This window comes from Setaria italica, chromosome I (assembly GCF_000263155.2).
Source record: "Setaria italica strain Yugu1 chromosome I, Setaria_italica_v2.0, whole genome shotgun sequence".
In the NCBI taxonomy this organism is placed as follows: Eukaryota; Viridiplantae; Streptophyta; class Magnoliopsida; order Poales; family Poaceae; genus Setaria; species Setaria italica.
This window is the reverse complement of record NC_028450.1, coordinates 25,195,855-25,267,400: the sequence shown is the minus strand read 5'-3', so window position 1 is coordinate 25,267,400 and position 71,546 is coordinate 25,195,855. Positions and strand designations below refer to the sequence as shown.

The window sequence follows — 71,546 nt, the reverse complement described above, 5'->3', positions numbered from 1 at the left end:
GAAAAAATGCACTCGGCACACTTTTTGCACTCGGCGAATTTACTGTTTCCGGTAGTGTTCATATGGGCTTGGCAAGCCGCAACGAACGCGTTGCGCATCAGGCTGAGTGGCTGACGATCCGGAAACCTGCGCATCGGCTTCGAGCCTTCGACAACATCACCAACGGGGACCCGGACTTCCTCGGCTGTGGCAGCTTCATGTTCAGCTCGGGATGAGAATCCCTTCTGCAAGCGGCTCCGAGAGCTGCAGGCCTTAACATCAAGCATCGTGGCAGCAGCAAGCTGAAGCGACGCGATTCGAGGCAAACGGTGAGGAGAAGCGGCGCCACAGCTCGGTCAATAGTGAAGAGCATAAAGGAGCCTAGGGGCACTTTAGTGATTTTTTTCATAAAACTAACGGACCAGCTAGCTCTAACGGCGACTTAAGTCCGACTTAAGTCTTCAAGTAACGGAATGGCATACAGGGATGAAAACATAAAAGTTGATTGCATTGAACGGATAATTTTAATGGCATACAAGGGAGGACTATAAGTTTCAATGGCATACAAAAATTTACTCTATAAGTTTCTCCTTTTAAGTTTGAGTAAATTTCCTCAATACTATTAGAATATTTCTCTTCCCCTCGCTGCCACTGTTTCTAATTTCTTCTAATTTCCTTTCCCTTGATCGTCATTCCGTTAAATTTTCCGTCTCAGCTCGTCACCTGGGCTAGAGGCGTACATATGCTACCTGTTACCTGTGCTGGATGGCACCTGCAGCCGGCCGGGTTTAAGTAAAGATGGCGGTGACTGCGCTGCATGGTATGTAGTGTACTCGCAAGCGCTCATCTGCATGCTCTTCCTGTGGCCGGGCAAGCTCAAGCTGGCAGTTGGCTTTGCCAACATCACCGGCTACACCATGCTCTAGGGGCTAGCGCTCGTCATGGAGCCCATCTGCAGCCAGGCCTTCGGCGCGCGTCGTAGCAAGCCGCTCGCGCTCGCGCTGCACCACATCGTGCTACTGCTGCCGCTCGTCGCTTATTGCCCATCTCCCTCCTCTCTCAGTGTGCCTCCGCAAGGGTGTCGCTGGCCGCTGGGGTCGCGCTCGCCGCCAGGCTCACTGGCCACAACCTATTCCTCGCGCTGCTCTTCGTCGCCATCCTCGGAGATGCACAAGGGCTCGTGGGTGGCACTGGCACCGACCTCCTACTACCTCCGCGGCACTAGATGACGTTGCTCCAGCTCGGTACGGGCCGCCGCGCTCTCCATCTGTTCGCCGCCGTCGTCCCGGCGGCCGCCACCTTCATGAAGCTCCCCATCGCTGGGCTCTGCGAGCCAGGCAACTGCCCGCAGACGGCTGGCTGCGGCGTCCTCGGCGGCAGCGCCCGCTATTAGAGCAGAGCAGAAGAGCGGCTCCGACTGTGCGTCGACGGTCGCGCGGCAGGCACAGATATATGCGGTGGGAGCAGGGGGTGCGCCAGGTAGAGGCAAAGGGCGGGCACGTAGGCTGGGATTGAGACAGCACCGGCGGGCGGAGCGCGATGCACGGGGAGTATAGTTCGCCATTTGGCCCGCGGGCCGGCCCATGGCATAGCATTTTGGCCCGGTACAGGCACGGCCTGCGACGGTAACTTTCGTCGCGATGCATGGGGAGTATAGTTCGCCTTTGGCCCGCGGGCCGGCCCATGGCATGACATTTTGGCCCGGTACAGGCACGGCCCGGCACGGTAACTTTCGTGCCCATGCCGGCCCGGCCTGCACCACGGGTCGAGCTCGGCCGTTGTCTCAGCCCGCGGGTTGGCCCAGCACGGCCTGGCCCATTTGGCCTATGGACACCAATGGGCGGTACGACCTATTTAGGCCGGTTAGGCCTGTTTCAGCCCACCTCCTGGCCATATAAAAGTGGCACGGCTGGCTGCTTCCCTGGAACCCTACCCCCTCCCAGCCGCCTTCCCCGCTCCCCCGCTACCCCCGCGCGGCCGCACCCTTCCAGCTTCCGCCGCTTGCCCACCTCCTCCCATGCCCCTCCGCCGCCTCCTCTCGCCCCCTTCCGCTGCCTCCCCTACGCCCCTTCGCCGCCGCCTCCCGCGGTCCTCTGCCGGCTCGTCCCGCTTCCCCGCCGCCGGTCCCGGCCACTTCCCCCGCACCCCTCCGCCATCTCCTCCCGCGGCCCTCCGCCGCCGCCTCCTCCCGCCGATTTGGTGGTGGCCTCACCGATTTGGGGAAATGCAGGCGGCAATGGGAAAAAGGAGGAGCCGGAGCCGTGCCGCGGGCCGGCACGAGCACGGCCAGGCCGCTAAGGCCCACCGGGCCAACGGGCTAGCACGGCCCGCCTAAGAAGGCCGTGGGCCATGCCTGTGCCCCTCCTTCGGCACGCGGGTTGGCATGGCCCGGCACAATTACTGTGCAGGCCTAATCGGGTCGGGCCTAATCGTGCCGGGCCAAACCGTGCCTGTGCCAGGCTAGGCCAGGCCACCCGTTTGGCCATCTATAACGGGGAGACTACACGGCGGAGGACCAAGGCGAGCCGCACATTGATTGCTAATAAAACTCGATTCCGTCAATGGTCGTATAGATAAGGTTCCAGTGGAACCACGTTGTCAGTGTCACAAGTGGATGGGAAATCTAACTTAATGGCAATTGAGGAAAAGGAAATTAGAAATAGTGGTAGCGAGGGGAAGGAGAAAATTTTGATGGTATTGAGGGAATCGTTATAAATTCCAATGGTATTGAGGGAATTTACTCTTTAAGTTTTAAGTTTTAGTGATCAACTGAAGGTCATCCAACTGATGGAAGTTGAAATCGGACCAATTTGATCCTTTGGGTGGTTTTGAAGATGATTTTGATAAAGGTGTCAACAATTGCAAAAAGAAAGGGTTGTCAGGAAAACTAATCTTGGAAACACTTCGCACATAGTTGATCCGTAAACATCCATGTATGCTTATCGAAGATCTTTATAGCCGTCTTCTCCGATCCAAAGTACGGCATGCCTATTTGGCAAGAAATGCCGACTTATTCATCCAAACAATGTTTAAATTTACAAATGATTTTGTTTGGCACATCTTCGATCGACTGCACGCATAAACCACAAAATACTGAAACGGATCCAAGGATCAAGCATGGTTTGTGTTGGGAGTAATATGCTGTCACGCAAATGATAAACAGAAACACTGAAAAAAATATTTTTGCACAAGAATAAAGACGTGGGCCATTATTTACTATCGACCTGATGATTGATCATACGACTCTATAGACGTCCGTCCGTACGGACGCAGTACGCTCGGTTGCAACTCAACGGCTATATACGAAACGTATATTATGGCACACTCACTCTTCGTGAATAGAAAATGTACAGATACAAACACATTCTCGAGAAGTTAAGGATCCTCCGATCCTCCAGACTAAACCACACAACGAAGACCTCGCGAGATCAATGCAAGACCACTCTTTTTGTGCACGCCATGATCAAGTCACGGCGAGCGCTGGAAAACCGCGGCGGCGAAGCTCTGCGCCCTGAGCTGCTCGTAGAACATGTTGATGAACTCCTCTGCCCTGTCGTCCACGTCAAAAAGCTCGCCGCCGCACTGCACCCACACGTCCCCGGCCACCATCACCTCATCATCTTCCTCCTCCTCGTCCTCCAGCTCCAACCGATGATCCTCCTCCACCGCGGTCTCTGTCAGCTCCGATGGCGCCGCCGCCGTGTCGGTCGAACCGCACGGCGTTCGGAACGAGCCGAAGCAGGAGGACACGGCGCCGGCGGCCGCGGCCGCCGCGCCGCCGCCTCTCAGCCGGGACCGGAGCAGCAGCCTCTTGGCAGCGAGGAACGCGGGGCTGGGGCTGTCGGCGCACGAGAACTCGCGCTCCATCAGCGCGCGAGCCGGCCACGGGCACTGGCTGCTCTTGCGCCGCCCGCCGCCGTGGTGGCGGTGGACGAGCGCCAGCGTCCTGCGCGCCACCCTGTGCATGAGCCGGCGCCGCTTCATGAAGAGGTACTTGAGGTAGTCGCCGGCCAGGGCGAGGAGACCGCGCAGCCGCCTGCCCGCCGCCGTGGAGCCGGCGGAGCGCCGGCGAGGGTCCTCCATGCCGCCGCCTTGCCGAGGCGTGCCTGTTCTTGCTAGGGTTTCTGCGAGCCTACATGTATATGTGTGTGTGTGTGGTAACTTGAGGAATCAATGTCCTGGGGATGTACTTGGGTCAAGCCGGCGTCCTTTTATAGCTTCAGCTGCGGTGGTAGCAACCAGAAACAACAGGCAGGGAGTATTGAGAGGAAAGTCATAGGTGACACAAGGGAGAGTCGCATGATTTCGGGGCAAGGAACGTTTTGGTGAATCAGGGAAGCAAGCTGTGCGAGCTAGCTGTCCGGCCGCAAGCTATGGTGTGTGCAACTTGTTCGTGGTGGTGCATGATTTTTCCACGCGCGCTCACATCTGCTTTCATGCATCCAGTTCGTTCCATCATCTCACATATTATACTGAAATTTAAACTAGCTAGGTCAAGATTTTGTGCGGCGTAAATGCTCAAAACGTCGTCTCTCGGACTGTGTATGCCGACTAGACTTAACTGTACCCCGTCAAATCACAAACAAGTGGCTTTTTAACATCGATCAATAAAATACAATTCTGAAAAACAAATTAACCTATTAATTTTCACAGTTATGTATATGTAAAGTTTCACGGTTGCTGCGGTGGCCCTTGGGCTACGACGGCGAGCACGCGGGGCGGCTGCCTTACAACGGCGTGAAGGTTGGGGTGCGAAGTCGTTAGGGAAAGCTGTGCTTGTTCTCAACCTATGGCAATGGCGTCGTCTGCGGATGTCATTTACCTCCATGGAGGCATTGCCAAAGCGACTCCTACCCTCTTGGATTTCCAGTTGAAAACCTATTCTGACTTGCCGGATAAGCGATGGTGATGACCCAACGTCACATCCTCGTTGGAGGCGCTGCTTTGGGATCCATACCTTCCAGTTTGGCCATGGTGGAGGTGCCCCTGTCACTGTGCAAGAAGTTTGTGACGAGTTGAGTAAAGTCTGTAGATGGCCATAATTCAGCAGGATGTTAGGTTTCTAAGTAGACAGGAGATGTGAAGGATGGTTGCTGCGAGGATAAAGCAAGGTTGAAGGAAAGATGCAGAAGAAGTTTGAAGTTGTCATTCTAACTTTTTTCTGTCTTTATGTTCTCAGTTTGAAATTTAGAGTCTAAGTACTCTTCTAATAATTTAGAGTCTAAGTACTCTTGTAACTTTTGGTTGTGTATATCCACTCGTGGATATAGAGACCGGATTTCCATCCATTATTAAAAAAAACAAATATACTCTGATTATTTGTCAACTATCAAAACAATGTTTGGAATGAGTATTTTTCTTTATGTATCCAACTTAGTAGCTAGTTTATAGTATGCATGATGGAACAAATATAAACAAGGATAAAATGAGAGAGATAAATTAACGTAACCCCGTTCTACTCTTCTGGAAGAAAAACTAAGTAAAGCAGGGGAAAACAAAGATCGACACAACACGGTTGATTTCCTTTCAAGAGAAAAGATCGACCCCTCGAAAATCCGCTAAAACCTTGGCCATCACGATTACGAGTAACGCGCAACAAAGCATCAATTTTCATGGCCACGCAAAGCACACACACTTGTCAGTAGATACCGCACCATCATCTGCATGCTTGGCAAAAAGGATATAATTCACCTAGACTGGACATTCTAGATGGCCCACACAGCTAGCTACTACTAGCAGCAAGCCAGAGGGCATCAGGGCCCATCTGCATGACGACCATGACCGGCCGCGTAGTTACTTGAGGAGAAGAAGCTGGAGAACGGCCAGAAGACCGGGGCAGCAGGCTGTTCGTCCCGGCGGACCGGCGGCGCCGAGCACGCAAGCACGGCAACGGCAGCAGCTTTAACCTGATCGGTCGCGGCCAGCCGCTTTACCCTTATCGCTTGCTTCGTTTCACCGCAACCACCCGCGAAGGGGGATTATATAATTAAATTACTATGGCTAATCCGCGTATCTGCCACTTCGAGCAAGCTCGGCCTCGATCACGCCGCGTTCTCGATCCAACTGATGGCAGCTCGATATCATTTCCATGTAGTGCAGTGCGCGAGTAGCCCAGCTCTGCTAGCTGTTTAGAGTACTCCCTCTGTTCTAATTAACATGACGCTGGTTAGCTTAAATTTGAGCTAAGCAACGCCAAATAAAAAAGAACGGAGGGAGTATCATTTATTTTGGATAACCGCCCTCTAACATGTAGTAACATACTTGCATATGTGCGCATCTTCCGGAGTGACCAAGGAAGGCGTAAACTTTGCTTGCAGGTGGCTGTGGCTCTACTTTTTTTTTTTTGGATAAAAGTGGCTCTACATGTTGTGTGCTCTAAGCTAATAAGAGCATGCCCGACATGCCAGTATGCCACCTTAGTCATCTTCTTAGCGCGCGTCGGCAGAGTGTGTTACATGAGCGAGAGGAATGAGAGAAAATGTGGGTTGCCTCTAGCTTAGCCGCCGGATAACAGCATCTCTAAAAAAATAATCATATATATATATATATATAAATATATATATATATAAAGAGGCTAAAATGCACCAATTCCATTTTATATTAAGGGTGCACACACCCATTCGAGCTCCAATTCCACTACCGCATGCTAAGAAACAATAAAGCCAACCAATCATGTGAAGCTACATTATCATAGAAATCCACCCACTAGAAACTTTGCATGCGAGGGAATCTTTCCTGGATTTGAATCTAAAAATGCAATATCTCCTAAACCGTAGATCCGATTTCAGATCCGTTTGAAGCATGTTGACGGAAAAAATGTGCCGAACAAAATGAGATCCATGACGGATATATTCTAATAATTTTTTAAAAATATGTAATTGCAACTATGTTGTAGTGTGAATTGCTATCATAGCTACAACATAATTACACCTTAGTTTTTAACCTAGTTATCACTGGTCACAACCAGTTAAAATCTAGTTATTACCATATTGCTACTGGTTGCAACCGTGTTACTATTGGTTGCAGCATGTTACTACCCAGCTAGTATCAACCAGTTACTTCTCAATTGCAACCAAGTTATACTAGTTGCAACCAGTAACTACACAACCCAGTTGCTACTCTGGTTGCAATCAGATATGATAGCAACTCTGAATTGCAACTGAATCTGATTATAGAGACCAGATGCAAAAAGTACACAGAGTTATAACTAGTTGCAACTCAGTAGTATACGGAGTTGCAATCAGTAATACACAGAGATGCAACTTGTGTAAAAATAATAAAATATATCCATATTGGATCTAGCTTAGTTGAGCACATTGTTTTGAGTAAGATGCAGCAAAGGGTTTGTTAATCGGGCTTACAATTTAGGAGAAAATTTATTTCAAAGAATCGAACCCACAAAAGATTCCATCCATGCATGCATGTCTGGTGGAATTTGTATGCAACGTGGCTGTGCATGGTAGGTGGATGATACAAATTAACTAGGACGCACGCACAACATGTTTGGTTGAGTGTGGGGTAGATCCAGCGCACCATCGGCCTAGGTGCATTCGTGCATTATAGCAAAACACTATGTATGTATGTATGTATGTATGTATGTATGTATGTATGTATGTATGTATGTATGTATGTATGTATGTATGTATGTATGTATGTATGTATGTATGTATGTGTGTTCACGCGTGCTGTGTATACAAGAACCTAGTCACCTACTGCTTCTAGCTAATCCCTAATATATAAGGAGTAAAGTGTGTGCCAGCGCTTCTTCAAATTGTGCGAGGGTTGCACATCTTTTTTTTTCATGACCGAAGTCAGCAGGGAGGGGCCTATCTCTTTTTTCAATAAAAGAAGATATTTGATGATCTAGGCCTTCAAATTTGTAATATATTGTAAATTGAAACGAAACGAGCATCATCTTAATTGTAAGATAACTATTCCCTTCAGTCATGAAAAAGTGTCATTTTGGGCATCTACACAAACATTAATACTCCCTCCGTTCCTAAGTCTCCGTCGCCTGAGCGTTTTTCGTTTTTCTACTAGTCTCCGTCGTCTGAGCTTCTTTCCCGCTTTTCTCGGTAGCGCAGGCTTCTTTCCCAGTCTCCGTCGCCTCATTTCATCTGCGCACTCTTTACTACACTGCCCGCTCCATTAGCTTTTATACGTATTCGACGTTTGCTCCGTCTGCCTATGTACTACCTCTTCCGTGACCACGAGCACCCTCAGCCATCGAGCCTCAGCGCCATCGTGGCCTTTTCAGCCATGGATGGTCTGTTCGGCACCGGCGACGAGAAGCTTGTTCGTGGTGTGAACTGGGCGTCGGATTCATGCGACGATGAAGAAGAGGATCATCAGGAGATTGCCCCTGCCGAAGAAGATGATGCTGATAGCGTTCATGCTCTAATGCAACTTGCATCAACTGAGGTAGCCAAGTTTCAATCTGATAAGGAAAGAGAAGATTGCACTAGCTTGCTGCTCCCTGTCTACCTTCCTCTTTTGTATGGACAACATGAACAGGATGTACATGTGCCTCTGTTACTTTGTTTTGGATTGGACGTGGCCTTGTTCACGGGTATGCTTTGGTTTAGTTTTATCAATGATTTTGTTTTGATGTTGGATGTCATCTAGACAGTGTAAAAAAGTTTATCATGAGTTGTGGATGAAATCTAGAATTTTTAATTTTGCTTGCAATTTGAATTCAGGCTAATAGATCATTGCAACTCCATACTGAACCTGATCTGACAAAATAACACCTCTAAGTACCGACACATGCTAATTGTATCTAGACTAAAATAATTCTAAGTACTGACGAATTGCATGGCTTGATTATGAAGCTGCAAAGGGCACTTCAAAGTGGTGGGAAGACGTCCTTGCAGCTCCAGGGTCTTCTTCTTCATGTGAGGGATGTTGTAGTGCTGCCCGCCATTATGCTTCATGATCTCCATCATGCAATCCTGCTGGGTTAGGAAAATTCGGTTCGATCTATCCACCGGATAGTTCTGACATGCCTCATCAACCTTCTTGACAATATCGTTAATGTTGTTTGGTGTACCTTTCTCAAACAAAGCTTGGATTGCTGCAAAAAATCCAATATCCAAGACACTCAAATCAGGTGAGTTAGGAGGTTGGCATGTTAGTCTAATGTCCCAACCATCAGCTTGGGTGGCCTGCACAAACGCTGGATCATCTACGGTAATGTGAGTCCTCGCATTGTCTTGTTGTATGAAGATTGGCATCCCTCTTTCTTCGGCTGGCCACTTAGCCTTCAATGCTAGTAGAACTTTGTTCACCATAAAGTCTCGGCTCACATCCTTTGTTACCGATGTCATGGGCTTTGTTACAGGGTCACCTGCAAATGCATACAAACTTATGTTAGGCACCAAGACAAAGTTATGTAAAGCATATGAAAAATTGAAAAATATCTTACCTCTCTCCCTATTTGGACTCTTTCTTTTTGCTGGTTCTACGTTGACAAAAGGGAAAATCCCTATTTTGCCATCAAATGTGCAATTTCCATTTGCATCATATCTAGGCCTTGTAACCACAGCTAGAAACATTACCTTTTCTATGAAATTCTTACTTTTAACAGAACGTTGTGGTCTTTCCTCATCATTAGCCAGAAAATATTTTTGGTTCTTACGTGTTCTATAGAACTATTTTTCATCAATGTACACAACATTGTACAATGGTTTGAAAGATAAACCATTCATCATCGACAAACAATATTTTACCTGAGCTTTTTTTTCTCATCGGTCAAACTAAACTTAAGGTCATTAGTGTGCCGACGAAAGTAGCCTTCTTTGGAACGCTTATAAAGAGTGCTTTTCTTCACTCCTAAAGCATTAGCGAGGTCTTGAAACGTAGAGCGTTGTTTTAGAGGAATGTTTTTTATGGCCTCCAAATCAATTTCTACTTGTTTCCTACCACAGTTCTTGGAATACTTGTTCACAATTCCTTGTATTCCACCATCTTGACCATTTTTCCAAATGGATTGTACAACTCTTAAAGGGTCATCAAATTTTTCAGAAACTGATTTCGAAACTCCACGATGAAAAATAGGTGGATCAGTTTTTGACAACAAGTTGAGGTAAATGGTGATCTTTAGATCATCAGGATAGAACTTCCTTTTCTTGTCGTTAGAACCTTCAAACATAATGCTTAAAAAATTGAATCACAGATAACTGAAACCTGAAGCTAACCGGGCTACATTGAATCATAGATAACTGAAACCTGAAGCTAACCAGGCTACATTGAATCACAGATAACTGAAAATGGTTTGTACATTGTAGCTGTCTGACAACACACTAACCTGAAACATCACCTACATTTGTTGATGCACCTTGCAGACCATCGGTATCCCCTCCATTTGTTGATGCACCTGCAGTTCACTAAAACTCTCCCCTCCATTTGTTGATGCACCTGCAGTTCACTAAAACTCTACTGAACTGAACTGAACCAAAAAGTCATCTAAATGATATCTGAACTTATATTGAAAATAGACTGCACCATCACCTTGCACCGAAGGAACCTGAACACCATCTGTTGCTACGTATGAAGAAACATGAACTCCATAGGCTGCACCATCACCTTGCACTCCATCTGCTCCATCTTCGTCATCTATGGCATGAAACAAAAAAGAAAGAATGAAATCGTAACCAGAAGGAGGACATGGTAAAACAGAAAAATGAGTGAAAGAGCACCTTCTATTCAATCGTCCCACACCATGTCATAATCGAGTTCATGAGCAGAGTCATCAAACTCTACAACATCATCCCAATCTATGGGATAGATTTGGCCTGATTCAGGTGGCTGTAGGTTCAAATCGATCCCTAATCCACGCATTGCTTTGGTACTGCAGCATGAATGAGGCAGAGAAACAGAGAAGCAAGGGGGAGAGTTCGCCGGAATTACCAGGGCATAGCGATCCTCCATGGTGATTTATATGGGCCATGGCAAAATCGAACTAGAGGAGTGGCGGACAATGAAAATTTGATGCTTTGGCGGCTAAATTTTGTTCTAATGGAAGATCAAACGAAAAAGCATGGCCGTGCACGGGTACGTACGTGAGCACGCGAAATTACGTGAGCGCGGCTACCCGCGCGCAGAGGATGTGAGCGCATTAATTGGCGTTTTCAGCAGCATCAGCACGTGATTAATCGGGCAAACGAACGGACGCCGGGGCATTAAGAAGACTGCGGCGATTAAAAGCAAATTGGCACTCCTTTCCTGCTGCTTGGTCACTGTGCCGATGGTTAATATGCTGGAGACTTAGGAACGGAGGGAGTACACCAGTTTGATCACTCATTACTACGACACATCAAACATTTACAAAATGAGGGAATAATGTAAGAAATAGATTTTAAATGAATTGCATTGCCAATTACTAAAATCTTGAAACTCTGTGAACTTCATAAACATTAGAGATGTTACTTGTGTAAATCTTTGTGCTCTCCTTGGAACCCATTCACATTTCTCAATGAAAAAATGTATGCCTCTCTCCATTTTGTTTCTTATAACTCTGATAGGTACTGGTATCCCTTGGACTCCAGTAGTCCGGTGAATGGCATCTCCACATATTGCACAGCAAAAAGTATGCCTCTCTACCAACTAGAAACTGAAATACCGAAAGAAATGCAGAAATTGAATCTGAAGCACCTCATTTTGAGCCCCATGAGGCAGGTATGGAGCCCAAATCAATCTTTGGGCCGATGCAGATTTTTTTTTGAGGGGGTCGGACCGATACAGATGCTACGATGAATATGTGGATCTTTTTGTATTTTTATATATTTTTTACGATTTTGCAGAAATAAATAGTTGAATGAAAAATTTGCAGAAATAGACCTATGCCGCTATACGAAGTGGCGGTAAAGGAGCATCGCTGGTTGAAACGGCAGTAAGGGGACCTACCGCTGGGTGAAATGGCGGTAGGACCCCGCTTGCAGCTTACCACCCCCCCCCGGTCCGGCGGACCACCCACGAAGATGACACGGTGCGGGGTTCAAGGCTCTTTTGCCGCTTCAGTTGGCGGAACTGGCGGGCCACCGTTTCAAACGGTGGAAGTGAGCCCCTTCCGCCAAATGAGCCGACGGGGCCAGCTGCTATAAAAGCGCGTGCGCGCCTACTTGGGGTGCTCACCCCTTTCTTTTGCGCCCGTCGCCAGAGACAGACCAAGAGCCAGAGAGAAGAGGAAGGGAGGGAAGGGAGGGAGAGGAGAAGGGAAGGAAAGAAAGAAAGAAAGGGAGGGAGGGAGGGAGGAGGGGAGGGAGTGGAGATTGAAGGTCCGCTCGTCGTTTCATTAGAGGTATTTTTGTAATCCCTTAGTTTAGTTAGTTTAGTTAGTGTAGTGGATAGATCTAGTAGTTAGTTTAGTGGACATGAGACATAGAAAAATGTAGGTTAGTTAGTCTAGTGGATTTTAGACATAGGAAAATGTAGCTAAGTCGGATTAGTGGATTTAGCTTAGGTATTTAGTTGATAGTATAATTAGTTTGTTGATTTATGTAGATTAATTTTAGATTAATATTATTTGCAATGCTAGGGTTATATTGTTGGCGCTAGAAATCGACTGATCGAATCCCCAGCGTTGGACACACGACCCAGGAGAATCTACTTAGCTCCTGTTCGGGTGATCACCCTGGTGCGGTTCGCGCGGAGTGCCAGCCAATCTGACCTGTTGATTGGCAAGGAGAGAAACGTGTCAAATCCCAGAGGTTGCGATCGGCTAAAGTTCCGATCTCGAGAAAGCTTATCAGCGGATCGGCCGATTTGCTGAAATAAGGAAATCGGCTATAATGCGACCGATTACCAAGCAACGTCAATAAAGAAAACCACTAAAGTAACCTAAACAACGCTACAGTAGCAACACTAGGAACAGATCTAATCGGCTATGCGTAAAATAAATAGATTAAATGACGAAATGCAAGAAAAGTCGAAATTGCCGATTCCTAGCTGGGTAACTAGTGATAAAACCAGAACGACAGGTAAAACCTAGAATTCTAGTAAATATCGATAACTGGTGAATAAATCTAAACGAAATGACAGCAATGCACCCGAAGTTAAAGCTTAGAAATTACTCGATAAGCGGAACTTACAAGATCGACCGGAGATCAAGTTGATGCAGCCCTACCAACCCGTACGAACTCGTAAAAAAGGAAAGTATTGGCGAAGTCGCCGGCTTGAAAGTAAGTACGAGGATAGTAGTTTGTTATATTGAGTTGATGATGATTACAGATCTACAGGGGTGGCTATTTATAGCCTGTTACAAACAACTTCTCATCCGACTAGAATTCTATCCCTAAATTTAAACAGAAAACGAATATTTACAAGTACGATTCGTACTAGGTAGATTATCACGCTCTTCATGGGCTGATTCCCTCTTAATCTTCATAATCCTCTTTAGGCCCACATCGGCCCAATTATTCCAGCCTCCTAATCGGCCGATTTCTATTCACCTTATCGGCAAGGGACAACCGATTAGGACCCACATGTCGAGGGCTCTGACTACTCCGACCCTGGGACCTAAGGTCGGGCGAGGTGGAGATCCTTAAATCGGCTGATTGATCCTCCCTTGGAGGGTCGGGCGCATCCGATCCCAAATCTCAGAGGTCGGGCGAGCCGAAGCTCCAAAGGTCAATCGGCCGATCCTCGACTGTAGCACCAATCGGCCGATCCTCGACTGTAGCACTAATCGGCCGATTTCCAGTCGTCGCCTCTGTGTCTCGCCGCATCTTCTAATTTCTTCCTCTTCTAACGCCGATTTTACTCGTGTCAAAATCTGGCGTCAACACATGCCCCCCAGTTTCGGAGTAAAACATAGTCTTTACTTCGAAATTCTTTTCAACTTCCTTTCCGAAACAAGCGCAATGAAAATATCCTTCCGTTTCGCGGTCTCCAACCTGATGATTGCAATCTTTTCAAAACGGGCGCCCACGACAACCACTCCTCCCGAAAAAATCAAAACGCCGGCGCGGTAAAAATTCCACTTTTACCCCTTCTCAGACCTCCTTTAAATATCAGCACGTCCCGTACTTCTCTTACGAGCTCACGTCTTTCTTCCCCAGCGCACAGGCCTTCTTCTCCCTCCGGCGCTTTCCTTAGTCCTCCAGTTTCCCGGCGCCTTTTTCCATCCACATTCCTTCCTACTCCTCCAATGGCGGCACCTTCAGGCACTTCACCAACGCCCGAAGCTCCGGAAATGGCCCCACCGGCGGAGGTTCCAGCGGCAATGGCGGCGGCTCCATCGACGGGAGAAGAAACTCCATCAGTGGAAGCTGGGGCTTCAACCGAAATACCACTGACGGCTTCATCATATGTAGCTCCTCCGGCGATCCCGCCGATTACGATGAGCTTCATCCCGGAGGTCATTACCGAAACTTTCCTTAACAGTAATGCATTTACTTTAGATCTATTCTTACTTCTGTACCCCCTTTTTCCTTTTTTAGACGGTTAGGCATCGCATTACCATTCGCCTTACAGAAACTCCTGGCCTTATCTGCCTTGGTCCCATGGGAAACCCAGATCCAACCGACCTAATCAATTTGGAAACCCATAGGATCCCTTTTAAGCAATCAACTATGGACCTAGATCAGTGGTCGGGAACTTTCAGGTCATGGCCGAATGAAACCCCCGGCTGGAGGGAATGGTACCAGCGGATAGCCGCCTCTAAGAGGGTCCAATGGGATGAGCGTAAAATCAGCCACTGCATCGATCTATCCTTGTCCCAAATGGAAAGGAACGAGCCACTAGTGATGGCAGCCTCCTACTTCTGGTCCGATGCCCTCAATGCATTCCTCTTTGGGCACGGACCCATGACACCCACCTTGGCCGATGTGGTTTTGCTGGCCGGCCTTGACATTTCCTCCCCGGACACCCCTTTTCGCCTTTTGGCCACGACATCCCATCGGCTGAACACAAGGGGAATCGGTGGATGGAAGGGATTCATCATATGCAACAAAAGGGCCGGATCAGTCGAGAACAGAGAGCACACGGCTTTCCTGATGATGTGGCTCGAGAAGCACTTCTTCTGGGGGAGGGTAGCTGGTCCGTCCACCAACACTCAAGCTCTGGCCGAGGCATTATCGTCAGGGGCCTCTGTTCCCCTTGGAAAGCATCTACTGGGGGCAGCCTATCACATGCTTCACCAAATCGGCATTAAATTATCCCAAGGGGAGCCGATTGGAAACCCCGACGGGCTCTGGTGGTTTATCAACTTATGGCTTAACCTGTACATGAGCAAGATTTCTCAGCAGCGAGTGGAGCACATGACATTCCCCAATATTGAATCGGCAGAGAATCCCACTGTCCGACGCCGATGTACATCTTTCGGCGAAGCAGCATCGGCCTTTTCTGGTTGCTCGTATTCTGCTACCAAGGTGGCCGAATACTTCAGGTGTTTTTATAATGGCTTCAGTGAAGACGCAACAAGCTGGTTCCCTTATCAGAGGAATGACCCAATCTTCGAGCTCCCTTCCTGCTTTGACTCGACTACTGGCTGATTCGATGAGGACCTCACAAATGAATTAATTAAACCAGGAATCTTACCGGCCAACTTCTTCTCGGGGAAGGATGCTCCTACTTATGAATTCTACAACCCCTCCGTTGCAGCACGGCAATTCGGCATGGGTCAATTGCCGATTCAGGCGTACTTCACCGGCCGAGCAAAGTTTAGAGATGAACTCACTACGGGTCTTGACTATAATCGGCTGCGAGATCGGATCCCAGACTCCAGTACCATAGATCTGAATGAATGGATAGTAGCCCCTTTCGCTGTTCAGCCATTCAAGCTATGGTGGGCTGAATGGAAACAGTACCTATTCTGTATTTCTGCATCGACATACTGCAACTTCCTAGATCCAGCCAACATCGATCCGAATGCCGAGGTATTCTTCTTTTCCCTGGCCGATTTTTGTTTCCTCTTAATGTTTGTTAACATATATACTAACTCCTGCTGTTGGCTTCTGAAAACCGCGTTCCCCCAAAATGCAGTCGGAGTGGCCGGCCGATAGAGGACCGTTACCCATACACCACCTTCCCCCTTATCGGCTATCATGCCCCTTCCGTGGATGTTATTGCCGGTCGAGCGAAGCAGGCGTAGAAGAAGGTTGTCAAGAAGACCAGTCGCCGAGTACGTGCTCGCATAGAATCGGCCAATTCTCCTATGATTACATCGGCAGATACTTCGACCGTGCCGCCCCTTCCAACTGCTGGAGAAGTAGACATTCAAGTTGTCACGGAAGCCGGAGCAGCCGCTGCGTCATTACTGGTGGAGGCCATGCAGGTAAACTTGTTGTCCGATCTTCTCGATTGCCATCTCTATACTGACTCCTCTTATATTAGACTGCACAAATCACCTTCGTGAACCCCCAGCAATCGGTAGTAACCCAAGCAGTCGATAAAACACCAACGCTTCCATCTGCCGAGGTATACTACCCTTCAACCCATTCTCCTAGTATTCGGATGATGCGCTTATTCAATTTTTGACATAGGTCACCGACACGCTAAGCGTCCCGCCTAATCAACCATTGGTCATCTTTCGAGAAGCTGGCCCGAGTAGAGCGCCAATCATTGTGGAGTCTTCTTCTTCTGACGAATCAATGGTACCAGCCCCTGAATCGAGGGTAACGGTCTCTCAAACGCAGTTTGAAGAAATCCGTTTTAAGGAGGTAAGAGATTTCCCACCCTTAATTGGCCGATTTGCTATCACCATCGGCTGACTTGTTTTATTTTTGATTTACTAATTTCCAGGAGCAGGACACCCCCAACAATAGCCTTTTCTCGTTCGCGGTCACCCTCTCCGATGATGAGGAGGTCGCCTCCCATCAGGTTACTCTGAGCTCCGTTCCTGATGACGTCCGTGCCAAGCTTGCAGGCATACGATCCCTTCTTCAAGAGGACATCGGCCGATTGGTAGAGGATGCCTCGCCGATTCGGCAGCTTTTTGGTGACGTCAGCGGGCGAGTACCAGAAGAGGCGGAAGAGGCCTTGGCGCCGGCTGCGTATATCGAGTCAATGAGGATTCCGGTCTTTAGGGTCCTGCGTCATATGGCCGATCGCGCCAAGCTGACCAAGACTCGTGAAGAAGAAGATCTGTACAAACGTCAAGCCCAAGAGGTGCATCAACGGATCCACTTTCTGGAAGATTCTCACCCTGGAATTGTTGGCATGATAGATCGCCTCAAACACCGAAGAGCAGAACTTGCCAAGGAGATGGAGCAAGTGACCAAAGAAATAACCACCGAAGAGAAGAGGCTTCAGGAACTCCCTTCCGTCATCGCCGATCTGAAATGGGAGAGGCAGCATCTAGCTCACGAAGCCCTCAAACTCCACCGCCACATATCAGAAGTCCCAGGATCGGCAGAGGATGACCAACGGGTTCTGGACTCGGCCGATCAGATCCGGCGCCAAGCGATCGCAACTATCAACGCCCTTCTGGGTGACCTGTAAAAGCACTGGTAGTCTTGTACGAACATTAATACCTCCTTTGACCGTCCTTCGCGGCGCCCCCTTATTTACTACCCTTTTTACTTCTGATGGGACGTGTCTTACCAAACATCCACACTTTCTTCGCTTATAAATACCGGCTTCGGTTCCATTTTGAGAGCACTCGTTTAACTCGACCCTATCTTCCCAGACTTGTTCCCGTCGGTGCGCTTTGCAGTCATGTCTTCTTCATCCTCTTCCTTTTCCTCTGTTAATCAGGTAAGAGATTTGCCATCGTCCTCTTTCTCAGTTTAATTCTCCTGAAAAGAATCACATCTTCGGCGGCTATATATATTGTTGCTTTTCCCAGCCGCGGCGCCTTAGCCCTGAACTCGAACGGGTCATCGGGCTCGTGTACTCTGACGAACCATTGTCACCAGAAGACAAGGATCTAATCAGGGCTCATCGTGAAGAACTCAAGGAGCACGTTCCCGCCGACGTCCGACGGATCTGGGACTTCCTTGATGGCAATGACCACAGGCGACCTCAAGCAGACAGAAGTCACACGCTTCCTTGTCAAATTGCCCTTGAAGATGCAGCGGTAGGAACATCACGTCCGGCAATGGACCAAAGTCATCCTCTTCCCCGTCAAGTTGAAGAGGAAGCCGCAATGAAAGAGATAGAAGAACGGCACATACGCCTTCTGATAGAACTAGGTCGGGTTGAGAGAGAGCTTAAGAAGAGGCGTGGTTAATTATTTTTTGTTCTAAAAGCGACTTGTACCGCATCGGCCGTGTAACTCATCGTCCGTACCGAATAATATATCGGCCGATTTGGACGATTATGTTTTCTCTTTAGGCGATTCTTTTTGTATCGGCTGTGTGTTTGCTCATCATGGTTGATCCTTATGCTCTGACCCATATACTAGGGTAGTACCTTTTCAAGTACCTTCCGTTCAAAGCCCTAGTAAACTCTTCTCCTTCGATCGTTTCTAGAATATAAACGTTTCCTGGAGCATATCGGCCGATTTTATACGGCCCTTCCCACGTAGGGGACCACTTACCGAATTTAGGATCTTTTGACCCGATCGGCAGCACTAACTTCCATACCAGGTCTCCTGGAGAGAACTGCTTGACTTTGACCTTCTTATCATACCATCCGGCCACTTTCTTCTTGTTTTCTTCGATACTTATTAAAGCTCTCAATCGTTGGCTGGCCAAGTCATCAAGTTCCGTTTTCATGAGTGAGGAGTAGTCATCGGCCGCCAACTGATCCTGGAGTGAGGTGCGTCTCGACCCTATCCTCAATTCCCATGGTAGTACCACCTCGTGACCGTACACCAGCTAATAAGGAGACATCTTGGTGGCCCCGTGGCAAGCCATCCTGTATGCCCATAGGGCTTCGGTCAGACATAAATGCCATTTTTTCGGCTGCTCCTCTATCTTCCTCTTGATTAACTTAATTATCCCTTTGTTGGAAGATTCGGCCTGGCCATTAGCTTGGGCATAGTACGGGGAGGAGTTTAACAATTTGATCCCCATATGGGCCGTGAACTCCTCGAATTCTCCTGATGTAAACATCGTTCCTTGATCGGTCGTGATGGTCTGGGGAATGCCGAAACGGTAGACGATATGGTCTCTTACGAAGTCAACCATAACGGCCGATGTTACGGCCTTTAGCGGAATCGCCTCCACCCACTTGGTGAAATAATCTGTGGCTACCAGAATGAACTTGTGCCCTTTGCTTGACGGAGGATAGATTTGGCCGATGAAGTCTATTCCCCACCCTCTGAACGGCCATGGTTTGATAATGGGATTCATGGCCGATGCGGGCGCACGTTGTACATTCCTGTATTTCTGACAATCTTGGCATCCTTTATAATATTTGAAGCAATCTTCGATGATCGTCGGCCAGTAGTACCCATTATTCCTAATCATCCATTTCATCTTATGTGCCGACTGGTGGGCTCCACACACTCCTTCGTGGATTTCTCCCATCAGAGTCTTCGCCTCCTCCGTTCCTAGACACTTGAGTAGGACGCCATCAATTGTTTGGTAGAACAAGTCGTCTTCTAGTAACACGTATTTAGTAGCATGAAATCGTACCCACCGATCCACTTTCTTAGATGGATCTTTTAGGTAATCGGCGATCTCTTTTCGCCAGTCATCGGCCGCGAGCTCTAGAGCCATAGCGCCTTGAATCGGCCGATACCCAGATGCATGTTGGGCGAGCTTGTTGGCATCCTCGTTGTGATTCCTTGGGATGTGCTCAATAACCGCAGACTTGAATTCTTTCAGAAGCTGCAGGCAATCTTCGTAATAAATCCTTAACACATCGTCCTTGCATTCGGATCTCCCTGTTAATTGATCCACTATAAGCATGGAATCCCCGAAAATTTTGACAGAATTAGCCTTGACTTCCCTTAATAATTGTAACCCCTTCAGCACAGCTCGGTACTCTGCTTGATTGTTAGTGGCCGATGCTTCTATCAGCAGAGAGAAATCATAGCTTGACCCCTGAGGCGATATGAGGACGATGTCGATTCCTGATCCGGCCCCACATGACGATCCATCAAAGTATAAGGTCCAAGGTACTGGTTCCACGAAGGTAGCCTCTGGTCCATAGTGTTGGGCAACGAAATCGGCCATGACTTGTCCCTTAAGGGCCTTTGCCGATTCATATCGAAGATCAAATTCTGACAAAGCTAAGATCCATTTTCCGATTCGTCCTTTCAAAATCGGCAACGACAGCATGTATTTCACCACGTCGTCTTTGCATACGACCACACATTCTACCGACAGCAAATAGTGCCTGAGTTTGGTGCATGAGAAGTAAAGGTATAGGCACAACCGCTCTACTGGAGGATACCTTGTTTCGGCGTCCAGAAGTCTTCTACTGACATAATAAATTACCTGTTCTTTTCCCTCGAACTCCTGGACCAGAGCCGACCCGATAGCTCGTTCATCGGCTGATAAATATAGTTTAAACGGCTTACTAGTTTGAGGTGGGACCAATACTGGTGGTGAGACCAAGTACTGCTTGATATCTTCTAATGCCTTGCGTTGCTCTTCTCCCCATATGAACTCCTGGTCGGACTTCAACTTTAATAATGGTGTGAAGGCTTGGATACGCCCAGACAGATTAGATATGAATCTTCTGATGAAATTCACCTTGCCGATTAGAGATTGCAACTCAGTTTTATTTTGCGGGGCCACGACTTTATTGATGGCCGCTATGGTCTTCCGGTTGATTTCTATTCCCCGCTCATGCACCATGAATCCTAAGAATTGTCCGGCGGATACACCGAAGGCACACTTATTCGGGTTCATCTTCAGCCCATGTTTCTTCGTGCATTCCAGTACCTATCGCAAATCGGCCAGGTGCTCCTGGTGTCCTTTTGACTTTACTACGACGTCGTCGATGTAAATTTCTACCAATATGCCAATAAGTTTGTGAAATATGTAATTCATGGCCCTCTGATATGTAGCGCCGGCGTTCTTCAAACCGAAAGTCATTACCACCCATTCGAATAAACCAAGGTGACCCGGGCATCTGAAGGCCGTTTTTGATATGTCCTCTTCGGCCATTAGTATCTGATTGTACCCAGCGTTTCGATCCATGAAACTAATAACCTTGTGTCCTGCGGCGGCATCTATCAGCACATCAGCCGTCGGCATGGGGTATCCGTCCATTGGTGTAGCCTGATTGAGGTTCCTGAAATCGACGCATACGCGTAGCTTTCCGTTTTTCTTGTATACTGGAACAATGTTGGAGATCCACTCGGCATAACGGCATTGCCGAATAAATTTTGCTTCGATTAGCCGCGTTATTTCGGCTTTTATGTTTGGTAGGATTTTAGGATTACACCGCCATGCAGGCTGTTGATACGGCCGATACCCCGGCTTTATGGGTAACCGATGCTCGACAATAGATCGGTCTAATCTGGGCATCTCACGGTATTCCCAAGCAAAGCAATCCTTAAATTCCCTTAATAAATTTGTCAATTTACATTTATATTCCGGATCCAAATTTGCACTAATATATGTCGGCCTTGGTTTGGTGCCATCACCTAAGTCTATCATTTCTAATGAATCGGCCGACGTGAATCCGTGTCCCAGCTTCCCATCTTCTCGGGCGAACTGATCCATTTAGTCTGAGTCTTCGGAGCCGACTGCTCGGATCGGCTGCAGGCCAAAATCGGACACCTTCAAGAAATCAGTGTCCCATATTCTTCCGGATATGCACTTGACATTCTCGCAGCTCCACTGCTGCGTGTCGGCTGCCGCGACGCTGTATGCGGAATCGGCGGTGACCACCTCGATATTGTCGCCGACCCATTGCACGAGGCATTGGTTCATTGTAGACGGGATGCAGCAATTTGCATGTATCCAGTCTCGGCCGAGTAGCATGTTGTAGGACCCTTTGCCATTAATGATAAAGAAAGTAGTAGGAAGGGTCTTACTGCCGATGGTGAGGTCGACGCAGAGTGCACCGCGAGCGGGGGATACGTTGCCTTCGAAGTCTTTGAGGATCATATCCATCCTGGTCAGGTCGTCATCGCTCTTCCCTAGCTTCTGGAACATGGCGTATGGCATGATGTTAACTGCAGCTCCTCCGTCTACCAGTAATCTGGTGATGGGTCGGCCGTTGACATGCCCTTTAAGAAACAACGCCTTCAGGTGTTGTCATTTGTCATCTTCGGGCTTCTCGAATGTGGCTGTCATTGGTTCCAAAGCCAATTGTGCCATCTGCTCTTCTATTGCCGACATGTTCTGTCGGTCGGCGGGAGTCATGAACTCCATCGGCAGTATGAAAACCATGCCGATGTCAGCTGCCGATTTGTCGTCTCCCCTGTCGCCTCTTTTGGGGCGCCAGACCTGAGACCTGCCGTTTTTCTCATCCGTCGTATGCCGTTGTTCTTCTTCCTGCTGTTCCCACTGGCGGAGACGTTGGATTCTTCTTTTTTGAGACTTGGTCAGTCCATCAGGGCACCACCTAAGGTTCACTGGTTTGGTCTGTGGCCTGGCGCGTTCCCATTCTGGTTCGCGTCCTAAAGGACTCTCGTCTGATACCTGAGCATCGGCCATCTCTTCAAGTCGATCGTGGATGCAAACCTTGTTTTCTGGCCGTTCATGTCGATCAAATCTGCCCCCTGGCCTATCATTCCGCTCGCGCCTGCCTTCCGACCGGTCATATCGGTCACTTCTGCCCCCCAGCCGATCACGTACTGGAGGGCGCTGGTCTTCTTGGTCGCGCCAGTTCCTGCTGATCGGCTCTGGTTTTCCATCTCTGGAGCGAGACCTTCTGAACGGCCGATTGTTACGATACGAGCCGTTGCACTCAGGGCAATTATCGGCCGATGGCAACCTGAGGTTGCTTTCCCAACAGTGGATGAAGAACGGACATCGCCAGTGATCTTCATGTCACCGCATCGCCTCTTCCCGGGATCTCGTGCGTTCATGTTGCCGTTGATATTTATTGAGTAGAAATTGGGAAGTAATGGGCTTACGTGGTTCTCCCACTCCGTCGTCATCATCCTCCATCCGCCGTTTTCCCTTGACGTCTTCGGGAACTGCTTGATTTCTGGGGTCCATGGCGCCACTTTGCTTAGCCGATTCGGACGTTAGTACCTTGGTTTGGAGTGAATTTCTCCCTGTATCAACCATGTTGGTGGGGAACGGGTGCTGGTCGATCTTCATCGGCTTGGCTAGTTTCGTTGGAACTTCAAATTTGAGTCTGCCTTGCTCGATGGCCGACTGTATCTGCTGCCGGAAGATTTTGCATTCATTTGTATCATGGGAGGTAGCGTTATGCCACTTACAATATTTCATCTTCTTCAGTTGTTCGGCAGACGGAATCTTATGGTACGGCGAGAGCTTGATCTGTCCTTCCTGGAGGAGGAGGTCGAAGATTTTATCGGCTTTTGATGTGTCGAATCCGAACGTTTCCGGCTCCTTCTTTCTGAACGGACACGATATCGGCTTCTTCCCTTTAACCCATTTTGCAAGGGCGATCTCTGTGTCTTCTTCGGTTTCGACCTCTTCTAAGTATGTCACCTTCTTCTGGAAGTTCCTCCGTGGATCAAAAGGGCGAATTTCTTGACCAGACAATCGGTGGACGATTTGGCTTAAGCTCTCAAACTCCTGTGAGGCGTATTTTTCTTTGATATGAGGTAGGAGACCTTGGAAGGCTATATCGGCCAATTGTGCATCAGTCAGGGCCAGGGAATAGCACTTATTCCTGATCTCCCTGAACCTCTGGACATATGAGGATATCGGCTCGTCGCTTCTCTGCCTGAGGCTGGTTAAATCGGACAGCTTCATTTCATGTATCCCGACGTAGAAGTATTTGTGAAACTGCCTTTCCAGATCAGCCCACATAATTATCGAGTTGGGCAGTAATGTAGTGAACCACTGAAAGGCTGACCCAGATAGAGATGACGAGAAAAGGCGCACCCGTAGAGCATCCTGCGCCGCTGCTTCCCCGCATTGGATGATGAATCTGTTCACGTGTTCCACAGTTGAGGTGTCGTCCAGTCCCAAAAACTTAGTGAAATCAGGAACTTTATACCGATGGGGAAACGGCAGCAAGTCGTATGTAGGCGGGTATGGTGTCTTGTACGTGTAGGTCTGTACCTTCGGTTTTAAACCGAATTGCTCTTGAATCACCTCTGCTATGCGCGCTGTCCAGTCTGGCTGTTGCTGGTGTACCGTGGGCTGGGGAACTGGTACGTGCTGGTATACTGGCGGCGGGATGACTTGATGATGGGTGAAAGCGTGCGGTGTCTGATGTGTCATAGCCGGCTGCGTAGTCAGGGTCGGCTGTCTGAATGAGTCGCCCGCTTCGTCATACAGCACGAGCGGCGCAAAGCCCCGAAGTACTTCCATTGTTTTTGCCGCCCTGCTCATCTCCGGCGTGACATGTTGATACTGTGGCATGACTGGCCTAACGGCCGCCTGGAAAGACGCCTGGAGTTGAGGACTTCCATGGCTGGCCGGTTGATCCTGGGCGGCCGTCACTGATGGTGCCCCCCAAGGCGCTGGATTCAAAGGAGGAAACTGCGCGGAGGACAACTGAATGGGACGCGGCTGGAGATGTTGCGCGCCATTAGACCCCATAGGGATCGATGATGAGGAAGCGCCAGAACCTCCAACTGGAATTTGGGTCGGCTGAGAAGCCGAATAAGGTGCATTTGAATAACTCTTGTTCGGAGTCGTAATTGGTGGAGCATATGCCGGCCCCTGGTACCCTTGAGATACGCCGCTAGCTAAAGAGCTGATGACGGCATTATATACCGTATTAGAAATCACCGGGGATTGATCGATGAAAGCTTGATAGACAGATTGTTGAACCATCTCGGATATCTTGTCCGAGTCCTCGGTGATTGTGATCTGGCGGGGAGTTGGAAACGGAGTCTTTTTGACAGTTTCTCCGCTCCTGGTGCGACTGAAGGAATGCAAACATGCCTTCTGGTAGTATGCCATCTGCTTCTCCAATTCTTCCCTCTGGTCATCCCTGAGGTCTGCTTCTGTCACTTCGATGACGTTATCTTCCGAGACTTCAGCCGCTTTCGACATAGTGGCGGTTGTACTGGTCCCACTGGGCGTGCCAAAAGTGTGTTGGCGCTAGAAATCGACTGATCGAATCCCCAGCGTCGGACACACGACCCATGAGAATCTGCTTAGCTCCTGTTCGGGTGATCGCCCTGGTGCGGTTCGCGCGGCGTGCCAGCCAATCTGACCTGTTGATTGGCAAGGAGAGAAATGTGTCAAATCCCAGAGGTTGCAATCGGCTAAAGTTCCGATCTCGAGAAAGCTTATCAGCGGATTGACCGATTTGCTGAAATAAGGAAATCGGTTATAATGCGACCGATTACCAAGCAACGTCAATAAAGAAAACCACTAAAGTAACCTAAACAACGCTACAGTAGCAACACTAAGAACAGATCTAATCGGCTATGCGTAAAATAAACAGATTAAATGACGAAATGCAAGAAAAGCCGAAATTGCCGATTCCTAGCTGGGTAACTAGTGATAAAACCAGAACGACAGGTAAAACCTAGAATTCTAGTAAATATCGATAACTGGTGAATAAATCTAAACGAAACGACAGCGATGCGCCCGAAGTTAAAGCTTAGAAATTACTCGATAAGCGGAACTTACAAGATCGACCGGAGATCAAGTTGATGCAGCCCTGCCAACCCGTACGAACTCGAAAAAAAGGAAAGTATTGGCGAAGTCGCCGGCTTGAAAGTAAGTACGAGGAAATAGTAGTTTGTTGTATTGAGTTGATGATGATTACAGATCTACAGGGGTGGCTATTTATAGCCTGTTACAAACGACTTCTCATCCGACTAGAACTCTATCCCTAAATTTAAACAGAAAACGAATATTTACAAGTACGATTCGTACTAGGTAGATTATCACGCTCTTCATGGGTTGATTCCCTCTTAATCTTCATAATCCTCTTTAGGCCCACATCGGCCCAATTATTCCAGCCTCCTAATCGGCCGATTTCTATTCACCTTATCGGCAAGGGACAACCGATTAGGACCCACATGTCGAGGGCTCTGACTACTCCGACCCTGGGACCTAAGGTCGGGTGAGGCAGAGATCCTTAAATCCGCCGATTGATCCTCCCTTGGAGGGTCGGGCGCATCCGATCCCAAATCTCAGAGGTCGGGCGAGCCGAAGCTCCAAAGGTCAATCGGCCGATCCTCGACTGTAGCACCAATCGGCCGATCCTCGACTGTAGCACTAATCGGCTGATTTCCAGTCGTCGCCTCTGTGTCTCGCCGCATCTTCTAATTTCTCCCTCTTCTAACGCCGATTTTACTCGTGTCAAAATCTGGCGTCAACAACTATGTATAGGTATTCAAGATGTAATTGGTTCAGGGGTAGTTGGAATTATTAGATTTAGTCAGAACTTTTGTTCTTGTCACGTATATTGACCCTTTGTTTAGTGTTACATTAATGTAGTAATATTTTGTACCTATGATAGTATCATGTATATTGACTTGCTAAAATGAAATGAATTAGTTCGTTAGGTTGGACCGTATATTGAAATGTAGGTGTCGTTCGTGTTAACTGATTTTAGTTATTAAGAGTAACTTGCACTGTTCGTGTCGTGTGTATTGGCAGGCATGTCGGAAAGTTTATATTTCCAAGTGTTCTATAGTCTGGGGGAGGTTAGATATGGTCCAGAAGGGATAGATTTGAGTGCATTTCAGTCTTTCTACAAGTATTTACCAAGAGCAAGAGAGAGGACTTGGGGAGGCATATGCAGGTGGTTTTGTAAGGATTTCGGTATTGATAGAGATCAAGTGGGTGTGTCTGTTAGGGCTGTAGTGAGAAGACGGCCTGACATAAACTTTTGGAAGCTGATCCCGCTTGAAGGAACCTAAACTACTCGGTTTATGTAAAAGGTTGCACGAAGCGCGGTTTACCGCTCATATGGTATGTTCAAGTGTTCACAAAGGCTGGGTCTAGCAGTCAGATGAAAGAAGATGTGGGAGGTGCTGAAGTTGAAGCCGAGAAAGCTGTGGAGAGTACTGATGGGCAAAATGAAGAAGTTAATGAAGAGCGGGCAGAAGAGGGAGATGCAGAGGATGATGATGCAACCCATGAGCGAAATGGGGAGGCTGATGAGGGGGAAGACATGCCTGAGTTAGTTGAGCAGGTGGAGAGGGAAGGAATAAGAGGAAAATGGTGCCATGAATGATGACTCATCGGATGTGGAAGATACTTACCCTGTCCCACGGAACTGGTCAACTTATGACCATTCCGCCCTACTGGTCAATGTAGGGAAAAATATCCCTTGGGAGTACAGGGAGAATGAAGTTTGCGTGTGTGCTATGTACACCAGTGGGGATGAGGTGAAGGCAGCTGTGAAGCGATGGTCCACTTTATCTTTGCAGCGTCAGTTTAAGGTGGTGAAGAGTAACCCGACGGTGTATGATCTGTGCTGTGTGAGCAGCAATTGCCCCTTTAGGGTGCACGCATACAAGGGGAAGTGGAAGGATTACTGGGAGGTGACTAGAGTGGTTGACCAATGTTTTCTGGATGAATTAGAAGGAACACACCGTAATCTCACTACTGATTTTGTTGCTCAATACATGTATCCTCAGATAAGGGAGAATCCCAGCTTCGAATCCGTCGATTGTTTGTACCATAGAGGACAAGTTCAAGTACAAGATTAGTTACAACAAAATCTACCGAGCCAAGCAGAAGGCGCTGGAGATGAAGTGGGGTATGTACAAAGCATCGTATGACAACCTCTCTCTCCTATTTCACACCATATGCCAGAGGAACCCAGGAAGTTACTACGACCTGAAAGCCTATCCATGTGCTCAGTTTCTAGGCAAACAGGTTCTACAGCGGTCAATCCATGCCTTGGGTCCTTGCATTGAGGCTTTTCAGCGATGTCGTACAGTTATTTACATTGATGGCACATTTCTGACTGGAAGGTATAAAGGCACAATCTTGACAGCTGTTGGGTCCGACGGTAACAATCAGGTGTTACCGCTGGCGATCACTTTTGTGGAGGAGTCTGGAGATAGCTAGTATTGGTTCCTAGAGAGGATGAAGCAGATAATTGTGAAGGACGTGGAGGGTGTCTGTCTAATTCATGATCGGCATAAAGGAATTCTACAAGCAATCGAAGACCTATAGAATGGAAGTGTGCAGCATTTCAGGGTGCCGATATGGCCGGACTCAAAGAGTAGGTGGTGCATCAGGCATATGGGTGCAAACTTCCATAGTCAATTCAAGAACAAGTCCCTTATGAAAATGTTCAAGCGGCTATACAGCTAGAATCAAGAGAGGAAAATTCAACCTGCTGTGGAAGAAAACTTGATGAGCTTACAAAGAAAACAATCCGAAGATCTAGGCAAGAGGCTGTTAAACAGCGAGGCCGACCTCCCTGTGTCTCTGGAGGACATCAGACTCGATGGTTCGAATGTCAGGCAAAGATGGGGAAGGTCCATCAAGCGCTTCTCATAGTGGATTGAGCATGAGTCGAAGGAAAAGTGGGCATTACTTTATGACGAGGGAGGTGCTCAATGGGGAATAATGACTACAAACCTAGCTGAGGTTTACAACTGGGTCCTGCGCGGTGTTCGAGGCCTGCCCCTTGTTGGTATCGTGGAATTCTTCCTATACCACACCATGAAGTATTTCAAGGAAAGGTACCATATCGCCGATAACTTAATGCGCGATAATCACCAAATTTATAGGTACAAGATGACAGAGTACATGGAGGAGGCGATTAAGAAGGCTCATAAGCATCGTGTCAATGAAGTTAGAGGTGTGGAAAGATGGTTCGAGGTTGTTTGCAGGGACAAAGGTCGATTGGGGAGAGACGCGAGAAACACACACAGGAGTGCATCATCAGCAATGAAGGGTGTGTTTGCTCTTGCCAGAAGCCAAGGTTGCTGCACAGGCCTTGCACCCATGTCATTGCTGCATGCATCGAGGTAGGGAGACTTCAGCCTCGTCGGTTCGTGCCACGTTACTTCCTGAAGGAAATTATATGGCACACTTGGAGGAATGAGATTTATGGATTTCATTTACTAGGAAACTTCATAAACAATCCTCGTAATGCCGCAAGCTACATTCCTAACCTTGATCCAGAAATGTTTCAAGGGGTCGGGCGACGCAACAAAAGACGCATCCGAAACAATATGGATCAATCTGAAGCCAGTCCTGATGTTCGCCTCTGCTCCAAGTGCCATGAAGTTGGTCACACCTACAAGAACTGCCCTACAACAGCATATGGAGGCGGGAGTAGCCAAGCTGGACCTTTAAACGGTGATGCAAATGCTGCAGTGCATGGTCGAGGTCATCGTGCACGTAGCAACAATGACAGGCTTCTGTGATTCATGTCTTGGATGTTTTCGTACTCATTGTGTTTTATGTTTGTGAAGTCGTTGTGTTGTATGTTTGTGAACTCGTAACTTAGGCAAACCTTATCATATGTAACGTCATTCGTGATGTTTGTTGTATGTCGAGAGACTCATATATTTCTTAGATTGTGGAATGTAACCTAGGTTGTAGTAGTAAGACATTGTAATATTTGCATATCGTGTACTATTTCATTTACGCTGCCTTTGCAATATCTCATGTCTAGTGCATTTTATTTCATTTACATTTTGCCTCTATTATTATTTTTGATGCGTACTTATATTTTTTGTGTTCCAGGTATGGCGCAGGAGGTTCCAGAGGGGTATCAGACCCCTGAGTTGCTCGACCCTATCTTGGACGGCCTTCACAGGTCATTCATGTCAGCCGTACGGGATGCGAGGCTAGGCACACTTCAGGCACGTGTCCCGCTTTCGACGATGCCGATCGACACCCGTTGGATTCCGAGGTATGTCGTACTTAGTTAAATAAATGGAAAGTTCTAACATTGTGTTGTTTGAACTAATAAATGGTATGCATGCTACAGGTTACGCGCTACAGGCCTCCTCCCTCTAGCGAGGTTGGTTGAGGGAGACGTCGACGCGCGGGGGGCGGAGAAGTCGACATGGTTCCACTTCGACATGTCACTGCTAGCAGCTCTTCTGGACCGTTGGTGGCCCGAGATGCACACTTTCCACCTCACAGTGGATGAGATGGCCCCGACACTTTCCACCTCCTACTTGGGCTTCCTTGTGCCGGGCGGGCCGTTGCTGTGGTGGATGTGCTAGTTAGCTGGCGTGAGGAGCTGTTAACCCGATTTGCCCACGTTCAGTGGAATGATCGGGCCAAGCCATACCGGACCTTCAGCATGAAACACGGGCCCCCGAAGAAGTGGCTCATGCAGTTCAGTGTGAGTACTTAGTTACCTGACTTTCCATATCATTTTCTCTAACTTTTGTCAATTTGTCAACTAACTTTTATTGTTGTGCAGACTGAGTACATGAGAGATGACGCCGACGACGCCACAGTTGCGCAGCACTTGGAGGCGTACCTACTGTGGCTCTTCGGGTGCATCATGTTGTGCACGTCACAGGGGAACTCAGTGCCTAAGCACCTACTTTCTTACGTGAGGGCCATTGCGGAGGCCTCGCTCGACGAGGTTCCGCAGTACAGTTGGGGTTCAGTTGTATTGGCGGCGACCTACAGGGGCCTTTGCACGGGTGCTGCAAGGTAGACTCGATGGAGCCCATCTTCATTGGCTGCCCGTTGCTGTTTCAGCTGTGGTCGTACAAGCGCTTCCCAATAGGTCAGCCATGGATTGACATGGCCCCCTACTTGGAGCTGCCTTTCGACCACAACGATGTCGACAAACCCACGATGGGGTTGTTGTGGTGCTTGAGGAAGGTATGGTACTGCACCTACAATTACTCAATTCCTATGATGCATGCTTTCATGTTTCAATTAGTGAACCTTTTCATGAATTTATTTTTTGTAGGGATCATGGGTTGGGGTGCAGATGAAGAAGTCGTACCCTAACTTCGTTGGTCAGTTTGACGCTCTTGTCGACACCGACGTGAGATTGAGACCTTACACTGCAGCGGAGGTGCACGCTCGTGCCCCCCTTAGGCTCTCTTCGTTGTGCCTTCGGGACATGGAGTACTGGATGACGACAAGACCACTAGTCTACGACATCCACGTTGACGAGTACGCAGTGCACCATGTGATGAGGCAATTCGGCCAGTACCAGCACTCCCCAGTCCCTTTTACTCACGTTGTCCCGTCCGTCGTTTACAGGTACACCCCACCCAATCATTCTCCTTGTAATACAGATTTTTCGTTGCTTTAACCCGTTGCACGATGGTTATGTTAGGTGGACCCGTCAGGGTGGTGGTGGGCCTGCGACCATGTGGGGTCTGAGGATGATTCCGTGGATCGAGATGTGGGCAGCCACTTCAGAGGAGGTGGTGCACGAGGACCGTCCACACGACGACGATGCTTTCGCAACGTACCTGTGGTGGTCCTTGCCGAGGACCAGGGCGCGGGTCACGTATGTTTCAAGGCAGCCACTGACGGAGACCACGCCTGTGACACAAATGTCCCCGCATTTGAGGGACGTGAACTTCGATGTCGCGGTAAGCTTCTGCATCATTTCTTACTCAAACTGCGTCATGTGGTGCGCCTAACTTGAACTCTATCCTTGCCAAAAGTATGACGTTATGGCAGAGGTCGAGACGGCATTGAGGTACGGCGTCGAGCACGTTTATGACATGACTACGAGGGACCACGAGGTGCTGTACAGGAGGGCATTGGGCGTCTGCAGTAGGTTCTTGAGGGCCGTCAACTACCGTGGTGGTCGCACGGACATCGTGCTTCCACCACGGGCTGCCTACCCCCGTTCGTCCTCTCTAGCTCCTACTCACGAGCCCGGTACGTCTTCTCAGACACCCATTCGTTCGTCATCGACTGTCCCACCAGCACCGAGTTGGTATGCCCCCCTCCCGGCACGTCGACTGTTCTGCAGTACGTGACCTGGCAGGTACGTGTTCATTACTTTCTCATTTTCCATTGACAAAATGTTGTCCAATTCCTCGTACTAACTTATAATTTCATAATACAGCCCCGTAGATGTACCGAGCTTACAGTGGAGCGGGGCCGTCTTCAGCTCCACCGGGTACAGAGCTACACCACCTCGGTGCATCGTGAATACGTGCTTTCTATTCCACTTTAAATACGGAAAAAATATACAATAACATTTCCTTGGTTGCATAATAGGGTTCAAAAACCGCGGAGGGGCTTCGGAGGACTCCGTCGAGGAGGAGGGACAGAGGTCGAGCTCGGCATGGGTGGACGATCTTTTCGGATCTAACCCTGACGAGCTTGGTCCTTCGCAGTTGGGGGACGCCCCCATGCCTACTACACAGGGCGCCACCCAGGACTTCGTGACACCACATGCGGCCGCACCAGGACGTCCGCCTCACGATGTTGCCCCTCCAGAGCCCTTCACGTACAACCAGTACCAGACTAGAGTAGCGCAGCGGGCAGCGAGGCGTGGTCGTGGTCGCGGTGAGCCTCATTTCAAGAGGACACATTTAGTTCATAGGACCTCCTTTACCTTATGTAGGCTGGTGCAGGCTACGATGTTATCCAGTGTGTGTTGTGTACATTTTGATGCTTGCAACAAAAAAATCATCCATGATGCCCAGGCTCTTGAATCGCTAGAGTGTACAGTACTCCGTAAGCTATTTACTACGAAAGCAGACGTGCTTGCCCTCTTCTCGGTCCTCTCGGCAAAGCTCATCTGGTCGAGACATCACTTCACCTAGGTCAGGCCCCGCCTCTCCCAAGTAGGCCGATGCAAAGACACTGATAGCTAGACCGGTGTAGGCTATGATGTCCATGCATGTCCTTTTCCATTTGCCATTATTGACATGGTCCATCGACCATCTCAGTAGCGTGCTATATATGAGACGTTTAGCCAACATTCAAACGCACTGCTAACACTACCCAACCCGAATCCACCATTTGCAGTGAGGTTGCGTCTCCCTCTAAGAAATGTCATTGTGGAGGCAAGAGCGAAATGGGGTTCCACCATGGAATGAGCGCCCCAAATGTCACTGCGGCTTCCATGCGTGGTTGTAGGTATGCGAGAATGACAGACCCAAGGGGAAAAAGGAGTGTGGGTACTTCAAGTGTCTCGACATTGACGATAATTTCGTGGTCAGTACATCCATTCATAAACATTTTACATATGTTTTCTACATGTACCAGTTCCTTTAACTAATAATGAGTGTACATGCAGGCATGTACATTCATGGAATGGATCGATGCTAGGCCTATAGGGGGGTGCCCCTTTGGCCAGTGCAGCTGGAGACCAAAGCCCAATACTACGGAAGGATGGAAGTAGCTTGAGATGTGGCACGTGCTGCTCGGCTTGAGGAAGAACGACACGTCTGCCAATGACAAATCCGTTTGAAGGGCAAGGAGGATCAACTGCAGAGACAACATGAGGAGTTAGGTGCTCAAGAGGCAGCACTCAAACGGCGGGAGGAAGAATTCGAAGCTCGTCAGGTGTAGCTCCTCTAGGAAGAAGAACGACAGAAGAAGATGGAGCAGCAGGAGGCAGAATCTTCCTCCAAAATAGCGAGGAAGGAAAAACTTTCCCGGTTCACCCAGTAGAACGTTACTTGTCCTCCACCGATTTACATTACCTAAGGCATTCTATCCTAGCGAAGGTGCTCTTTTAGGTTTGTCATGTTGGGCGCCTCAGATGCCATTGTACTATTGCTTGTACTATTGCTTCTACTGTTATAACATTTCATCTCAGTACTGAGATTCCACACTATTCCAATTACACTACTTTGTGGCAAGTACAGTACTCAAACAGTGGTTTCCACTATTGACATGAACCCTCACTGAAAAGCCTACACTACACACTGTTGACGTGAACCCTCACTGAAAAGGCTACACTATAGACTGCAAGGACTCTAAACGTGATGCCTTCTCAGGCGGATGGGACTCCACACTTACACCTACATCCCTACACCTGCAAAAGCTATATGTACCATTTCTCAGGATGATTGAACACGACGGTGTACTCAGCACATGGGGCCGCAGCGCATCTTCATCTCAGCACTCCCTATATTGAACCCGCCCTCCTAAATCCTTCCATGCCACTGAGCATAGGTAAGACTCCCATATCCTTCCACGCCAGTGAGCACGAGTAAGAATTATGGCATCCGCAAGAGGGAGAGGTCGTGGGAGGAGGGGAAGAGGAGGGGGTGCTCCTATTCCAACCATCACTTGTCTAGGTTCGTTTGGCCCAACGGAGTATGAGGCACCCATCGACGAGTTCCCTTTGGAGGACAAGGCTAACTACGCCAAGTGGGTCAATCCACCACTTCCTGAGCTAACCTAGGAGTACATACACAACCTGAAGTGCAAGATATTTGATCTGGAGCGTAAGGTCGAGGATCTTCAGTTCGAAGTTGACACGAATCCTTGGGCGGTTGACATCACAGGTGACTTAATTTGCACTAATCCATGGTGCAAGTGCCCCTGCCACCACAACAAGGATCGCCCCCTATCTCCAACATCCTCTGGGGGTGCTGGCTACTATGGAGCTGGGCCGTCGCAGTCCTCGCAGAGCCCATTCTACTAGGAAGTAGACATGGCTCTTTCCCCAGCTATTTCAATTACCTATGCCATGCTAGGTTTAGCAACATGCCACTTGGTTTAGTAATTTCGTTTGGATCCATTGTAGTCTCGCTGGAAACAGTTATGTATCTAATGGCCGGGAGTTAAATCATTTTCAATTATTTCGTTCAATCACTCTACCTCTCTCAAATTACAAAGTTACATATTGCAATGGAACTAAATATTTCACTTCTAAAAATATCATACAAAATTACACAAAAATTAACTCATCAAAATTAAAACAGAGTTATAGCCCGATATAACTCCGCTATAGCCATTTGAACTGGCTATAGCATCCTACAACCCGCTGACACCGGCTAAACCAGGCGGGGGGAGCCTGCCACCACTTGAAACGGCGGAAGGCCAACTACTGCCATACGAAATGCCTAAAGCAGGCTACCGCCGTTTCGTACGGCGAGAAACGCATGTGCAATGCTCCGGGCCTCCTACCGCCGATCCAACCGGCGGAAGCGGACCTACCGCCATTTCGTACAGCAGCATAGGTCTATTTCTGCAAATTTTTCGTTTGACTATTTATTTCTGCAAAATCGTAAAATAGAAAAAATCGAATATGTGTGGCCTGCGTATATAGCCCATCACACAGCTCCGCATACATACAGGTCCATTTATCTTGTGTTCCACACAGGTCCTCCGATGCTCCTTCATTCAATCAGAAGGATTGATCGACCCCATTTGCCGTTTGCTCTTTCAATAGAGTATACTGCTTGTCTGTACTCCAGCAAAAATTCGGAAGGCCTACCACTGACTTTGAATTCTATTTTAGTTGCTATCACAATGTTAGGTGTAGAACCAGGACTTGTGACTTTTCTGTGCAGTGTACACTACAAGAGGAACCACACGGTCTCTCATTTGGGAGAAAAAAAACACTCAAATGTAAACCAACGAGGACTAGAACCTAGTAGGTAGGTGGACATGCTCTTATTTGTTATTGTTAGAGGGCATGTACTCCCTCCTTAACGAAAAATTTATCGCTGGTGACTTTTCCTCACAACATTTGATTATTCCTATTCATCTTATTTAAAAAAATATTATAGATATATGAGAAGATAATTATGCTCAAAGTATCTTTCATAATCATAAATAAAATAAAATGATACTTACATAATATTTTGAATAAGATGAAAGGTCGAATCATCGTGATTAAAAGTTAATACTGGTAAATATTTTGATACCGAGGTAGAACCAATTAATTGAATTCCTTATTTATTTATAATAAAACCAGAAATGGAGAAATTACATTATAGGCTCTAAACTTGCGCTGTTGTATGACCTAGTCTCGGTACGGTTTGCTTTCACTCGGGGAGCTAGGTGGCAATGCATTTGTTAAGATGCAAGCTTGGAGGCTAAACAGAGCAATCGACCAAATTCAGGTGGCAGCTGAGCAATTTTCTCTCTCTGTTTACCACCATGCATGGATCCGAAACGTAAGTCAGAAAATTAGATTCCGATGAAATAGGTATGGATTGTTTGTCTTTCCCGTCAGGCTATTTTCTCGGAGCAAGATAATATACGTGCATATAGCTCAACGATGATAACCGTATTTCGTTGCCGAAGTTAAAATATTAACAATACTATGAATAAAAAAATACCACCGAACGGGCGCACTTGCGTACAAGATTCAGGAGCAGATTCTACATCTGTACATCCGCAGGGCACGAGAACTACACGCCGCGCGCCGGATCCGCGTACCATGTAAAAACGCGGAGGCGGGAGGGCAGCACCACCAAGAAACAGTCAATCATCAAACTACGAAACCCGCGTACAAGCAGCGACCATCTCACACCGGCGGCGCCGCCGCATACCCGCATTCCACGCCGTACACCGCCGGCGGATAGCAGCTCACCGGAGCAAGGTCCACCGTCGGGTACATACCGCTGGCCGGCACCGCCTCCCCAGCCGGCGGGTACAAGCTGCAGGACCACGCCGTCCCTGCCGACGGCGGGTACACCGCAACCGGCTCCACTGGAGGAGGGTAGTACCGCGAGTTGGTGACCGCAGCTTCTGCCGTCACCGGCGGTGGGTAGATTGGGATTATTTGCTCCGCCGGTGGCCACTCGATCGCCGGGTATAGCCGCGGCGCCGCGGTGGTAGGCGGCAGTGGGTGCGCGAGGGGACTGGTGGACGACGACGACTCCGTGGGGCAGGGTGAGGGCGGCGTGGCGACGGGCTCGCTGTCGCTGCTGTGGCCGTCGTCGTCGTCGCCGCCGTTCCTGCTGTCATGGAAGGCGTAGGAGAAGGAGATGACGCCGTTGGGCTGCCTGCCGTCGGGTCCCGCAAGCTGGTACGACACGCGGCGCGTGCACCCGTCGGCGACGAGGCCCGGGACCGGCACCGCGGCGGACGCGGTGAGCTTGTCCCCGAGGACGGCCACCTCCGCCTTGATCTCGAACCGCAGCAGCAGGACGTCGTCGTCTCCGTCGCCCTTCTTGCTGTTCTTGCCCGCCGCCAGCTCCGCCTCGTCAGCCGGTGGCGAAGAGGCGTCGGGGAGGTAGAGCCGCAGGGGCGCGTCCCACTCGGGGTTCACGCCGCCGGCGCGGTCCGTGGGCGTCTTGACGCGGTGTGGCCGGCGGTGGCCGTGGACGCCCCTGGCGGACGACGGGGCGACGAAGACGGACACGTAGAGGCAGGGCGTGTGGAACGGGAGCGACGACCTGACGCCGCGGCACGACACCCAGGTGATGTCGATCGCCGCCGGCTTCGGCCGCCGGCGCGGACTGCGCTCCATTAATTATCAACAGCGATCTGCGAACTGGGCACCCGCAAGCAAAAGCGAAGCGAGGACTGAGAAGAAGCTGTGTGCACTATTTCGTGACGGCAGACGGAAGAGGAGAGAGGAAATGAGAAGAACTGAAGAAGATGTTGTGCACTGGTGTGGCGTGTGACGAGATCGAGACGAAGAGGGGACGTGGCCAGCTGGGGAGGTTAAGAAGGTGCGGCGGGCACGATGACGCGGTGGCAGGGGACGACTGCAAGCAAGAAGTCTTCGAGGAAGGAAGGACGAGTACATCAGCGCATTTGCTCCAGACGGGGACGCTGCTGGGCAGCTACTAGTAAGAACGAGCGGGACGGGTCAGCAGCCCAACGAAGCAGCTCCACAACTTGGCTCGTCGATCGCCACGGCGCCGAGGAGGGTGCGCGGCAACTTCTCGGTTTCCCTCCTGTCAGACAGCTACGCGTTCCCGTTACCGGCCTCGAGGACCACTGATTTATTGCCTGCACAAAAAATCTGGTAGTCGATAGGGAGGGCAGCAAGGAAGAACTTGATCACAGATAGTACAACATACAGGGAGTTAGTTCCCCCAAACTTCCAACTTTGATACTATTCAAAAAGAAGATTCTCCATCACATCAAACTTGCGGTATATGCATGGAGTACTAAATATAGACGAAATCAAAAACTAATTGCATAGTTTTATTGTACTTTGCGAGTCGAATCTTTTGAGCCTAATTAGTCAATATTTGGATAATAATTCGTAAATACAAACGAAACGCTACAGTGTGCTACAGTGCTACAGAAGTGATTTTGGACACCCAAAATCAGGCAACTAAACAAGGCGCCAAGTCACTTTGGACTTCGGCTATCTGGAACCCCGGAGGTCCTCCATTTTGCGAATTCCTATTTTGTTTCATAAAACAGTAGCAGTAGGGTACAAGTCTTGCTAGAATCATACGATCCTTTGGAGTGGAAACATGTTCTTTGGGGAAAGAACCTACTCTTTCAGAGCCATCTCTGAACGGCCTCTGTCCTACCACTACCAGAAAGAATGCTGTTGGCGCTGCGCGGGCCGTAACCAACTTCCAATCACAGTTCACCACAAAAAGAAAGCCAGCTCTTCTGCCAGGCAATTTCTCCCGACTCGTCAGAAAAGCACGTTTTGACCTTGTCATCGTGGAAGATTTTCCATGCCACAACCTGTAAAACTTGACCTGGTCCATTTCGCGTGGGATCTGACAGCGAAAGATCTCTACATCGGCCTTGTTTACTTGCCAATTTGGGAGTACCAAAATTGGCATTTTGCCATAAATGCGACACTGTAGCGTTTCGTTTGTATTTGTGAATTATTGTCTAAATATTGACTAATTAGGCTCAAAAGATTCGTCTCGCAAAGTACAACAAAACTGTGCAATTAGTTTTTGATTTCGTCTACATTTAGTACTCCATGCATGTACCGCAAGTTTGATGTGATGGGGAATCTTCTTTTTGCATAGTGCCAAAGTTGGGAGTTGGGGGTAAAGTAAACAAGGGCCAATTTTATGGGTAGTGCAGAAACTATTATCAAACTGATCGCAAGCACACTGTAATAGCAGGGCAAACGGGAGACGGATCGAATCACTTGAGTTTTTAACCTAAAACGGCGTGTTTACACATGTATGTAGCACAGGCAGCTGTTTCCAAGAATTACAACCTGGGTATGGACAGTGTTTCAAGGGGGTAAAAGACGTTGAACTATACACTGGTGTTACAGCTAACTATGGCGGAGAACAAATAATTGCCCTCGGAAGCAACAAAAAACTTTACTGGCATCCGCTAGGCAACATCAAAAGTAAAGACCTTTGCTGTGTATCTATAGATCACCATCGGCTATAGATTACTCCAATCTGTGGTTCGTAAGGGGACATACTTCGACCGGTCATTGCCTCTGAAGCCAGTTGTTCTTGACGAGACCATAGGCATTGCAAGCACCGACGAAGCGCTTATGGACTCCTCCCCAAGGCCAAGGGACATAGAGCATGCCGACTGCAAATAAGATCAGATGAGGAAGGCAGACCAGTAACAGATCTACAGTAGAATCAGCTGTTGGAAGAAAGACAATCACCTTTGCCTTCAACAATACACGTTTTGCTTTTACTTTTACAGAAGATACAAAGGAGTTGCTATCATCTGCTTCTGTCTCCTCCATCTGCATCTTTCCGTTTCTGCAATGTCCAGGTTATATTATATGTTAAACCATAAATTCAAGTATTTTACTGAACACAAAATGCAATGGAGCCAAACTGGAAACTTTCTACAGGTTCAAGGAAAAGAACCTGTCCATATCAATTACTGAGTCCTCAGTGGCGCTCGAACCATCTTTGGTGTCAGCTGCTGAAAATTGACCAGGAGTCAAAGTCTTGTATGTTTGTGTGAAAGCACATGAAAATCAACTTTTTAGTTTTTACAAACCTTTACTGTCATCAGGTGCTAGCAAGGAAATCCCTAAGAAGACGAATGTCATGCCCAATACAAACATAATTATCCTGAGTGTATCAAATACCTGACAGAGGAAAAACAGAACCTTCAGTTTCTAATTGAGCAACACAAGATTCACATTGATATCACGAACAGGAACTCACTTGATATTCTTGAAAGTAAACAAATCCTGTACAAATAGAGAAGAAGGTCCATGCAATTTGAAACATTGGAACAATCAGTATTGCATCAAATAATGACAGCCCTTCATTCAATCTTGCCATCTGTCCCATAGGGGAGTTGAATTAGAAATCAGTGCATAAAGAAATAGCATGTACAATAGGCTCAGCCCTCAGGAACAATGCATTAAGGTTAGTCATACCCAAAATCCAGCAGTACACAGAAAAAGCAGAACAATTGAGTATGTGAACAAACTATGGAACTCGTATCTGCTGCTCATAGTAAGCCTCAGCATGTTAGACCTGGACAGGAATTGGGAAGGAGGGGAAAACAACACATGGTAGTCAGCATCAAATAAACCTGAAAGAATCAGTAACACTAGATGCATGGATCTTGACGAAATACAATATAACTTACAATGATTTTGCAAACAAGACTGAGCAAGATCCAATAGCACCCGATACAACAGCATAAGAAAATGGCAACATTGTTCGCCAATATGTACCAGCATCTTTTGAGCTATTTGAAATAATAGTTTCTCCACTCCTGCAACAAAGTTTTAAAACTGGTAAGGGAGAGCATGACCCTGTTAGTGAAGAGACTGGAATGGATTATATGAGCAAGGTCTCACCTATAGAGATAATGGTTGAATGCAACCACAAATACCAATGACATGCAATAAAGAACAAACACCAAATTGCTGTATTTTGCGATCAGCTGCTCCGGCGTGTAAACTGTCAACATAATTTTAGTATCAGCAAATCTACTTAGGAACCATGAAAAAACCGAAGTTAAGACTAGATGCTACAATTACATGATGATGATGTTTAAGAACAAAAACAAGAATAAGTAATGTAGGTTTAAATTTATCATAAGGACTATATATAGTACTCTAATAGAAATCGTGGATGGAACCATACCAGGTGATTGATGGTTGCCAAAGGAAACTAAGAAGATGTTGCCAAAGACGATAAATGTTGTGGCTACCATGACTCTGGAACATGAGCAAAACCTTTATTAATCTCATGATTCCATGACTCCATGTATTGATTGTAATTTTCATTCCAGTTACCAGAAAGCAAGAAACATACATACTTCACCGAAATAGTCTTGTTCAATACAAAGTAGGCAAATGCAATGTTGGACACAAACTGGATTGATCCAAGAGCTGCAAGAAGTGACTGAAATATAACAAAATAAATCATCAATTCCCACACTACAACTCTAGACTGAAAATGTAAAAGAAAACATTATTGGTGCATTATTAGTTCTAAGTAAGAAGCAAGCTGAGGTGGAAACTATATGAGTAAGCATCTCTTATTTTTTTTCGTCAAGAACTAATGGGAAAACGCTAGTCCTAGCCAATCCACAATGTCATGACATGTTTACACAAAATCATTCATGACTTTTCTGTATAAAACATAATTATTTCTGCATGTTAAACTAAATTTGCTTTTGAGGAGATCATAACGAACCTGTGCAGCATATGCAAAGGACATGAAGTTGAGGCAGTTCCCAGCAGCAAAAAAGAGTATACCTGAATGCAGATGTAGCATTGAAGTTAGTTTAATTAATTTACCAAGGACTCTAAACTTAGTAACTAAGTTCTATAAGACACAGGATTACCTATTCTCCAAGTCTGGAAATGCATGACTGATTTTGGAACAAATTTTTCATTGCCCTCACTGTTGTTAATAGCGGAAAGCTTTTCTCTCTGCCAAACAAAACAAAAAGAATCTTTTATTGTTCCACCAGGTAAAACAGAACATTTGTTCCGCCACGTAAAACAACATCATATCCACATAGGGGAACTGATCCTAGTTCAGTTGGTGGGACGTGTGGGTGAACACCCTCACCACCCAAGTTCAAGCTCTCTTCAACATGAGCTTGAGTGCATACTCCTTCTTACCTAGTTTTTCATAGGTTGGTCATTCTTTTTTAATCTTCACATATATATCACCACAACCACATTTATTTCAAAGGATGTTCAGTATTGATGTACTCCCTCCGTCCCAAATTGTAGGTCGTTTTAGCATTTTTAGGTGCATAATTTTTGCTACGCACCTAGATATAGTTTATGTCTAGATGCATAATAATGTCTATGAACCTAGAAAAGCTAAAATGACCTACAATTTGAAACGGAGGGAGTAGAAAATATGCTTAAATAACACAGCAAAGGTTAGCTGTTACCAAAATTGGCCTGGGAGATCATGCTATATTTGATGTGATGCCCTATAGTTTGTCAAAATTTATAGCTTACAACATGTTCAGGTGCATTAGAACTAGCTAATCAGGATCCTAATTAGTACTCCCTCCATTCCTGTTTATAAGGCGTGATATGACATGGCACGGTCTCCTAAATTAGACTTTGACCATTCATTTATCTTATATTATATTATTTATGGTTATAAATTTATAATCATTGGAGAGTACATTTGATTACAAATCCAACCATGTCAAGTTTATATTGAAAAACAAAAAATTGTTGAGTAAATTATTGGTCAAAGATGGTAAAGTTTGAATCTTGATATGCGTGTGCGCCTTATAAACAGGAACGGAGGGAGTAAATACAACATTTTCTCATGAAAGCTGTAGAGGAATCAGCTAAAGGTCAACTGGTAACCAGAAAACATATTACTAGGGTTCAGTTTTTTTCTTTTGGCAAAAAAGAAGGATTTAGACTAAGTGTTTCCACCCTCCTTTGTCCCCGTGGCTTGAACTAGGGCAGCAGCATGTTTCCCCTGACCATCGCACTGAAGCATATATACAGTACATTATAAGAAAGAACTAAGAGCATAATTCAAAGACAAGTAATATCCACCTGATCATGGCCCAATTTCAGAAGGTTGGTACCAAAGTTTATGGCAACACTCCCCACGATGTTTATCAACGCCCCTATAACCCAGTCACCCATGAGTCAAGCGTACAGGTATCTGCTACAAATATATGGGATGCTCCTTCAACAAGCCCCTTCTACAACAGCACATTGCTCTTGCTTTTGGCAGAAGACTTCAAACCATTGAGATCTTTCTTTCTCTCTCCTTTTTTCTTTCCTTTTTTCCGTGGGTGTGTTCACCCCAGTAGTGTGTCACAAACCTCCAAGAACCAGTGTGGAGCTCAGCCTGCAAATATGGCGTAAATGCCGTATCAGACACACACAATCGGGATGAGTGCCATCAAGGATAGCATCATTTCAGGAGACATTCAAAGAGAGAGGGTATCATTTGACAAGGCATTCAAAGAGGGCCTATCAACTCGCTGCCAAAGTGGAGGATGGACATTCCTGGGGAGGACAGCTAGTTTTGTGTTTAACAATGGCATGCTACACTAAGCCCTTCGCCTTTTCAACAAACCAATCTTTTATTGTCCTTGCCAGATAGAAACAACCTCACATTCCAGCAACCTGTCGTGAGTTCATCACCAAACGGGGGCCTACCCACGATCCTAAGCAAGCACAGCGCAAACCTGACAATCTAAGCAACTAAATTGGGAAGGCAACAGGCAGCAGCACCAGGCACGGAATCAGAAACCAGGCAGATCTAATCAAAAACGGAGAAATGGAGCGAATCCTTTTGCAGAAGTAAAGGAATGGGCACCATGGCATTTCCGTCTCAGATCTAACTAGTCCGAGCGGCAACACAAGCTAGAAGAAGCAATACCCACGAAACAGATAGAATTGTTTGAGCAGTAAACGCGTGCAGCGAAGCAACATTAACGATAACAATAACAATTGGGGGGAACGGGCGAGCAACCTAACGGTTTTGAACCTCGGAACGATTGGGAAATGGGTTTCGACAGCTCCCAGATTGGTGCGCGCATTTCAATTTTGATTTTGGGGACCGGAACGCTCGGGTGGATTCCACGAACTCACCAGCAAATCGTGCCGCGTGCTTGCTCCTCGGAGCGGGCGGCAGGGGGGCCCTCCGCTCCACTGCTGCCCGCGCGCTGCAGGGCCAGCGCACAACGGCACCCCGCCGGCCGGATCCGCTGACGGCGAGGTCCGCCGAGGACGCGAGAGGAGGAGGGCGGGTGCGGCGAGGCGAGACGAGGGTCTGCGGAGGCGGCGGAAGGCAGCGGCTGAGAGCAGGGGATGCTCGGGTGGCCGCGGCGGCGAGGAGGCGAGGCGAGCAACGAAGAAAGCTGCGATGCGGTGGTGGTGGTGGTGGACGAGGAGGCCCGAGGGAGGGGAGGAAGGCAGGGGTGAGGGGGGGAGAAAGGTAAGAGGTGGTGGGCACGTCAAGATTCGCGCGCGCCGTCGGATGCCAAATCGTGCGGGCCACTGAAGGGTGGGGCCGGGAGAGGGACAGGCGGGCGGACAGCCGGGGCAAAACCTGCAGCTGGTCTCTCGCTTTTCCGGCCAATTCCTTTTTCTTTCGTCATCATCATCAAGAGAAAAATATTTTTTTCTTTTTCTTTCTTCCTCGTGTTGCGTGCTTCTTCTGGTGGAGTACAGGAATAGCAGTGGTAATCGTTTCTGCGAGTTGAAACAAAGGTCTCAGCCATCGGTTGGGGGTTGGACTTTCGTTCCGTCACCTTTGGAGCATCTTTTGCTTCGTTTGCAATTTTTTGGTGCTAGCTTTGAGGGACAATTAAGCTAAGCTACCAACCTTGAGGGACGGAGGTTCAGATTTCTATGTTGTAGCGGTAATTTTCAACTGTCGTTTCAGTTGCTTTTTGTCCTTTCCCTTTTCCACAACATCTTCGTTTTGGATTTCCCTCCTATACGGTTTTTCAGCATATTATGGCCACATCGTAACGTTTTTTTGAACGAACGGCTACAAACATGCCTATTTCGTTGGTATAGCGGAAAAGAGTACAAACCAACTAACTGGTGAAAATAAAATTATTAGATCTAATTTGTAATAGCAAGGATACCGGTCCTTCGCCCCCTTTCATCCATACATCTGCCTTAGCTTGTATTTTCACGAAAGGGAAATAGTAGACGCTTTGACTTTTTAGAACACTCATGAGTTCCTTTCTTTCCAAATTTCCTAGATGACTAACATGTTAGGCTTCGAATCGCCTTCCATGGTGGTGTGGTTGGAGTCTTCGTTTGGGATATGATGGTATTACCGCAGACAAAAAGGGACTCAATTTTTTTAAGAACAAAGGGATCATCATTTAAGAACATAACCATTTTCAAATCTAGCATGTAAAAAATTCTTACGAAGACTTGATGATAAACCAAATTATTTTGAATGGTTTCTTTTAGAAACATGGTTAAACAAATACGCTCACGCACGCATGCTATGATGTGGTTGCGGACGACACTAACACGCATAAACATCCTTTTACTATGCCAGTAAATCTTGAGGTTGATAAAATCATCACATGCACATTGTACATCTACTAAATGAACAATAATTAGCTATATAAAGTGTGGATGATCCGTCAGTAAAGATACAGGTATAGTATATCTAGGTAGAAATAGAACTAATTTTGAATAAGCACGATCTGTGAGCTCCCATTTCTCCTGTAGCTGCACGCGGGTCGTCAGTGCCTGTCTCCGAAGTACGGACGCGTTGTCGGGCATCTTTCACCTTTGATTATCAAGCCGTTCTTCCCCTTTCCCTTTAGTTTTGTGAGCCTTCGCTAGCTCTCCTACTACTCGACCGATCTCCTCCGCTTTTTTAAGCATGGAGGCATGGAGCATGTGAGCGAGGAGAGGGAGCTTCCATTTCCAGCATCCACGCACCAGTCGCTGCTTCGGCCCCGGCTGCCGGTGGCGACGGCGATGTGAGTAACGTTGACCCAGCGCGCGGGCTCCGAGGAGGATCCTTCACCAAATCGCCACGGCTCGGGAGTCGCTGGTCATGGTCAAACAAGGCTTGGTTACTGGTTTTACCACTGCGTACCCGAAGGTCAAACAAGGCCAGATTCTTGCCACGTCGTTTTTTTGTCGGGCCCACAGGTCATTTTGCATGTGGAATTTGGCCTGCACAGCCTGCATAATGCCACGTTCGTTTGGCTGCCGGAAATGGAGGATTTACTACTGGGTTAGGCCCTGGGGCATGTACATCCCCACTGCGCGCTGTCGAGGTGCTAGCTGTTGCACCGACGGTTGTTACCGAGTTTTGGCATGCAAAAGCAAAGCCTTTTTTGTTCTTATATCGTCGGTTAGGCCGTCCGCGTTCGCTAACCACCAGTGGAGTGTGGAGTTCGAACTGATCTCGCTAGCTAGCTCCACCAAACATGTGCACTTTCTTTCTCCTCCTGTGTGATGAAGTGTGCCAAACAAATACGGTGACATGTGGGTGTGGTTAGGCCATTGACCCTTTTGACGAGTCAATCAAACACACACAAACGTGCTTCCCAATCATTTTTGGTCCGTGGTTTGGTCGCAACGGGACGATGATGGCAGTCTGCTGTCACGAGCTCACGAATGCCTTGCACGGCCGCCGAGTGGCCGACGTGTACGGAATCCAGCTGCGGATGGGCTTCGGCTTGCCCGTGTGAAGCCCAAGCCTAAAAGGCCCAGAGCATGCAAAAGGGCCCAAGTGAAAACCCCTCGGGCCTCGGCTAGTCTCGGGGGAGACGGACCTTCCACCGACAGCGCCGGCGGCCATGGCGGAGACGGCGGAGGCTGCTCAACCTCACGCCGGCGGTCGCCATCCTCCGGCGCCGTTGGAGACAGCGCCTACCTAACTTAGTCGGCTCTCCCCTTGGCGAGGGATCCGCGCCCCCCCCCCCCCCCCCCCCCCAACCCCACTTGCCGATATTACTGGAGTGCTGGTAGAGAGACCTCAATCTGATTTTTACAGCAAAAGGAAAAAAATATCCCATCCTAAGCTTTCAGTTGAAATTCCTTAGAGAAATTTCTGATGCTTGCAGATTGGATACCAGAAGAAATTGCTCTGAGCCTGGGGATTAGATCGAGGTAACTTCAGTTACCAGATTAGATTTTTAGTCGCTACAAGTTTGGCCTAGACATCTCATTTCAATATTTCGGAGTTATGGATGATACAAATTTTTGAAAGTGTAGCTTGTGACCTCGGTCAATAAATGTTTCTGTAGTACAAATGTGCGATGCATGGCATTGTGTTACTTGCATACAGTATACGACTGAAAAATTTCTCACGCCAACAAAACTGACATGTCTTCATCAGATTCAGTATAAAATAGGTCTTGCAATCTAGTGCTGGCGTACCGTTTCTTGACCCGCCCATGGTCTATGGATCAGGCATGGCTCAACCATCACTAGCATCACTTTGCTCTTTTGGATTTTCTCCGGTTACAACATCAATGGAACTTTCTGATGTATGGGTATTCTTAATGCTAGGAGCACATTTGGCATCTTTTGCACTTTATCCCCTATGTAGATAGATTGGTATTCATGGTGCATTCATAAAAAGAAGTCATGTAGAAAACATTAAAGTATGAGTACAAAGCAACATTGTGAATTTACTTCAGGGTCCAAACGAATTTGGATCATGGCTTCCGGAGCAGGGCATTAGTTGTGGGAAAATAGTGGAAACACCACATTCATATAACTAAAGCCTCATAATATTAAGAGTACAATAAATCTGACGTTTTCTACTTTAAAAAAGCAATAAAATCCGTTGCATGCGGTTCTTATTTGTAACTGTAATAAAATAAATTGTTGATCCCCATGGATTGTTCTACAGTCTGCATCCACATGTCCTGCTTTCCTTTTCCAACAGAATGCAAAGTATTTATTGATATCTCTTGAATGAAAGTACAGAAATTCCTTAAAGCTATCCTTTTGGTGACTCTGATGCAGACAAGATACTGAGCTACCCCTTTTAATCATCCTATAGAAATGCTCTCTTAAACCCTGTTTAGCCTAACAGAACAAGGCTTTTACTGCCTGGCACGTGTTAATACCAGCCTAACGGCTACTGCTGCTTCAAGGACAGCTTGCCGAAGCTGAACTACCAGAGTAAGTAAAATGTCTGCATTAGGATTCCCAAATGGGTTTCTCCAAAGCAGTTGAGTCAAGAGATGACTGATGGTAAGAGTAGATATGTTCCTGTGGCTTCTGCTGCTCATCAGAATAGCTCAATGCTGTCACATCTGCATTGTAAGTCTCAGAACTCATTTCCAAATTCCCACTGCCTCCTAAGCCCAGAAAGTCTTGTGTTAGTCCAGCATCTCCTACCCCTGAAATATTTTCCTGCCTGCTGTGCTGCATCTGACTTCCAGGAAATATGCCAGGGCTCTCCTTTTCTGATCTCATGGCAAATGGATGATTCATCAGTCCAATTAAAGGCACTGTAGTAGGTTTGTAACTACTCACCCATGGTGAGTTCATCAGAATGTTACTGCGACCACTCATGTAAGAGCCCTCATCTTCAGCTGTCTTGATGCCAACACTATTAGCTGCTGAATTCCCAAGGGAATCTCCTTGGCTTCCAGAAGATATGTCCATATGATCACGAGTAGTCACATTACTTGGGAAACTTTTTAGGAGCAATGGTGATATAGGATCCTGGCTGGTCTTTGCTCCCATCTCTGCAGCTTTCTGTAGCAGTGCAGTTGCAGACATGTATGGAGAATTCATGGACATATAAGGGTAGCTTGATGCACTTCCATCAAGTGGAAAGCCTGAATCCTTGGGTGATATCTGGTTGGAGAACAATGCTGTGTTCCTTGTAATGAGAGCGTAAGGGGACAAAGATCTCAGATGACTGTCTGAATTATGGTCATTGCTAGACATGTTTGCTATCACATCAGTTGGTGAAGCGGGGAAGGTAGGTACTCCATGTGAAAAGATATCCTGCTGGTGACCATGCAGGCTTCCCACCATTGTTGCAAGGCTGTGGTTAACCCTGGAGTTGTCTTCAGCCAGTGCATCACAAAAGGCTCGATGTGTGATGAAACTATCCTTTCTGCATAAACATACAATAGAAATTTGAAGGCGTGAATTTTCATATGTTGAATGTGAGATATAAATGCTCATATTGAAATGTGAGATATAAATGCTCATATATAATACACCCATCAGTGCTAAATGATGTCAAGTAATGCCAAAACTCAATATTTCATTGGCATTGCATTGCTTCAGTTGCTGACACAGTGACATCTATGGGAACTGGTAAGCTCATTTGTTTTTAATTAAATTGGAGTAGCCTCGTAGGCAACACATAAATAAGTATCCTTCCAGTTCTTGTACTTCACATGAACAGACTTTGAGTTTCCTTTGAGTATATTTTCCTTTTAAGCACATAAACCTTTGTTATCATGGCTAGCGCTGACACATATGCTTTACTCAGCACTCAAGGACCCATCCTTTGCCCATTTTTGTTTTGGTAGCTGCGGTTGTTAACTACTATATACCTTGAAATATTTAGCCTGTGTAACAGAATAATATGCATAAAGTCATAATCATGCATTTCTTTCATTGAGTCACACGTGCAGAAGTATGACAGTGTGATACAAGAACAGTTAACTTCATTGATCATTCTACAGCCAAGTGTAGCTCGTTTAACTACTGTCTATGGTGTTGTTGGTTGAAGAGTGACATACCTTGAGAAAATTGTTCCACAGTCACATCGGTATTCCTTGGTACCACATATCTTTGTGTGTGCCTTCCAGTCCGATTGAACAGCATACTTCTTTGAACACCTATCACACTTCCACTTCTTCTCCCCATGCTTCCTGGAGTAGTGCTTTTTTATGCCTGTGAGATCGCCCAAAGCTCGGCTGGCATCATGGTGAGGACAGGTGAGCTCAGGGCAGACATACACCTTCTTCTTAGCTTCTGTGCTGCTTCTCTGCTTCAGCTTCCATGGTAGGTTATGACCTCTCCTGTGGAGCTGGAGGTTCTGGTCTCTCTGAAAGCCCTTGAGGCAGACCTCACATATATATCTGTTTGTTGCAAGGAGTGTCTTAGGTGACAAAGCCACTACTTCCACATCAGGATCTGCCAGAGGAATATCATAAACCAATGTTAGGTTGTTACAGGTTGAAGTGCTCATTCAAGTTCTCTTTGTTTATCACTTCAGCTTCTAATCATGTCATACATTGAGACTTCTAATCATGTCATACATTTAGACCTATCAAACAGTCCATGTTTCTTTGCTACTTCGGTTGTCAGTGAATCACAGTGCCATAAAGTGCAAGATTTGGTTTACTATGATACTATATCTAAGAATCCTTTGGTTCCATCTATATATCTCAATTCTTGGTGGGAATGAGTGTGAACAAAGTTAAACAATCTATTGCGGGGATAGGTATATAGCTGATACTAATGGCCAAACAAAAAAAAAACTGTTGAAAACTATAATCTAAGGTGAAAACACTATATCATGTGTGTCTTAGTAAAAAGTGGAAACAACATTGCATAATAACATTTTTCTTGCATACCTGGATTCTCAGGTGAAGGATAAGGTAAGATTGTTACATATAGTTTCTACTGCACTTCAGAAATTTGGATCACTCTTCATCTATCTCCTTTGTTTAGTTTCTCATAAAATCGTAAGTAAGAACCAAGATCATTCTTTTAAACATAGCATTCATGAGTTTCTTATATTGCACTTGCACGTGTGTTCATGCAGTCATGCAATCTTGATTGGAAAAAAAATTAGGCATGTATTCATTGTTTATGGCATGATGACTAACATTAGTTGAAAAGTGATGTTATTAAATGCTTTAAGAAACCAAGTGTGCTAGTTGAAAAATTGAAGCACCATACCTAGATTTCCTGGATGACCTCGTCTCTTTTTCACTGCAGGCATGACAGTGTCACCTTTGCTTGACCCAGCCGCACAAGCTTCTAGCTTCGCCTGCTGCTGGAAGTTGTTCAGGGATTCTTCTTCCGACGTGTGTGACATTGCTTGGAAGTCCAGATACTGGTTGCAGAGGGTGCCAGCAAGGTGAAGGGGGATGGTGATTTATGCACAACGGAACCAAGGGGTTGCAATTAGACAATAGGGAAATGGTTGATTTAACTTTCAGTCAGCATCATGACTGCAATGCTGACGCTATTATTATAACCCATGGAATGCGAATCTGATTGCCTCATCAGCACGAATGTTCCGCTTATTGTTTCTAAAGAATTTGTCAGTATCCTGAAGTTTGCTAAGCAAAGCTCCACGGAAAAAGAGTAGTCTTGAGCTATGTTCTACTGTATGCTCATTTCATTGCACTCTGGTTACTGTTATGCCTGGTGTGCCACTCTTTTGATAGAAAACCCATCTGGAGGACCAGAAAGATAACCCATCTGGAGGACCAGAAAGATCTATAAAACTGTGGACTGCAGATGGTAATTTTTGCTGCTGATCTTTTACAGTTTAGAAAGCTGTATGCCTTGCAATTATCGACAGGAGAGGCCCTAATGTATGTCATGTTTCACCCTGGGGATTAAACTAGCTTGTCAGCGTCAAGATGGATTGTTTGGGTGGTAAATTGATAACGTTGTTTTCTTGAGATGATGTCGCAATCAGATGGAGGAATAAAATTGAGGCGATCTGTGTGAAGAGCAGGCAGGGGACGGTTTCGTCGGTACAAGGGAGGATGCCAACTGTGAGATCCGGCAGAAGAGACAAACGTTGGCCGCAGTTTTTATATCCGGCTTGCCGTGGTATCAACCTCCTCTCTTTGGTGCAACTGTGAGATCTGCCCTTGTTTTAGTATTTGGAGTTTTCTGAGCTGCATGAAGCCTGGAGGTTTGAAGAGTTCTACGTCATGTCTTCCAATTCAGAAGCTGTGTTACCAGAAGAGGCTGAAATGTATGTCAAATGAACCGTTCACCGATTTGGCGTCTTGCTACCATGGTGAATAGCAGGGTTCAAAAGTTCTACACATGACTTTAATTTGTCGGTTATTTGGTGATATTGTCAGGATTGGCCTTATGACCTCTGTTAACCTCGCCTCTTGGATGTTATCAGGTATTTTTCGAGTTCTTGTGAAGCCCAAAAGTATGGGGCTTCTGTGCTCATAACTGGTAGCGAAACCATGAGGGAAACATCATTTGCTGCAACTCGATTCAATCGAGCGGCGTCCACTTCGCCATTGAGCATTGCCTGATACCCTGATACCCTTTGGAACTGTACATAACAAATCATTAGAAGCATGCTGGGTCTGGTCATTACTCACTCCGGAGTCTGGAGCAAGCTGTGCCTGTGTTTCATCTTCTCTCCAGGAGCCATGCACTGTTTACTGATAATGAAGGGAGGGCCTGGCTCGTTCGGTGACACCGAATACAGAACAAACAAAGCGCCAAAGCCGTTATCCGGACTGCCCTATGCTGGCGTCCTGGTTCAGCAGCTTATGGATTTACAGTTTCAGAGCTGAGGCCTGCATCTTTCTGAATATCAGCAGACAAGGGAAAGGACAAAGGAGCAGAGAAATTTACAGTTTCTGCAAGACAGCAACTGAAAAGGACGGCATGAATGGAGTACAATTTACAAGGAATGTTTTGTTTCTGCTGTTCTGCAGCGACTTCTGACTGTTTCCCCTGCACTTTCTCGCAGTGGCTATTCAGGCTATTGCGATATGTGAGCACTGAATGGCCGGCTGGTGAATGGTAGATGGAATGGAATGAAGCTTGGCAATTTGCAACAGAGATAACTATTACTAGTCACTACCCATCCAAATACATTGTGCACAACAGATTAATGAACAGTCACTCCAACTGCTAGAACTAAGGAGGAGCTAGAGCTAGCACAGGAAAACAAGCCCTAGGAATCAAGAAGGGATCGGGTCATATCTCGTAGGTGATGCCGACCCTGAGCAGCTGGTCCTTGGGGATGGACAGTGCCTTGTGGCTCTCCCGGAGGTTCTTCCGGAGGACCCCGTACACGTTGTTCACCACCACCCTCTTCACCACCGACGACCCCGCCGCCGCCGTCACCGTCGCCTCGCCCATCAGGTACACCACCCCGCGCGCCGCCTCCCCGTCGATGAACCGCTGCTCCTCCTCCATCGCCGCCGCCACCGTCCGGTCGCCGCCGGCGAATGCGGCCTCCTCCTGGACGAACACCTTGAGGCGTTCGAGGAGGAGCGTGGCGAACTCCCCGTGCCCCTCCATCGGGTCCGTGTACCCGTACCTCGCCACGCAGCGGAACACGCGGTGGCCCATGGGTCCGACGCGGCGGAAGATGAAGCGCTCCGGCGCCGCCACGCGCGGGATCGGGAGGTGCTTGATGGAGACGAACACGAAGACGGCGTGCACGGAGGGGATCTTGTCCACCAGCCGGTGGAACACGGGCGGGATCCCCTGCACGAGCTCCGAGTAGAGCAGGCCCACGCCGGGCACCCGCCGCACGTCGTGCCGCGCCAGCACGGCGGCCAGCTCCGCCGCCGGCACCGCACGCTCCAGCTCGTGCCAGTAGCGCAGGACGTGGACGTAGTGCCACGCCGCCATGAGCCCCATGAGAACCAGCGAGAAGCAGAAGGGCAGGTACCCTCCCTCGGCGAACTTGGACAGGATCGACGACAGATACAAGAACTCGGTGAAGCCGAAGACGGCGTAGAACGCGGCCACCAGCGCCGGCGGCGTCTGCCACGCCAGCAGCATCACCACCGCCATCAGGTGCGTGGTGATGGAGAAAACCGTCACCACGCAGATGCCGTACGCGTTCCCGATGTTGGTCGTCGTCTGGAACGCCAGCGTGACGGCCACGCTGGCCGCGCCGATCAGGAAGTTCACCTCCGGGAGGTACACCTGGCCCTCGTACTTGCTGGAGGTGTGCACCACCTCCACCGGCGGGAAGCAACCCAGCGACAGGGCCTTGGACAGGATCGCGAAGGCGCCGGACAGCATGGCCTGGCTCGCGATGATGGCCGCCATGATCGCCACCACGAACACCAGCCAGAACATGGGCGCTGCATTGTTTTAGCTCACGTCTTCAGCTTTGACATACATTTATTTGCATATATGTATAATTTCTTACTACTACTAGAACACATGAACAAGCCAAACAAGCCATTGATCGATCATTCGGCTGTACCCGGGATGGACTTGAAGAAGGTGTCAGCGACGTTTTCGGGGAATCTGCGCAGATAGGCCGCCTGACCCATGTAGCATAGTGAGACGGAGGGGAAGAGGATACAGGTGAAGCTGATCTGCAAGAGCGAACGAATAATTTGGTAAGGAGTAGCTACTATAACAGCTAACAAGATGTTCCGGTTCCGACAACTGCAGAGGGAAACACTAAATCAAATTAGGCTATGGCTGTTGGCACCTGAATGGCCCTGATGTTGAAATGGCCAAGGTCCGCAAACATGGCCTCGGCGCCTGTTTCCACGAATGGACATCGAATTTGATAGATCAAGCACGGGGTTTTGCATCATCAAATGTTCGAAACAGACAGTAGGTCTATTTGAAGACATACCTGTGATGCAGAGGATGACGCCCCCAAGCGAGACCCAGGCCTCCTTGCCGTTCCTGCTGAAGTACTGAAGGATGTACATGGGGTTGAAGGCCCGGAGGACGGTGACGTCGTGCACGGCGAGGTTGTACATCCCGGTGCTGGCGATGAGGAGGAACCACACCGAGATGATGGGGGCGAAGGAGTAGCCGACTTTGTCGGTGCCGAAGCGTTGCACAAAGAAGAGCACGAACAGGATGGCCACCGAGATCCACACCACTTCCACTGTAGCAAAAACGGCATCGGAAACCGGTTCTAAAGCTAGCCATCAACCATGCCATAAGCAGGCTCACGAGTCAGTAACTGGTATGTGAAAGATGCAGCATACATTGAGTCAAGTTGGGCGCTTTCTCCCTGATCCCATTCACTGCCGACAGCACTGCAAGAACAGAATCCATCAGGAACACAAATCGATCGACGTGCTCCGATTGGCACAAATAATTATTGCCATCTCGCTCCGTACCAGAGATCGCTGGCGTCAAGGTCCCGTCGCCCATGACCATGGAGGTGCCGAGGATGGTGATGGTGAAGAGGCCGATCTTGGCGGCTTTGCTGGACTCGAGCTTCTCCTTGAGCCACTGCGCCCTCCGCAGCCGCGAGCTGGGCGCCTCGACGCCGTAGTTGGACACCGTGGCGTCCTCGGTCTGCTGGTCCGGGATCATCCTGATCTTGGCGTACCGCGAGATCAGCGAGTACAGCGCAAACGTCCCGCCTGTTTCATTCATTCATATGGACCATAACCATGCCGTGTCAATCACACGCAGTGCATTGCTCCGGTTGAACAAGAGTAGTGATCGATGTCAGTAACGGAGGACGACAGCTAGGTAGGTAGCTCACCGTCGCCGTTGTCGTTGGCGTGGAGGACGACGAAGACGTACTTGAGCATGGGGATGAGGATGAGGGTGTAGAGGATGAGCGAGAGCACGCCGAGGAGGTCGTCGGGGTGGCGGATGCCGTCCGGGAAGGTGCTCGAGTACACGTACAGCGGCGACGTCCCGATGTCGCCGTACACGACGCCGACGCTCTGGAACGCCAGCATCAGCGTCCGCGCCCAGCTGCCCTGCACGACGGCGCGCCATCCCAATCCGTGTTACCGATGATGTCTATCTGTGAACAATTTAAGTAGCGCACGACGGGAAGTGAGCTAAATTAAACGTGTGATCCTGACCCCGGAGCCGTGGCACTTGTCGCCGGAGACCTTCTCGGCGTCGCCGTAGAGCGAGTCATGGCGCTTGAGCCTCTCGGCTGCCGCCGCGGGGCTCTCGGCGGCGGCTTCGGCTGCTGACATCTCTTCGTTCCTCGCTGGTGAGTGATCTCGGGGTTTATGGTCGATCTACGGAACCTCTATAGGCTTCAGATCCCGGTGCTCGGCCTGTTACAAATATTCTTGTGAGAAGCCGAAACTCAAATTCTCAAAATATTCCGAAAAGAAAACTATGCAGATCAGGCACTCTTCTTCTGTCAACAGCTAGCCAGGAGGATGATCTCGGCACGGAGAAATGTGAAACGATGGGCTCCGTTTGGTTCAGAAGTTCAATACAAATAAACAGAAAATGCAATGGATGAACAATGTTTCTACTATATATTTGACTAGACGAGAAACAGATAAATTATTAATAGCGAATAAAGCTGTGAGATGAGATCCCGGGGAGGAGAAGGCCGGGGACGACGGCGGAGGAGATACCCGGGATCCGGATGGATGAGGGTCTGGAGAGACGCTTATATCTGCCCCGCCGCGCTCAAGGATAGCAAATCCCTTCGCCTGCTGCCCTGTCGCCATCTTATACGCACGGCATTCACAGGGGCAGCAGCTGCCATCGTATCTCCCCGCTGGGAGAACAGCCTCTCCGGTGCCAAATCTGGAGAGATCGATCTCTGATCTCTCTGGCCCGGCGCCGCCTTGCGAGGTTGCGAGCGAAGACGATGAACGGAACTGGCTGGAGGTGGCCTGCCTCTCTGTCGTCTCTCCCTCTAAACCTCCCATTGGTGCTACGTGGTTTATGCGGTTAGTTATTACGTTTCACCTGTCAGCGACGTCGCAGGATTAAGATCTTTCGCTGGCCATGTTTGGCTTGGTCGTCCAGCATGCATGCGTCGTCATCAGCTGTTGCCTGTTGGTTGGTTGTTGTTGCAGTGGTGGCCGCTTCTTTCTGTTCTGGACGAGATGAAACGGAATGATGCCGTGTCTTCAGTCAGCAGGAAAGAAGACAGCGGTGGGGGCGGGAAACAAGTGACGGAGCTGATCTCACGATCGAGATCAAGCTCTCCACGGAATGAACCAGAGAGAGATTGTGCGGCCCTGGGCTGCATATATACTTCGTTCTCTTTGGAACATGTGTGTATTTTACTAGTAGAATTTAAGATTCAAATAGAAGCGTATATCGGTCGTCAATTGTTATTAATATCTCTTAACTAGTCAATAGGTAAAAAATATATTCTGTAAAAGAACAACCCTCCAAATAGTAATGCTTAGTTATCAAACAAACACGATATTTCTATTTGATAGAGATGAATATTTTTTTTATATCTGAAAATGTCAGTTTTTGGTCTACAGATAAATAAAGTTATTTTGGTCAAATTATGCCGGATCTTGAAGTAAATGACAGGAAGGGAGCAGCAAATCCTTAGACTTTCGGTACATATGTCATGTATGGTAAGGCAAGTATATTATTAGTGCTGTATTATAGATAATCTCATGCATTATTGCCACATAACTTGACAGCCAAATTATTAAAAACTCCTATGGTTGTTTTTTAAGTTGTCTCATAAAACCCCTCCCTCCCCAAGTCTCTCACTCAGGTAGGAGAAACAAAAATAGCAAATTGCATGACGGGGTAAGTTGAACAAAAGAAGTAAATTGAACCAAAACATAGTTTAGAGGGTTTGAACTTTCGAAGGGAGTAATTTGGATTTTTTCCAATAAATTAACCACTACGGCGTCACTAGATCTTGCTTTCATGCATGAGTCTCCCAAAATATCATCTACCAAGAGGTAGTGCAAATATGTGCTGCTGCTGCTGCTGCCAATCACACATGCATACATGATACATGTACAGCGAGAAGTGGTGCAATTAAACTGAAAACTATGTGTGCGCGTTCATGGAAGCAAACTGAGAGGCAATCAGACAAAATGGACGGAGAAAAAAATGATTAGTGACGCATCACCTGCGAGAAAGTGACTGAAGAAGGCGGCGCCGGCGCAGGTCTACGAGCTCCGGCGATCGGACTTCTCCGGCCGTCGCTACGCAAAGGCACAGCCACCAGTTCGAAGCAGATATATGCAGTCAGGTTCTAGCGAGAGAGCAAGAGAGAGATGCTGTCGTGGCTATGTCGCCTAAAGAACGAAGCCACATTAGTCAGGTTCGCTTTGGAAGATGGTTTTGAATACGTAGATATAGAGGCAGATATTGCACGGTGTAATGAACATGGTCCTATTAGACCTGTTTTAGTGATTAAGTAACAATATAGTCATTGGGATTAATGGTTTGTCAAGGATGTACCTTGTAGGTTTTCTAGATCCTAAAATATGCAAACCAAACCATGGTAAGGTCTGAATCATAGTATTCAAGTGATCCAAATGGTGGTATTTTCCATATCCAAATGGTGGTATTCAAGTGACCAAGCCATGGTATCGGGATTATTTTATGGTATTCTAGAGCATCCAAGACGGTATTTTTGGTGCTCAAGTGGCGGTATTCAATTCAAAAAAATCAGTACCACCGGATGTTCCGATGGTCCACCGGAGCAACCATCGGACTAACCATCAGAGCAATTAGTATAACGGGGAAATCAACTTGAGTTCCAAGAAGCACCAGATGATCCGACGGTGGGTTTTTTAGTAGCGTCGGAGCAGTTTTCAAAGAAGGCAGAAAAAGACCTATAGCACCGGATGTTCCGATGCCTTATGGAGATGACCGCCGAACGAAGCATATTTACTTTGCGAAGTTACAGAGAGGTTTTGACCAGAAGCTCTTCAGCACCAGATGTTCCGATGGCGCATCGGAATGAAGTGTTGGATGAAGCATCGGAGTAAATCTGTTAGGGGTCCAACGGCTACCTGCATCAGTAGGGGGACACCGGATGTTCCGATGCCTGCCTAAAGTGACCATAGGAACATCCGATGGTATACTTTAACTAGCCGTTGGAGCAATGACTCCCCCTCCACTTGCTCATTTGGAGTTGTTGGAGTGACCAGGAGTGCATTCAAGACCAAGACTCATCAAGAACACATCTCCATGCCACAAAAAGTGCAAAAGTGATTGATCCAAGGTTTAGCACATGCTTAGAGAGTCATTAGTGCTAAGATAGGCCTACAGAGAGAGTGCAAGGTATTGCTACTTTGTGATTGGTTCAATGAGCTACTGAACCACCATTGCAAGCTTGGTGTGCCGGCGCCTTAGGACCTTAGTGGCTTGCCGACAAGTCTTCAACCCTCCAGCTTGGTGTGGAGCGGCGACGGCCACCGTGTACGGGGGACGAGGATACCCCTTCCTTCGTGGAGAAGCTCCATAGTGGGGACGACGTCAAGGTGATCGGAAGAGAGGGAGTGGTGAGCCTTGCCTTAGTGGCAAGCTTCTCATCCGACTTGGCGAGAGACTTTGTGGCGAGCCCAAAACCTTGATCGGAAGAGACTGTGACCGGGAGAATATCCTGGATGGAGCTCCAACATGGACTAGGGGTGGCATTTGCCTACCGATACCACGGGATAAATCATCGTGCTAAGTTTGCATCCTTTCTAACCCACTTCTTTACGTTTCCGCAATTTGTATTTGCAACTTGTGTGCCTTTACTTTCATAGAGTAGCCCTTGCTAGGATTGGCTATAGGTTGCAAAACTCTTTGTGGGCTGGAAGTTTCACTAGATCAACATATAGATAGCATGATCTAGTTAATGTTTTGATGCTTTGTAGTTGAAGCCATAGGTTAAGGTTTTAAGTTTGCCTAATTCACCCCTTCTCCCTCTTAGGCTACGAGCACCAATCACCGGTAGAAAACTCATCTTCCATCCACTCCCTTTTATCCCGATTAATATTTGGTCCAGGACTAAAGGTTCACCAACCAGGACTAAAGCTCGGCCACTGGCGGGGGGCTCACCAACCGGGATCTTTTATCCCGGTTGCAAAGGCTAGTGGAAAAAATTATCGTGGTTGGAACCGGTTGGAAACACCAACCGGGATAAAAGAACCCCCTTTACCAACCGGGATAAAAGGTCCTCGACCCTTTAGTCCCGGTTGGTAACACCAACCGGGATTAAAGGGGGTCTTTTATCCCAATTGGTATTTCCAACCGGGATAAAAGGATCCCTCACGGGTGGCTGAAAAAGACTAAAGCCCTCGGACCCTTTAGTCTCAGTTTGTGTTACTAACCAGGACTAACCGAGACTAAAGGGTTCCCCACGAGTTAATACAAAAGGATTGCATCCCCTATATAGTCAGGTGTGCTGTGTAGGTGGGATAGCAAGGAAGCTACACGCGAGGCTTGAGATCGTAGGTTCGAATCCCATGCACTGCGCACGCGCATATTTCACGTGAAAAATTGCGTGACTTGTGACTTGCGACGAGCGCGTGTAGGGGGCGCAAAATCCTTTAGTTCCGGTAAACCAACCGGGATAAAAGGGGTCTTTAGTCCCGATTGAGTGACCCGGGACTAAAGACCCCCCTTTTGTTTCGATTGCTTTATCCCGGATGATTTTTCGAAAGATTTGCTCCCTACCAACCGGAATAAAAGGTCAGTTTTCTATAAGTTACCCACGTGTAATAATTGTGAAAAGATAAGTAACTTATCGCAATGGTACAGTTAAGGACTTTGGACTGCACATTACTATCTGTCATCAGTTAATTGTCCATATCGCAATGATGTACAGTGAAGAAATGATAGTAACTTATGTGGTGTTTTTTTTGAAAAAGATCGAACTTATATGGTCCATTATATCAGTGGTAACTATATTGTTGGCCGCTGATTTCGGTGTGTGCTGAAATTAGTTACTACCGCTATCACTGATTGTGGGTCGGCTTAGGCCCAAATTGACCGCTTGGTCCGATAAAAAAAGATTGATAAACACATTTGCATGTGATATGCATGCATTGCCATGCTCCCAATATATCCATATGCGGAAAACACATTGATGATTGATGAAGCTCGGTAGCGAAGATGTTCATGGTGATTTCGGGGGTGTTTGGATCCTGGAGCTAAAGTTAGTCCGTGTCACATCGGATATTCGGATACTAATTAGGAGGACTAAATATGAGCTAATTACAAAACTAATTGCAGAACCTCTAGGCTAAATCGCGAGACGAATCTATTGAGCCTAATTAATCCATCATTAGCGAATGTTTACTGTAGCACCATATTGTCAAATCATGGACTAATTAGGCTTAATAGATTCGTCTCGCGATTTAGCCAGGGGTTGTGAAATTGGTTTTGTAATTAGCCTATGTTTAATACTCCTAATTAGTGTCAAACATTCGATGTGACAGGGGTTAAAATTTAGTCGGGGATCAAACACCCCCTTCGTCAATCAATCCAGTCTTTTAGAAATGTTTCTATAGGTAGTATGTACACGTGTATGTTTATAGAGGTTAATGTGGGTCTTCGTACACGGTGCAAACGTGAGCATACGCGCTCAAAACAAAATCCAGCGAGTTAGCCTCAAAGCTAATGACCTGCTTATGGGGTAGTAGTGGAGTAGCATCAATCAGTTTCCATGGGATGCATGTTATATCACTTCTCTCAGCCCCTTCCAAAAAATCAGCCCTTGTTTACTTCCCTCCAAACTCCCAACTTTGACACTATGCAAAAAGAAGATTCCCCATCACATCAAACTTGCGGTATATGCATGGAGTACTAAATGTAGACGAAATTAAAAACTAATTGCACAGTTTTGTTGTACTTTGCAAGACGAATCTTTTGAGCCTAATTAGTCAATATTTGGACAATAATTCACAAATACAAACGAAACGCTACAGTGTCGCATTTATGACAAATTGCCAATTTTGCAACTCGCAACGTAAACAAGGCCTTAGTTTAATTTGTCGTCTCCACGAGTCTCTCCCCTCTGCAACTCTTGTGGCAGCAGGCTAGCTCAGAATCTAGCAGGATTTTGCAGCTTGGCAGTTGGCGCACCACGACTGACCTGACTAATGACGTCTACTGCGCATATATGTACAGGCTGCTGGGCAGCCTGGGACATGACTAACGAAAGTTTCTGCCCCCCTCACACGATCGGCTGCTTCAGCCAACCAGCCTGCCAGTGCCGGACGACTCAAAAATCACCCAAATGCAGTGCTCCACGGCGCCGCTGATCTCCTGTCTCTCCACGATTAGTGAGTAACTTGACAGTTGCATCGATAACCCTGAAGAAACGCATTCCATCACGTGTGCACCTTGCTTCCTCAAGAGAGAAGAAGACAGCGATGCAACTATGGATAATGGCGCTATGACCAGGTTCAGTCGCTAGTGGCTGGTCTGACCAAATAAACGAACCAGGCACGGCCAATAATGAAACACAATATTACACATCTTCCTTGTCCTTAGCGGCATCTGCATCACAGCATCAGCCTATGTATCAGGTGGTCAATGTAGTGCATTGCTGTGGAGTAGAGCACGACGGGGAAGTGGAGACGAAGCGATCGGGAAGTGACGCTACCTTTGGAGGCTCCTGCGTATTCGGCGGTGGCGCCGCATGCTTTTGATGATCTGATATTCTGATGACGATCTTTCGGACGCGACCTGTCGGCGCACTGCCGCACCTTCCTTTAAATCGCCTGATGGTACCATTGCTGCGTGCGCTGTCAGCATCTTACTGCTCGGTCGGAAGTCCGACACACCGTGTTGTGTCCATAAGATGTACATGCAGCCGTGGCCCGCCTGCCCGCCCAGCACGGAACCTGATTTTTTAGCCCAGCTCTAGCCCGGCCTGGCACGGAGAGCTTCGGTCCCAGGCTGGCCCGGCCCGGTAGTTCGTGCCGGGCGTGGGCTGCCACCCCTGGCATGACGAGCGGCCCGGCCCGGCCCGGTGTAAAGGAGCTGGCGTCCGTATAAATACCAGCCGGTCAACCCAGCAACCCTATCACCTCCCAGTTTCTTTCCCCGACTCCCTATCGTGCTCCCCGACTCCCTATCGCCGTCGCTCGCCGCCATACTCCCTATCGCATCCTCGGCTCCCCTCAGATCTCCCCTCCGCCTACTGTCGGAGCCACCTCCCTCCCTAGTCCCTACCACCATCTCCCGACAGGCAGTAGTGCAGCGTTCCCTCCCTCCCTCACAGCCTCCTCCGGCGCCGCCTCCCTCCCTCGCAACCTCCACAGCCGTCAGCGCCGCCTTCTTCCTCGCGGCCTCCTCCACCGCCGCTGGCTGAGCGGAGAGCCGCGGCGGCAGCGGCGCGGGGAGTAGGAGCGGCGGTGTGGAGGTCCGACGGCAGCGCGAGCAGGCGGCTGCGGGGAGCGGATGCGACAGCAATGGTGACGGCAAGGGGGCGAGCTGCGGCGCGGGGAGCGGGAGTGGGAGCGGCGGCGGGGAGGTCGGGCGCCAATGCGGGGGCCGGTTGTGGGAAGCGGCGATGGCGGTGGCGAGGGCCCCGGCAGCGGCTTGCGGGGAGCGGCGGCGGCGACGTGGGGACCCACCGTGCCTCGCTGGGCCCAAAGCCGGCCGTGCTTTACGGGCCAGCCCAGCACGAAAAAGGCCTTGCGGGCCCGTGCTTGGGCCACCGGTGAGGCTCGTGGGCTGGCACGGCACGGCACGATGAATCCGTCATGACGGGCTAGACCCGGCACGAAAATTAACGGGCCTTGCTAGGCCCGTGCTGGATTGGGTCGGGCAGCCCGAATGTACATCTATAGTTGTGTCTTCGAAGTTCCGTCTAACTGGGCTTCCTCGTCACCGCCTCAACCTCTGATGATGGGCCTCAAAGCCGTGTATCGTGTGCTGTGTTGTTGGCGCTCGAGTGGCCCAAGCGAGCCCAGTGCTTGCCTGTGAAACGGATCGTCTTGGGCCCACTTGCCTGTAAGCGAGCCCCAGGACAGACCTCAAATCTTCTTGGCAAGCTTCAAGTCTCTATAACATTCTTTCGTGTGGAATGTGGACTGATATAATACTGTCGTTACACAAAAAGGTTTGTTCCCAACATTTTTCTCATCCTCACCGGAGCCAACTCAAACACGAAAAATTAAAGACTGAGCAAGAAAAGGTAAAGAATAATCCAGGTACAGCTCTCTACCTAAATTAGGCTCTATCCTCTATCTCTATGGCATTGAGGCGAGTTTCAATTTTCAAAAGCATATTTCTTCTTCGCCTCTTCAGAGACCTGAATGCTGTCAGTTAAGAGCATCAATCCTTTTAGATCGAAACCATAACAGTAGAATCGTACCAAGATTACCACATCAAACTAGCTAGATTACACAGACAACATCCAGCCGTCAGCCTCTTTTTCCCATATAAACAGACAACATCCAGCCCACACACATTAAAGACCCACGACGACAAAGATTCAAAGAAAGAATAAATCGGCGTTCGCAGACACCCGATTCTAGCCCTATTAATTGGGTTGTAACCCAAGTTATTACCTCACCAATCCATTCTCACCAGGAAATAAATATAACCCACTCCAAATCAAACCTCCACCATCAAACACCATACCACCCTAAACTTTCCAACACATAAGTTATATAAACTACTGGTCACTTATGATAAAAACCCATATGATAGCTACTAGTGGTCAAACAAGTTCTATTCAGTCACTTTTTCCCAATAAGAACTGCACAGGGGTAACCCACGCAACCTGTCCACCTCCCGCATCATCTCCTCCACATTCTGGTCTATCACTCTCTCCTAAGTTGATCATCACCTGACGAAGCTGCAGAGTTACAAGACAAGTTAATAGTTTGGACTAATGTTAATTGAAACCGAATGCAGGTTTATGTTTAATTCAAGCTCCTGCTATTGTTACAAGGAACTGTGATCAAATCGGATGCCATTTCCAATAATGAGATAAGCTGAATGGCAGAATCATTGACAGAACATATGTCACATTATTAGAACATATGTCACATTATTAGACGACTTCATTTGTTACTAACCAACCATACCTCAAGGTAAATAGTAAATCTTATTAAACCTTAAGGTACACATAAATACTCAAGCTCACGGTGTATAAAACAAAATGTAGAGGCAAGCAATATGGCTAGAATGCCAACAAACAACCAACTAGACAGTAGACAGACAAGCTAACCATGGTCTGTTCATTTAGGAAACAAGAGCAATAAAAAAATTAAATAGCTTCAGAACTCATCTCTTGAAATAATTCATTAGAAACTTTTGGCAATATAGGTTGTTCAAACAACATAAGCTATATGGGTTGTTCAAACTAAAACCATATATATTAGCAATCACTTCCTATAGTAGATTCTAAACTATTTGGCAATAATGTCCATTAAATCAGTCAGATTTATTCAGAATTGAATATGGGGGGGCTAATCCTTGATTTCATGGAGGGAGTTACTAGCAAGAAAAGAAGGAAGAACAAAGTTACTTTGCTACAAATCCACATTGTAAGGACCAAATCATACAAGAGCTGCAATTATATAGATAAAATGAAGGAAAATTGTCTTATATACAAATGTATGCAAATGTGACAGACCTGTCTTCAAACTTATCATAGCAATAGGAAATAGCCAAACTACCAATAGATGAAGTAAATCAGATCATTTAGCAGAAGTAAACAGTAATAGATAGAGAAAAAATGTCGATCAGTTGTATGGAAACAAAGAAGTCCATTCAACCAGTTGTATTCAAATAGTTACCTTCACATGAATGTAGGAACTTGACTAAGATCCTGATATGGAATTGACACATTTGAACCTGATAAAAAAACATACTTGGTCAGCATTGAATGAAGCATGTTTATCATAAACAACAAGATGTATGTGCTGTACTTGATGGAGTGATAAAGGTGACCATGTTGGTAGGCTAATCTTCACTAGTTTCTTTACCGCAAATGATATTATGGTAAGTAAATTCAAATGACCATGAGAATGTGTAAAGTCACATATGTCAAAAATAGAATGAGGGTATACCTTCATTGTTTGCATCTTTTTCCTTGAATAACCAGTCTTTCCCACACACACAAGGGCTTCTAACATCTCCGGAGTGAGTGAGCTTCTTGACTCCCCAAGAATCCTACCTCCAAGACTAAAGGCTGATTCGAAAAAAACAGTACTGAGAGGAATGGCGAGGAAATCGCGTGCTATAACTGATAAGACCGGGAACATCTCAACATGTGCCTTCCACCAAGCCAAAATGTCAAAGTTTTCAATGTCTTCCACACAATCTTTTTCAAAGTAGATGTCAAATTCAGACTTTGGTGCACGAGTCTTTCTCTGACTTGACTTGAAGTTTGCAAATTCTGATCCCATCTGCCTTTTCGCAAGCACCGGTGAGCTCATAGAACTGCTGCCCTCACTTGAATATGTAATAAAGTATGCACTAACTCTCCTCAGGCATTGCTCATACTCCAGGAAGTATTTTTTTATCCAAACTAGAGCAGCATTAACAATTGAATGAATCTAATCTGTATTGCTACAAATCTTCTGGTAGAAGAACTCTGCATATTTTGCTTTCCCCCTCGGATCTAACATTGTTGCAATAACAATTCCAAGGTTGACTTCATAATCTTTTTTGTTTCTGCGAGCAATAGGCTGGTTTGACTCATCAAAATCTCTACCCCAGTATTTTTCAAACTTGATCCTCATGGCTGCAGCCAGATCTTGTAGTGCCACACTTGTCTGCCAAGAAGGGTTATCCAAGGCATCCCAAATTGAAACAATCAAAGGCAAGAACATGTATGAAGTTGGTTTCCTATCCGCTGATATCACTTTTGTAGCCTCTTCAAAAGTTTAAAGAAACTTATAGATTTGAATCAGCTATGCTCCATTCTTGTTCATTTAGAGAAATTTCTGCATGTTGATTTGCATAGCTATTCAGGACGATCTTGCACTTGATTGCTTCTTTAACCATCTTGAAGGTGGAATTCCAATGGTTTGGTATGTCAAGAGCAATACCACATTTTGTTGGAAGACCATTCACCACTGCAATTTCATTAAAAACTTGAATTCTTGAGGGTGAAGCAACAATGTGCTTTAAGAGCTCCTGAATCTTCTTTATCCCCTCATGAAAAATTTTCATCCCATCTTGAACCAAAATATTCAGGATATGCGCACAACATCTCACATGCAAATGTGCACCCTCAAACATCAACTCATACTTGTGAGCATCTACCAACAGGTCACATGCAGTGTTGTTGTTACTAGCATTGTCCACTGTTAGAGTAAACACCTTGTTTCGTATGGCCCATTCAGTCAAGTAGCTCATAAGTGCTTCTTCGATAGCAAACCCTGAGTGTGGATACTTGACCTCTTTGAAACTTATTATCTTCTCCTTGATCTTGAAATTAGGAGTGATATAATGAGCTGTTACAACCATAAATAGTGCAGCTCACATTTTGATTCATATGTAAAAAAAGGTAAAATACATCGCCCTAGTGCATTGTTCATCATAGTATTTGTTAATTTATCCAAGACTAGCTAGTGTTTTGATTCAAATAGAAGTAACAGGAAGGGATTAATTATTGGACTTCTATATCTCACTGACATTTTTGGCAGGTACAACTAAATACATTTGAGAATTAACTTATTTATGAACTTTAGAAACCTTTAAAGATAAAATATCTGCACGGTAAGTGGATTCCATACGTAGAACTAGATACAGCAGATACATGATTAGAAAGAAAGAAATAAGAATGCAATTTACAGCTATCTATCTTTCAACAAGCACCCAGAAATCAAAAGTTGACAGGGAAAGGGGGGAAAATGGAATTACACAAATAGGCAGCTGTATCCTTTGTCCCAGTTGCAACTTCCAATGTTTGTTACTCTCTCGTATGCTTCCATGAATCAGCTGGCTATTTGTTAAAGGAAAAAAAAGAATCAACTAGCTACCAACTCTTGCATGAGCTGCTTCCCATTGTTCCTGTAGGGCAGTACCACCTTAAATTTCTAATGGTTTACACCTAGATGCAACTTGTGGAATTAGTAAGGACAATGCAAAAGACAAAAGTGACAAAATTGTGTTGAATCCTAAATGAGGAACCAAAAAAGGAATAGATTAAGATCTAACCAGTTGCATTAGCTATATCTGGTAGTACAAAGTACAAACTACAGAGCAGTTTAGAGTATACATACTCAAATACAAATCCTCCATCAAGTGGCAGAAGTAGGATTGCTCAAACTACAGAGCAATCCTCCATCAAGAAAGAATTAGGCAGTAGACATCACACATGTACTGCAAAGAGACCATACCCCTGCTTTGTTCAGTGCGTCAGGGCGGATGCGGAGGAGGCGGCCAATGTGGAGGTGCCCGCTACAGATCGAGGTGTCCAAGCGAAGCGCCTAGACAGCGAGGTAGAGTGGCGATGCCTTGACGGAGGACGGAGGCGGAGAGGTGGTGGCTCAGCGCTGGCTAGCCTCGCGCCCTCGCCAGCTTCTTGGAGAGCTTGGCCGCCGGCTTCTTGGAAAGCTCGGACAGCCGGCGGTGGTCGTGGAGGAGGCCGGGTCGGGTGGGAGGTGTGGCCTGGTGTTGTATTGGGTGAGGTAGCCGTGGCACGGGCGAGGTGGAGGTGGAGGCGTGGTGGCAGAGGCGGGATCTCAGGAGGGGGTGGGAGGGAGGCGAGGCGAGGCCCTCGACCCCTCGGCGCAATGAGGAGGGTTGGGTTGGTTTGCCTGTCTACCGCCGACTGCTTTGGTCCACTAACGGTGTGTAACGCATGGGCCGAAAGGCATATCAACCTGATATCAGTACATACACTCTAATAACTGTCCAAACTACTTGCTCTAGCAATCCAGTTCGAATCAGACCATCTGATGGGCCAGCCACTGTAAACCAACCAAAATGAATCCAAAACAGAACCCTAACCATTAAAACCAATAAACCCAAACTGATTATCAGGGCTACACCCGATAAATCGATCGACAAACAGTAGCGCACATCGCTGCTAGCTGCTACCTGCTACCTGAAGGGTGACGCTAAACATAGCACCTACCGTCGATCAGTTGGGCACGTAGGTGGCGTACATGCCCGACGCGATCGGTGCGCCCTCGAGCACCCGGCCAAACTCATCGATGTCGTTGTACCCCAGGTTGACAAGCACGTCCTTGCCGCCGACGGCCGCGGCCAGCTCTGGCATTCGCCTAACCCAGCTCCGCACCCGCCGGTAGTGGTTCATCTACCTCGCGGCCTTGACCGCCGCGCAGTGGCCCTCGTGCGCGGGAAGGTGAAGCCACCGGCGTGCGCCACGAGCCCACGTTGTCCAGGATGGGCACCCGGATGCCATCAACGTACGTCATGCAGAAGCACACCGGCGCAACATTGACGCCGCCGCCGGCAAGGTCCATGGCACGACACTGATAGCTAGACTTCTGGTCACTTCTCGCCCGGTTCGTCAGAACCGGGGCAAATGTTGGTGATATGACCAAGAGACAATCATAACAATTCGGACTAAAGGCTCACATGATAATTGATCCATTAGGGATTAGGGTAACTAATGGGCCTTCAGCATGGAAGCCCATTAGTGTGCTCTATAAATACGAGGGGTGGGACTAGGGGCGCTAGATTCTACCACGCCGCAACCCTAGCTGCCACTTCCTCTCCGCCTGAGCCCGAGACCCCTGCCGCGCGCGCGGTGCTAGCACACCGGCGCACGGCGTTCCATCCCTGTACGTGTGGACTCTATGGAGGCACTGCTACTGTTGCTGCTGTGCTGATCGGCTACAGTGGCACAACGCTGCTGCTAGGACGAGGATGAGGAGATCAGTTCGTGGGACGAGATTGACTACTTCCTCTACACCGACACGCGACTACTTTGGACCGGCTCTGCTCCAACTCTTCTTTCGCTGCGCTGCGCGTCTAGTGGTAACGATCCATGACCCCTTTAGTCGCAAGTTTCCTAGGTGATACGATAGATGTAATGCTAGAGTGGCCTACCCGTTTCCCTTCAGTGGTATCAAAGTCTCCTTGCATAGTTTTTGGTCTGGATCTTGCACATATAGGTGATATGTGATGGCAGTAGATGTGATCTATTATGGTTAAGTTCATGTGATGGATCTTATGATGCACGAATTGATTAGATCAATTGGTCATAAGGGGATGGAATAGGTACAAGTAGATTGCATTATTTGACAAAAAGATTAGTTCGTGATGCTTCTTTGTTGCGCGCGTGACTTGTCCCCATCGGCTGGAATCACCATCGGGGCTAGTCATACGCGCAGTCAGTAGATTGAGCCAACAGATCAAGGTCATATATTGCGGTCTTCTCATATACACCTGTCACACTGATCAATATGATTGATCTAGTGGAAATTGAGACATTCTGAATGGCTCAGAAATTGGGTTGATATCCTCATAGTGTTTCGGTAGAAAGTTCTACGCTTAACTCATTTTTGCAGGGTATGATGTGAATGGTATGGCCTCAATGTCATGTGATGATCTGTATGTAACATTTGTGCAGCTTGCGTTGCTGCAAGTTAACACAACCGGGTTAAGGTTGTTCCATTATTGTATCGAGCTGCGTGTTGACTTGTGATGCTTCATCCCTCATGTAATTTATTTATCAGCTATTAGATGTAGTAGCTTTACATATATTCATGGAGGCCTTTTCAAGCATGGTGGCGATGGTGATCACCACAAGACAGGAGGCATGGTGATGGAGATCATGGTGGAACCATGGAGATGGAGACCACTATGATTCCAAAGGCCATACTATTTACAATATAATATGATTATATGCCTGTGATGTTTACTTTCCTGTCTTACTATTGTTTTCATGCTTTACATGTGGTGGATGTTTTTGTCATGATAGAATAGCTTCCCTCAGAAAAGTTGAGTTTTGATGCCATTTACCAATAGCTGCACCTATAAAATTTTGATCGTTGTGTGATAGGTTTGCCAAAGCAAAGTACCATCATCTATCACTATGAATAGGTTGGATGTTAGACATCCACAAGCATAGTATTGGTTTACTCAGCAAAGCTATCAAAACGGTTTTAGGCTTTATGGCATGGCGTTGGGAGCTGGGGCATTGATGCCACCCACCAAATAACAGTGATATAGAGATATGATTAACAAATAGTTGTTTACCTATGTCACTAAGTTTCTAGTAGTGAAGCCAAAGCTCACTAGGCTTTTAGTGAATATGGATCTTGGACCACTATATGTCGTTAGAGGGAAGACGATGTTGATATAGTGGAAGTGTCTTTTATTAAATTGGTTAATAGAAGATTGTACATAACTTAGTGCTAAAACTTTACATTTTTATCCTATGTTGTAGATCATGTCTTATAGTAACAATTTTGATTTCAATTTGCGATCTGTGCTTCTGAAGGAAAAGCTCAATGGATCTAACTTTATTGATTGGTATTGCAACTTGAGAATTGTTCTTAGGCAAGAGAAAACTGAGTATGTTCTTGAGCAACCATACCCTGATGATTCCCCTGCTGATGCGAATGCCACAGCTCGCAGAGCTTATCAGAAGCACTGTGATGATGCACTTAACGTGAGCTGTCTCATGCTTGCCACCATGTCCCCTGATCTGCAGCTGTCTCATGCTTGCCACCATGTCCCTTAATCTGCAGAAATAGTATGAGCATGTAGATGCTCACACTATGATTGAGGGGCTGCGTGGAATGTTTGAGAACCAAGTTAGGGCTAAGAAGTACAACATGTCAAAGTCCTTGTTTGCGTGCAAGCTAGTGGAGGGTAGCCCGATCAGTTCCCATGTGATCAAGATGATTGGTTACATTGAGACTCTTGACAAACTTGGTTCTGAACTTAAGGATGACCTGGCTATAGATGTTATTCTCCAACCGATCTCGGCGAGCTATGAGCCATTCATTCTGAACTATCATATAAATGGCATGGAGAAAATGTTGGCTGAGTTGCATGGGATGTTTAAAACAGCCGAGGAAAGCATTATGAAAAACCCCATTCATGTGATGATGGTTGAAAAGGGGAACAAAAACAGGAATCATTGGACGCCTCCCAAAGGCAAAGGCAAGGTACAGGTCGTTCCCAATGAGTCCACAAGCTCTAAGCCAAAGCCAAAGGGCAAATCTGGCCCTTCTCTTGATGATGAATGTTTCCACTGTCATCTCAAGGGACATTGGTCTAGAAACTGCAAGTACTTGGAGGATAAGAAGGGAAGTGAGACTTCCACTTCAGGTATAAATGTTATAAAAATTAATATTGCTACATCTTCTAGTGAATCTTGGGTATTTGATACTGGATCAATGATGCACACTTGCAATCATTGCAAGGAC

At 47.4% G+C, this 71,546-nt stretch overlaps 4 protein-coding genes and 1 long non-coding RNA gene across 6 annotated transcripts; 1 reads left to right on the top strand and 4 right to left on the bottom strand.

The window, feature by feature from the left end:
- Positions 1–3,280: 3,280 nt before the first annotated feature.
- On the bottom strand, positions 3,281–4,145 carry LOC101762337. Its single transcript, XM_004952543.4, has one exon. It carries the CDS (start codon positions 4,060–4,062, stop codon positions 3,448–3,450), a length of 615 nt encoding a protein of 204 aa, XP_004952600.1. The 5' UTR covers positions 4,063–4,145; the 3' UTR covers positions 3,281–3,447.
- Positions 4,146–36,023: 31,878 nt separating this feature from the next.
- LOC101761919 lies at positions 36,024–37,526 on the bottom strand. The gene has a single exon (XM_012848522.3). It carries the CDS (start codon positions 37,228–37,230, stop codon positions 36,283–36,285), a length of 948 nt encoding a protein of 315 aa, XP_012703976.1. The 5' UTR covers positions 37,231–37,526; the 3' UTR covers positions 36,024–36,282.
- Positions 37,527–38,822: 1,296 nt separating this feature from the next.
- Positions 38,823–44,044, bottom strand: LOC101761262 (probable magnesium transporter NIPA8). Of its 2 annotated transcripts, none has more exons than XM_004952541.3 (14): positions 43,726–44,044; positions 42,676–42,976; positions 41,481–41,568; positions 41,330–41,391; positions 40,950–41,035; positions 40,775–40,848; positions 40,486–40,588; positions 40,272–40,400; positions 40,057–40,156; positions 39,839–39,958; positions 39,669–39,759; positions 39,533–39,590; positions 39,322–39,421; positions 38,823–39,242 (listed from the first exon to the last, which is right to left on the bottom strand). In XM_004952541.3, the coding sequence occupies exons 2-14, from the start codon at positions 42,766–42,768 to the stop codon at positions 39,087–39,089; spliced, it is 1,260 nt and encodes a 419-aa protein (XP_004952598.1). In that variant the 5' UTR covers positions 42,769–42,976; positions 43,726–44,044; the 3' UTR covers positions 38,823–39,086. The 2 variants fall into 2 exon arrangements, with proteins under 2 accessions (XP_004952598.1, XP_004952599.1); XM_004952542.3 differs by having other exon boundaries at positions 39,533–39,587.
- A 2,322-nt stretch (positions 44,045–46,366) lies between these two features.
- On the top strand, positions 46,367–50,933 carry LOC106804543. Its single transcript, XR_001393337.2, has 3 exons — positions 46,367–46,586; positions 46,686–46,731; positions 50,548–50,933. It is a non-coding gene; the product is annotated as an uncharacterized LOC106804543 (long non-coding RNA).
- A 50-nt stretch (positions 50,934–50,983) lies between these two features.
- Positions 50,984–55,756, bottom strand: LOC101753571 (potassium transporter 19). Its single transcript, XM_022823986.1, is given in 8 exon segments — positions 50,984–53,642; positions 53,735–53,882; positions 54,002–54,054; positions 54,152–54,412; positions 54,516–54,566; positions 54,651–54,899; positions 55,025–55,247; positions 55,356–55,756. Coding segments are annotated over 8 exon segments (2,229 nt in total). The 5' UTR covers positions 55,476–55,756; the 3' UTR covers positions 50,984–52,518.
- Between the last annotated feature and the right edge of the window lie 15,790 nt (positions 55,757–71,546).

Bases quoted from the DNA above. Each gene is read 5' to 3' on its own strand.
- LOC101762337 (XM_004952543.4), bottom strand. From the start codon at position 4,062: ATGGAGGACCCTCGCCGGCGCTCCGCCGGCTCCACGGCGGCGGGCAGG.
- LOC101761919 (XM_012848522.3), bottom strand. From the start codon at position 37,230: ATGGAGCGCAGTCCGCGCCGGCGGCCGAAGCCGGCGGCGATCGACATC.
- LOC101761262 (XM_004952541.3), bottom strand. From the start codon at position 42,768: ATGGGTGACTGGGTTATAGGGGCGTTGATAAACATCGTGGGGAGTGTT. The intron at 40,157-40,271 runs GTAAGTTATATT...ATTCCTGTCCAG, and splicing joins GTCTTGTTTGCAAAATCATT to GTCTAACATGCTGAGGCTTA. The intron at 39,760-39,838 runs GTGAGTTCCTGT...TTCCTCTGTCAG, and splicing joins TTTACTTTCAAGAATATCAA to GTATTTGATACACTCAGGAT.